At 37.7% G+C, this 70,662-nt stretch overlaps 2 protein-coding genes across 2 annotated transcripts; one reads left to right on the top strand and one right to left on the bottom strand.

Moving 5' to 3' along the window:
• Positions 1–16,903: 16,903 nt before the first annotated feature.
• ATP6V1H (ATPase H+ transporting V1 subunit H) lies at positions 16,904–37,176 on the bottom strand. Its single transcript, XM_081951569.1, has 14 exons — positions 36,980–37,176; positions 33,721–33,843; positions 33,210–33,312; positions 30,775–30,864; positions 29,487–29,600; positions 29,291–29,395; positions 28,253–28,294; positions 26,011–26,108; positions 25,240–25,432; positions 23,901–24,079; positions 22,597–22,722; positions 21,435–21,536; positions 20,746–20,859; positions 16,904–17,234 (listed from the first exon to the last, which is right to left on the bottom strand). The coding sequence occupies exons 2-14, from the start codon at positions 33,822–33,824 to the stop codon at positions 17,174–17,176; spliced, it is 1,431 nt and encodes a 476-aa protein (XP_081807695.1). The 5' UTR covers positions 33,825–33,843; positions 36,980–37,176; the 3' UTR covers positions 16,904–17,173.
• A 14,289-nt stretch (positions 37,177–51,465) lies between these two features.
• RGS20 (regulator of G protein signaling 20) lies at positions 51,466–60,439 on the top strand (the record flags this gene model as incomplete). Its single annotated transcript, XM_081953345.1, has 4 exons — positions 51,466–51,611; positions 58,222–58,305; positions 58,952–59,186; positions 60,210–60,439. The coding sequence occupies 4 exons, from the start codon at positions 51,466–51,468 to the stop codon at positions 60,396–60,398; spliced, it is 654 nt and encodes a 217-aa protein (XP_081809471.1). The 3' UTR covers positions 60,399–60,439.
• Between the last annotated feature and the right edge of the window lie 10,223 nt (positions 60,440–70,662).

Below are 70,662 nucleotides of genomic sequence, written 5' to 3' on the forward strand. Positions count from 1 at the left end.
CCCAAATGGATGTGTGCATGCATCTTAGCACGTCTGCGAGCCTCTGCGATGCTCCAGCTGCTCAGCAGAGCGTTACGCAGGCACTGTACACACCATGCGCATGCACAGAAGCGCCAAAGACTTAAAAGACCAGTAAGGAGCTTGGGTGGGCCCTCCGGAGCACCGTACCGGAATGGTATCCAATGCTTCGGGCAGGCTCCGGTACGCCTGTACCGGGGCATACCGCCTGCAACCCACCACTGATCGTAGCTCAGATTTACTAAAATAGTTTTGTTATACAGCTTTTTCTGAGTCTCCTTCTGTTACTGTTCTTCTGTTACTGTCAGTCCTCCCAAGTACTTTTTTGTAAAGCTACATTAATAGATTCTTGCTGGTCTGAAGCCGTGGTGGGTTCCATTTTTTTTACTACTGGTTTGCGTGCATGCGCAACACTTTTGTGCATGCACAGATGTATCCAACAGGGTGAGTGGAGTCTCCTGATGTTGCCACTACTGGTTTGCTCAATTTGGGCCGAACCGGGAGCAACCCACCTCTGGTCTGAAGCAGAGGTGGGTTGCTCACAGTTCGGCCCGGATCGGATGAATCAGTAGTAGCAGCTGCAAGAGGCTCCGCCCATCCACCCAGATGCTTCTGTGCATGCGCAGAAGTGTTGTGCACACACGTGAACACAAGCAAACCGGTAGCGTCAGGATTTGCACCCCCCCGCTGGTCTGAAAGTACAAAAACTACTTTTAACCACATGAACAATTAGAGCTAAACCTTCCTAAGTGTATTCCTCTGACCATTAATCAATTGGGGGCTACCAACTCTCTTGTTATATTGTTTTCTAAACATTATTTCTTTTCTCCCATCTCCCAAGGTCACCCAAAGATTCCATTACAGTTGCTTATTATATTTCTGTAATATTCAATCAATTCCTATAGCCTTCTGATTTGGTAATAACTGGAATGCTGTGTAGTTCATCTTTTAGTACTGGAGGTTCTTGTGATTAAAGAACATCTTCAAGGTACCTTGGATGTTGACATCTGTACTGTACAAAATTTCAGTACATTCCTTTGTTTTATCGTCTTGGAATCAGTTACCATCTGTCTATTGATTTCCTTTGGCATACCAATTTGGAACTCAGTGAATTTTTGGAAGACTTTCCTTGTTTTTCCAAGTATGTTTTCAATTTTGTTATCTTTAGAGATATTGTAATTCTCATTATAATCTTTTCTAACAGCTCTTTGAAATTGTTAATACTGTTACTGAAACCTTGACTTTCTTGGCTTTGATTTATTTTCTCTTCTTGGCAATTTCCTGTTTGTTCTAACAACCAATTTGTTGCTTTTTTTCACAGTCACTTTTCACATTCATCCTTAATAATTTATTTGATTACATTCCATACTTCCTGATGTTTCTATCATTGAGGTTTGGGACTTCAAACTGATTCCTGATGTTCTTCTTGAAAATGATGAGTATATGTTCATTTTATGGAAATTGGCTTTCTTTTTATGCTTCAGTTTAATATTAGCACCAACTTTATCTTCTTCGGTTTCAGTGGTTGGAAAATAAACTTGAATAATTTTCATATTAAAGGATTAGCCACAAAATCTAATTGATTTCATTTGATGATTGATTATATTGTAGCGAGTCCAGTTCTTGTTATAACCTTCCTATGTGAAAGCAATGCTGCTCCTTCTTTGATCTTCATGTCTTTAGTGTCCACTTCTAGTCCAATTCATTGACACCTAAGATGTTAATGTAGTTGATTCATGTCATCTTTCACTGTGTGAAGTTTTGTGTGTGTGTTCATGCTTCCTATGTTCCATGTTCCTACTTTAGTTCTATCTTTGCAGATTTGGATTTCCTTTTCCTAACTTGAATGTCAGCAACTAGACATCATGAAGAGTTTTATCTAGACTTTATTTATCATACACCCCATCAGTATTCCAAAAGATTCTCTACTCTTCCTCAGTTTTGTGTTAAATGCCTTGAAACCCAAGAGGCGCATTACATGGTACTATACCGTCAATCATTTTATAGTTTTTATCCGTGTGGTTTTCTTGGTAAAATTCATCATTTGTTGCTGTTGCAAAAAACTGGACTTCAAAGGAAGATGACATGCTCTAAAATGAGCTGATATCACAGCTACTCTAAATGAGCTGATATCACAGCTACTCCACATGTGATTGATGAAATGGGTTCTCGGAAAATATCAAATATGAATCTTCACTCTTGCCAGCAAAATAGTTTAAGTTACTCTGCTTACTTTTTCTGTACTGTTTTCACAGCATAAGCTTATTCGTCATGGTATTCTTTTTACATAACCCAAAGTGCAGTTTCCCCAGGCAATTAAGGAGATTTTCTTCAAATATGCTTATATATGAAGTTTAAAGTGTATCAAGATAAGAAAGACATCGCCTAGTAATGTGCTTAGCCTTACCAGTTGCACATTAATTGACACTTTTGAACAAAATGTTGTTTGAAATTATTCTGTTTAAAATTGTGGTGGTAATGTCATTTAACATCTTTATCAAATGATCAGGAGCAGTTATTCTTAGAAGATGGCAAGAAGGTCAAAATCAGCAACTACACAATTGACACCCAACTTTATATGTCCATTTTCTCAGATCCAGGTAAGACAGTAGTTCACCCCAGGCATTTACATCAATATGTGGAGGCTAGGAAACACATACAGTGGAATACATTTACAGACCTCTGCTCTCTAAAGTCCAACATTCAGATGGAGAGTAGAAAAATAGTCATATGTGTATTTTCTTGGAATGTAAGTATATCATCTCTCAATTTTGTAATACATCTGGGAAACTAACAAAGAACAGCTGTGGATCATGTCCAGAGGTGTATTTGTGTTCAGTGAATTTTCTGGACCAGTTTCCATATTATATTCTCCCAAATAACTGAAAAGTGCAAATAGGAATTTTAAATCAATACCTGGTAATAGTAATAGATTAAATGAGTCATTATATGGAAAATCAATCAAGTGGAACTATAAGTACTATGCGAGTGTATATAATTTGCATATTTAAAATCTTTTTTTTTCAAAAATTACAACAGTGTAGCTATAAAGAACAGCAGATTTCTCTCCCAAACTCATTTAATACTAGTCACGTGGCAGACAAACTACCATGAGCTTTGGATCAGGTTATTGGAATCATTTTTACAGCGTCTTGTTCTTCTCATACAAAACATCATTTTGAAAACCCTTCTCTATATTTCATTTCCACTGAGAAATGAAAACTAGTTAGTTAGAGTTGAGCTAGGTTCAGCTCTTAGAAATTATTGCTCAAACCTAATCCACTTCTCTCTCTTGCTGCCCCTGGCTGTTTCTGAAGCCAATTTCAAAAATTTCTGTCAAAATTGCTATGAATCAGAGTGGTGCTCCATTGAGTAATTTCAGCCACTGCAAGATTGGTTACTTTCCCTTCCCATCCGTGCAGGGATGGCAAATCTTAGTGATCAGCTTTTATGTAGGACTGATGCAGTGGTGGGTTCCGGATCCCATTGCAACCGATACGGCTGCAATGGGGCCTGGTGTCCTCCACATGAACGCATGCAGCTCACGCATGCATCGTATCTTCCAGCGACGCGTGCACAGAAGCGCTGAAGGCATTAAAGGTAAGGACCTCGGCTGGCCAGGTGGGCCCTCTGGAGCACCATACTGGAATGGTACCCAGTGCTCCTGGCAGGCTCCGGTACGCCTGTACCGGGGCGTACCACCTGCAACCCACCACTGGACTGATGTCTGACTTTTCAAGATGCTGAGCTTGTTGATCAGAAAGGTCTGGTGGTGGTTCATGTCCCTAGTGTCTCATAATGGAGTAATGGAGTGAGCTCCCATTACTTGTCCCACTTCTGCAGTTCGAAAGCAGTTCGAAAGCACGTAAAAATGCAAGTAAAAAAATAGGGACTACTTTGGTGTTCTGTTGTGTTCTGTTGTGGCCCAGCAAGATCCAGTTGAGCTGCTGATGGACTTGGATAGCGAGGAACCATATGAGTCTGCCCTGGACGATGTGGAGGACCCTGTGCAGGGTTCAAACTCAGAGCAGGGACCAGAGAGGCTGGTTAGCCACCAGGAGGCACCTGAGGCATGGAGCAGTGTGGAGGATCAAAGGCAGTTTGTCCCTGATGCTAGATTGAGAAGGGCTGAGAAACGGAAGCAGCAACTCCGTAGGCATACTCACAGAAGATGATTAAGCACGGGTGGTTGTGGATTGGCCCCTCCCAAGAGAGATTATAGGTGAGGCATTGGGAGGGGACATTTGTAGGAAACAACCATTTGAATTAGTAGTTAAGAAAATCTATCTGTGTATTCTAGCTGTGACTGTTCGTTTGGACTATCTGTGCGGCTTCATTTGACTTATCTGGGTTGCTACAGAGTTAATCTATTGAACATGAGTTGTCTGGGCCCTCAGCCAAAGGATTCGTTATCTCAGTAATTAAATAGTGGCAACCAGCCAAGCTTGTGTTCTGATTTATTCACAGGAGTGGAGGGGGGTCAGAACAGTGTTCCATGCACCTTCGGCATTTAGTCATGCCAGCCACATGACCACAGAGACGTCTTTAGACAGCACTGGCTCTTCAGCTTTGAAACAGGGATGAGCATTGCCCCCTAGAGTCGGGAATGACTAGCACATATGTGCTAGGGGAACCTTTATCTTTACCTTTTTACCTACATTATATTTTTTGATACTAATAAGATCCTTTCTTCTTCCGTTTTTTTCCAACACAGACTCGCATACACAGGTATCATAACCATCACTGCTTTTCTGTTAGAAAGAAATGGAAATGGTGCACACTGAGAAATGTAATGTTTATATGGATTGTAAGGTTCGTGGGTGCACAATATTATTTGTTTGTTTGCTTGCTTGCTTGCTTGCTTGCTTGCTTGCTTGCTTGCTTGCTTGCTTGCTTGCTTGCTTGTTCAATAGGCACCCATCTCAATTCCACTGACTCTAGGTAGCAGACAATAGCACAATAACTAAAACACAAAAGCAGTTATAAATTACACATATAAGTAGCTAAATTATCATAATTACATAAAAATTAACAGTTTGGAAGTTAAGGTGCAGCAACCGGACTTGTTTTCTGTTGGTTTGAGAAGTTTTGCTGCCGATCCAAGCTGCTTCTTCATGAACAAGATGGAATTAATTTACATACACTAAGAAAAATATTCTGCACAGTACCAAGAGGAAACTCTGAAACATATACTCGGGTTGTATGGAAAAAAAGATGAATCTTCTGTGAACTTAGAACTAAAGGAAACTAACCTTTTCAGATGTATAGCATCAATGGGGCAGGTTTCCATAGGAACTGCAGCAAAGAAAGAAATGTTAATGGATATCTACATGCCACTCTGCACTTAATAAAACATTAAAAAAAACTTGGTAACCAGATACACAATTCAGTCACTAGATTCAAGAGAGCAAATCCAGGTGAGTTTTCTATTTTTACAGTAGGTAGAACTCTTGTTGGAACAAACAACCTGTTCTTCGCTTGTCCACAGTCTTGAACTATATTTTACCAATTACATTACATTTTATTTGATTTATGAATACAAGATGTTTCTAGCCTGCTATGGAAAAAATATATATTTCTATGGTCATGCTAAACAATCCTGTAGAAACGACCTGGAAAAAAAATCAAACACCTGTTGTTGTTTTTTTTAAAAAGGAATATGAATACAATTCAGTAATCTGTAATTACATTTAAAGTCAAATCTCAGTAAGGTAACAAATGAAAAATTATTTCATAACCTCAACTTGTTTTATTTCTTTTATTGACAAGTGTTGCCACAAGCAACATAACAGTAAAGAATGAAAGAAAAAAATCCAAATTAATAGTATCATTAACTAATAATAATTACATCCCGGGAAAATATCTGTTACACCATCAACATCTGCCTAATCCAGGGCCTTAAAAAGGACTCAATAGGTGGATAAAAATGCCAAATCCAGTTGGAACATCTGGCTGACTGTGCGATGAACTAATATAGTAGATTAATATTATATGATCAATCCACTGATCCTGCATTAATAAATCGGCTTCTGAAATTAGTGAAACAAATAAGCTACTTATAACGTGTATCAGTGAAATAAATGTTAAGAGAAATTTAATTCTTCTTCAATACATTTTGATGGATTCCAGCCATCTGTTCTCAAATAAACTTCCTTAGATCGTAGAATGAATATGAACCTTGGAGATATTGCAGGTTTGGTTTCAGATCACCATCTATAAAGCAACTATCACAATAAAACAAGTCTTCCTCTATGTATATGTATGTATATGGTTTTTAACTCTGACTGTACACCGCCCCGAGTCCCTTCGGGGAGAGGGAGCGGTTTATAAATCTAAATAAATAAATAAATAAATAAATTATATTTTTGTTTCCCAGTGCATATGAAAGTTATATTTGCACTATATTGTATCTATTAAGTGTAAAATACTATTTTGTTTTTTTTAATGTGCATGTTTAATTTAAAATAATGTATTGCTAAAATGCTAATAATCTTCTTATTAATAATAATAAAGTAATTTGAAACATTGCAAGAATTACCAAATGTGACAAAGAGACCCAAAGTGAGCAAATGTTAGAAAAATAGGGCCAATAGACTTGCACAATGTAGGTTGCCACAACTTTCAATTTGTAAAAAGGAAAAAAAAGGGGGGGGGAACCCCACAAAGGCAGTAAAATGAAATACTGTATAGCTTTACGCGCTTTTGCAGTGGCTTTCAAATCTGGAAATTTTCTTTTGATTTCTGTACTTTCTAATCAAACAGCAGACAGCATTTAGTCAGTACTGCTTAGGCTAGGCAGAAATTAAATTCATGTGACTTTTCCTTCTAAGATCTAGTTTATATTTAATGTGAGGTAATGCTAAAATGCTTACTAATATAAATATTTCTTATACTATCATATTTTAAAGCTGTTGTCATATCTACCAACGTTTTTGGATAGACAATTTATCTGCCACTGATCAGCAAATAAGGATTGCCAACAAACCTGGACAAAATGTTTAAATGTAAATTAATTAGATTTAAACATATAGGATATTTTTAAACGCTTTCCCTGTGATTACATAATGTATATATGTTATGAATAGTAAAGTGTGCAATATTACACATTTCATACCAAAATGGTGTCATGGACTGCATAACATTAGGAATACACACTCCCTTATCTGCAACTCGAGACCAGCAACTGATTGTACCGAATGCTTGAATGTATAGTTATGGACTATTGTCCTAATTGCCAATCTTAGATTACAATACTGTGGCATAAACTGTCATTGAAACGCTAACCCATTTTATTCCTGGGCTCTGACCTTTCAAAGGCTTTAGGCTGATTTCCTTTTAATAACACAGTTAACAGCAAATATGTGTTCAATGCCCATAAGATTTCTTTCAAAGTTCATTCTACTGTGTGATTGTACTGGGAAAAGGGCAGAATAACATCACTTCCAATGTTTTCTTCATCCTTTCTTCATCTGGAGTCTTGTTATTTCTGAGAATTTGCTTTGCCTCCCTTTTAATGTCTAAACCTGAGCATCAGTTATCAAACCTCCAGAATTCTAACTGACAAAAGTCACTGAGAATCGAAGGACGTCTTTCCCACACGATCAATTTTGACAATGAAAACTGAGGGCTTTTATGTTCTGTTCTTTAATAATGAAGTTCTCCCCAGCACCATTACCACCTCTATTTACCCCAAATTATAGGAAGACTTATATTTCAGAATAAATTTCCAGATGATGAAAAAGTTAAGACTTGTTTTTAAATAAACTGGATATTTAAATATGAAATATAGTAAGGTAATTAGTACAATCTATTACTGACAGCAAAGAGTGGGGTTTTTTTTCAAAGAGATCTCTAATGTTACCTTGCAGTATTTTTGGATCTAGAAAACCATCCATGATCTGCTATGAAATACATAGGCTGATAGCAATGTCAATTTATATACTGTATGTCTTCAGCCTTTGCCCCAAAGCTATATGGCAAACCCCTCTGTGCTCTCTATTTTTCTCTTTTGTTCCTCCCCCCCCCCCAGCCTGATACTAGGGGTGTTCAAAGCACTTAGCTATTCCACATTGTTTATTATGCTTTAGCTCTAATTCTAAGAATAAATTATTAATCAATTTGTATCTATTAACAAACAATTACTTCATCTTTCTAAATCCTTTTGTGGGAAAACAATATACTTCCCAGAAACTTCTCATTGTTTCCACTAGATAGAAATAGAAATAGCATTTATATACTGTCCCATAGTGCTTTACCAGAGGTGGGTTGTTCCTGGTTCGGTCCGCATCGGGCAAACTAGTAGTAGTGGCAACTGGAGGCTCCGCTCAACCACTCAGATGCTTCTGCACATGCGCAGAAGCGTCACATGTGCAAATGAACTGGTAGTAAAAAAACAGAAACCCACCACTGTGCTTGACAGCACTCTCTGGGTGGTTTACAAGTCATCATATTGCCCCCAACAATCTGGGTCCTCATTTTACTGACCTCAGAAGGAAGGGATGCTGAGTCAACCTTGAGTCCTATCAGGATTGAATTCCAAACTGTGGGCACAGTTTGCCTGCAATACTGCATTCTAACAACTGTGACACCAGGGCTCCACCAGATGCTCCATTTGCTCTTCTTGCAAGGAAACACAACAGTTATGTTAAAATAGATGAGGTAATTATTTTTCTGTCGCAGGTCAACTGATACAAGTTTCTTCTCTTTTTGGCCCCCAATCATCTTATAACCTTCCTGTTCAATGTCAACAATCCCAGCATAGTTTCAATTGAAATTAATATTCTTTCCTCTATAACCAATGTGTAATGTCACTTTTATGTGTTTGCTTTTACAAAATGAAGCATCTTCCCTGTCACTGCGTTAAATTGTTTGCTAGCTTGAACTGAATAATTACTGAAAGAGTTACTGCGCAGGTCATAAGTTCTTATCTGACAATGATTTATTGCGCATGCTCCACATGTTTATTACTTCACACATTCCAGAGACTTCTCTTCCCTTTTGATCTTTGTCCGTCTACCAGGAAACTGGGAGACAGAATTGCTTTTGCCAAAATGTAACAATTAGTTAGTTTTTGTTTTATTTCCATTTCTTATTTTTGTATTAAAGCTTGTTTTTTTATTAGAATATGTTTCTCCAGAATTTTATTTCTTTTCTTCGCACCTTAAAGATAATGCTGTTTGGAAAAGCCGCGGTCTAAGCCTCATCTAGTTCAGGGTAAAATCTTCCCCTGACATTCCCAACCCTTATAGAGAGAGATAAAGAAACCATATATCCAAGATTCAATGCTTTGGTGTCTGTCCTGAGTTGAGTCAGTCCAAGTGAGAATGGTTTTTAAAAAGTCCCCGTGACACAGGTCCATATCTGATTATTGTAATTCAGACAAGTAATAGCAAATTGAAGTAAAATGCTGCATGCTTTTAGGGCCAAGCTGATAAGGGTAGTTGATGAGTATCACCAAGTGTCATGGAGAGACAGACACTTATTTCCCATAGAAGTCTTTGATGAAGAAAATGCCATCATCATAATTAAAAAGAATTCATAGTTGGTGCTGATACAGCTTGCCAGTGTAAACATTTTCAGAGGCCCTTGCATTAAACTTTTCTCAACTTAGCCTAACATTGTTTTGTTTAATCAACCACACAGCTGTGATTTTATCTCCAGGACTCTAAAGTTGAATTAGGCTGGTTTGTATTTGAAAATCATGGCTTTTGAAACTTCAATGCACTTAATGTCAGGGTACAGAATAAGCTGTGAAAACTAGGTTAATTGAAAATAAGAGTAGATCTGCATTTTACCTCACTATTGGCAATATAATTAATAGCAGTAACCTTCTAATCAAATCTTCCATCCAGAAAATACACAAAACATACAGAACAACAATTGACCTGCAAACTATTGTATAATGATCAATAAGAATAATGCCACTAGCACAGCAGTAGCATCTGACAACATTTCTTTACAAAAACAGGGGAGCAACCAGCAGTGTGTACAGATTTTTGAAAAGATTTTAGTACTGAAAACTGACAAAGGAAAATGGTTTACAATAATAGCCTCTCACCCAAAAGGAGAGCAACTGAATGCTATACTTATTTTTGCACTACTGTGCCATGCTCCAAAGAAACAATGCAGTAGACAAAGCTTTTCTTCTCCTGGAAAAAAAACTGTATTTATGTAGAAGCAATATATTTTTTGAAAAAGAAATAATAATGTCAAACTGTATCTGACTACATTACTGCTGATTTAATCAGATTTAATTACTGATTTCTGTCATATTTTAACCATGTACATCTTGCATAGTAATGTGTAATTTAAGTGCAGTTTGTCCTGATGAAAAACATATTGATCAATCCTTTAAATAACATGAAATTTTCTTTGCACAGCTGTCCCCATTTCATCTTGCTTAAATAACTTCTAAAAACATTCCTGGCCTTCAAACTCAGCTTACTCTGCATAAAAACAAATGAGATGAATACCCAACCCTATGTTCACTTACTCAGGTTTCTGTGTAGTTTATATCCCCAAGAGTTAAATATCCAGATGGCTTACTTAAAGATGTGAAAGTCATCAGATGTGAGCGTACTCTCCTGTTTTAGGAAGCAAATTGCACTAAAATTGAGAAAGTTCATTTTAAGTAAGTGTTCCTTAAGAGATTCAGAGCCAGCTTGGACCTTGTTTCAATAATGAAAAGGATCAAAACATGTGAAATATGAATTAAGCTCTCACTTTATTTAAGCTCTCACCTTATTTGCATTTAGAATATGTGCAAAAGAGAAAAGAAACCCTTGCTTGTTGTAGTTGTATAGAAAAGTCATAGCTTGCATTACTATAATAGTAATCTGCCACCTAGTGGCATAGAGTGCAGAGCATCAAAGTATATGGCCTGATGGCAACCATGAACCTCTCCTGAGTATCAGTGGCGTAACATATATCAAGAATCACATTAGATCGCTCTATGATTGCCTTCTAGCTCATTGGTGCCACTCTCTCCTGCAACAAAACCCCAGTCAAATGATGGATTCTATGGGGTCCCAAAGGGAGCTTGGGTTCTGGTGGGAGATTTGGCTGAGGCCTTAGTCACCATGGGTGGGTGGGTAATGCTTTGGACTGCATTGTTCCTATGTGGCCTCTCTCCAGATGCCAATCCGGATTTACTGAGGGACTTTGGAAAATTTGAGTGTCAGAAGAGAAGATTCACTTAATGTTTCACTTAATAACTGTTGTAAGAAAAGTCATAAAATGGGGCAAAATTTACTTATCAACTGGTTCACATAAATGTTGGGCTCAATTGCAGTCACAAGTCAAGGACTACCTATATAAGATTTTCAAATTCAGATAGTATACTGAGTATTTCCCATACGTTACGTATCTGAACATACTGAAACCAGTCAGGTGGAGTGCATCATTGTACACTAGGACTCAGAATAATTGGACTTCATTCTATTATTAAATTTTTAAATCTAAATGAATTGTTATTTCTGCACTGAGCAAATTTTTAGTGCATTCTTCTTTATCAAAATAAAATTCAATAGTGAAATGAGAGGGGGTTTATTAGGTTGCATCACTTCAATATGGTGTGTTGTTGTGATAAAGACCCATTTCCTATTATCTTCATTTTTTGTTCTTTATAAATACTTGCATTCATATGGGGGGGGCGGGGGAGGCTACAATTCATGTTTTTCAGAGAGGGTACATTCCAAAGCGATTCCAAGTTGTTAAAGGCTTTTCCTGCATTTTATAGTTCCTGAATGATGTTGATTGCCCATTGTATTTGATTGGAACATTTCTCTTCCTGACCTAGGCAAAGAAGTTACAGGGCATAAAAGGAAATTGGTCACTCAGAACTGTTAAGCAAAGGAGGAGCAAAGAGTAAAGAGGAGTTTCAGCAGGTGTCAGCCCTGCAAGGTAGACCAGATCATTGGAAGACAAGAATTATATTCAGTTGTGGGATTCGAATAATTTAATAACTGGTTCTCTGCCCTAATGACCAGCTGGGTGGGCATGGCTCGTTGGTCATGTGACCATCTGGGCATGGCCAACTCAACATCACTCACGTTGATGGGCGCTTCGCCTTAGCTGTTACAATGTAATAAAGGTTAACCGGAGAGGCAGTTCTGTAAGCTGGGTAATAAAGATTAGGCTAAAAACTACACCAGAATGTTTTCTTCCTGCCTTCCTTACAGGATTAGCCCTGTAAAGTGGAAAAAAACAAAATGAGATTTCTTCCAACAACCAGTTCTCTGAACTGCTTAGAAAGTTAACAACTGGTTCTCCTGAATAAGTGCGAACTGGCTGAATCCCACCACTGATTATATTGATGTAGACTGCAGTAACAGAATCTTGCAGGTCTGATTGTGCTATCTCTCTTGTTCTTATGTTCTTCTAATATAATGAATCAGAGAGGAACCTGCTTCCAAATAGCAACTTGATTTGTAGAACTTATTTTCCTAGAATTTATGAGCCATGATGGTGCATTCAATATTGCAGGCTAATTCTGCTGACTGTCGGCTGCTAGCAATTTGTTCTATCTATCTATCATCTATCTATCTATCTATCTATCTATCTATCTATCTATCTATCTATCATCTATCTATCTATCTATCATCTCTCTATCTATCATCATCTATCTATCATCTATCTATCTATCTATCTATCTATCTATCTATCTATCTATCAACTATCTATCTATTTTCTGGTCTTCTGCATACATTTGATAAACACCACTTTGCATACAAAAAAATAGATCTACAGAGGATGCTATAGCCATCCCTCTTCACACTTCTCTGACTCATTAGGAACAGTTGGGGGGGGGGGCTATGTGAGGATGCTTTTTGTAGATTTTAGCTCTGCATTTAACACAATAATTCCATGTAGACTAGTGTCTAAATTTATGGATCTTGGACTTTTTATTTAATCTACCTTTGGATTATGGATTTCCTTTCTGGCCGTTCTCAGAGGGTCAGATTTGGTAATCATATCTCTTCAACCCTTATTTTTAACACTGGTGCACCACAGGGTTGTGTGTTGTGTCCCTTACTCTATACGCTTTATCTGCATGACTGCATTCCCACTCATGCCAGTAATACTATTACTAAATTTGCAGATGATACAACAGTGGTGGGACTCATCTCCGGGGGAGGGGGATGAGTCTGTCTATCAAGATGAGGTGGATCGTTGGTGGAAGGAGAAGCCACGTCGCGATGACACAACGTGCGGTCTCAACCAAGGAGCTTATAGTGGACTACGGAAGGAATAGATCAGACATCCAGCCCTTGGTTATCAATGGAGACCAAGTGTAGTAAGTGGCCAGTTTTAAGTTTTTGGGTGTTATCATAAAAGAGGACCTGATCTGGGATGCTCACATTGCAGCATTGGTCAAAATGGTCCAGCAGAGATTATACTACCTGAGACTTCTCAGGAAACAACTGAATGAAAAGCTGGTGGTGGCCTTCTACCACTGCACCATAGAGAGTATTTTAACTTACTGCATCTGTGTATGGTTTGCCAATTGCACAGTGGCAGGTAGGACAGTGCTCCAGAGGATTAATATCATTGCCCAGAGGATTATTGGTTGACCTCTTCCCTCTTTGGAAGAGGTTTATAGCTCCTGCTGCCTTAAGAAAGTTCAAAACTTTCTTAAAGATCCATCTCAACCTGGGCATCCTTTTTTTGAACTATTACCATCTGGCAGACCGTACATAACAATAAAAACAAGGACAAATAGGCTGAAAAACAGCTTCTATCCCAGAGCAGTAACTATATTGAATTCCACTGTATAGTGTAATATTAATGCATTATTAGGGGTTTTCAATTCAGTTGTACAAAGGGCAATGACAATAAAGTAAACTAACTAAATAAAGCACTGTGAAGCAGTATATAAGTGCTATTGCTAAAACTTAAGGAATATCTCAGCTCTCTGTAGCAAAGTATGATAATGGGGAAAACGTCTGCCTCCTCACAGTTGAAGTTCCTGAAAATGGAGGGAGCTGCTCTTGTCATCTGCAATGAGGGGTGGGATTGCAGTTTGTTTTCGTCCTTTAAATTTGCAAGAACACCTATACTGACAGTGCAGGATAACTGCACTCCTGAAAGCGAAACAAACATACAAGCCATTATAGTCTAAGACCAAATAGACATTTACACTAGGACAATGACACTATAATAATCAAAGATGAGCATCCTCATGGGATGATATTCAACTGAGGAAGAACACAGATCAAATATAAATCAAACGATGCTTATAATATGGCAGGACTAAAATTGATCAGTTAGATCAGATGCTAAGATGGTCAAAGATTAAAGGAAAGTTTAGGCTGCAAACAATGTATAAACCATTATTAAATGAAATCATGACAGAATCATGAAACAAGGCAACTTAGTATCCTTAGAACAATAATGTCAACATTAAAATTGATGTTCTGGAAATCAGTGAACAGAAATAATTTCTATTGGTTACTTTACATTGGAGAAGCCTTGTATCTTTTATTTCAAGAAGAAAAAGCAAATAAAATAGCGCAAAAATGAACACACACAGGACTTCACATGACAACATTTGAGGAAAATGGAGAAGTCAAGTGTTTCTAAAAAACATGTTTTGCTTTTTGAATATGCAAAAGGCTTACTTACATAGGCTAATACAAAATATGGATATCTTTTTAAAATGTGTTCCTGATATCTTTCCTAACAATAACGCCTTCTCCAGAGAGCTGGGTCTGAAGTAGGATAATTTGTGCCTCAAATGAGAAGTCTGGGTTGATTTGTTTGATGATCCATTAGTTTTCTTCATTGTCTGCGGTATTCTCAAGAGTCTTCTCCAACAACAAAATTCAAAAGCTTCAATACTCTTCTTATTCTATCTTCTTCAAACTCCAATTTTTTGCTTCCAAAGAGTATCATAAAGAGTATTATGACTTGCACAGTTCTGATCTTTGTAGCCCTAAGCATGCTGTGTGACATTTAAATATCTTTTCCAGGGCCTTCATGAGTGCTCTTATCAAGTGCTAATCTGAGGCATATTTCTTGACTGCTTATTCCTTTACTCTTTGATGGTTGATCCTAAAAGCCGGAAGCTATCGACCATTTTGATATCTTCATTGTCATGTCTAATTCTCATTGTTCTACCTGTGGTTATTAGTCTTCTTGTTTTAGTCCATTTTTAATGCACTCCTTGACTTTTATTACAAAAAGTCAGAAGCAACCAAATGACCGAACAATAGCAATAGCATTAAGTGCCATCAAGTTTTAGAGACAACATAAATAGACCTGCCTATCTGTCCCTAATTCAGTTCTTCAAGTCTCCCCACAAGGTACCTTTTGCCACCATAATCAAAACCACCTTCCTTGCTGTGGTCTTCAGATTACCCTGGAAAATGTCTATCTATCCAGTAGAGTACACATTCACTTGTGTTTAAATTCTTACTGTACAGATAAACTAACAGAAAATCTAATAACCACCCCAAAATTATATACCTCATTTTTATAACATTTTACTGTGGTTGAAAGAATCAGTTAGATGATATTTCTTCAATTTTCTGATACAGTCCTGACATTAACATTTTATCTTGTAACAATTTTATGTTCTACACTTTACAATTTTTACTTCAACATCACTTTGTAAAATTACTTATCAATGTTGAATGTGAATTTTTAAAGGATGGATACAGACACTATCCTAATGTGTTCTATCATTTGGAAAGAAATACCTTTTAATCTCTTTTAAGATTTGTCAATCACTGTTCTTTAAGCTGAAAGTATGTTATGAGAATCGTATGGATCACTGAGTCACTGGAAAAATAAGCTGAATAGTGCTAATTGCAGAAATTTAAACATTTTTGTTTAGTGCTCCTTATTTTATAACATATCACATGCCAGAGATGTTACCCTAATGTACTTTTATCACCTACATGCCCTTTTCTTTATATTCTCTCCAGTTCCAAAGTGTCAAAACTGTGGCTACCTATGCTGATTTTTCTAGCTTAATATATGCTACTAAAAATAAATATTTTAGATTAATTTACTTTGTTTCTCCAACTGAAATGAGTTAATAGACCATATTCAGAAAACTATGTATCATAATATATAGCTAATTTAAGAGACTCTTTTTCATCTGGATTGATTATATATTTATATTATAACTAAATAACATACAGTAACAATATGATCAAAGTAGATCACAACAGGTTAAGTCATTCCCAAAATACTAATTAAATTTGGAGCTGATTAATACTTTGATGGAGATATCCTCGGTTAATGCTAGACTAGATTGCAACTAGACTAGGAAGTAAAAAAAGGGGGGGGGGCAGTAACGGTAAACTCATAGTTTTTTATACATGTGTTACCTATCTATAAATGTCTAGACAGAGGTTGCTTTTAAAGAGACTTGACTCCTTGTGATTTCAGTGGATAGGCCCATGTAGTTTTCATGGCAGCATGGCAGATATTCTACTGCTGACATGAAAACTACATGGGCCAATCCACTGAATCACAAGGAGTCAAGTCTCTCCCTATATTTTTAAAAAGCAATCTGTCTAGACATTTATAGATGTGTAACACCTATATAAAAAAACTATGAATAGTCTCAATGACTGTAGGAATGGAAGGACGTTGGCAGCAGGGCCTTTGTGCATACAACATACCTCCTAACCGATCATTGACTTATTCATGAAAAGGAGCCAGCCAGAAAGCAGGATAATTCCATTCATTCTGCTAAACAACAACTCTGCCAGGTTTTTCATCTCCTATCCCTAAAATTGTATCTAAATCCATAATTTAAAAAATTGGTGCTGAAGATAAAAAATGCTTTCAATAAATAAATCAATAAAAAAAAAACCCAATCACTTTTCAAAGTGAACCTGATTTGCAGCCAATAAAGAACAATAAAAAACCAATATGGAATCATTATTCTTTTATTTTTTTTCAAGACAATAAATACATAAAATAAAGACATTTCACATTAGCTACCTTGGATATTCTGTTGTATTCCTGCTGGCAAATGAAATGATTTACAAGACAAGGCCCTTCAGGCAAGAAGATTGGAAGATTTATTGGAAGGAAAGCTCACAGTAGCAGACAGCTAAAGGGATTCAACTACATTATTTTCTTCTGTGTACTTGAAAGTACTTGTAGCAATTATGATTATCTCATCAAAGAGAGTTGAGGCTCAGCTTCGTGCTGCAGCTGTTTGAGGCTGTTCTGACTGTAGCTGTTTTCCAAGATATTCCCTACAAAAAAGCAATATGGACAAGGGAAGAGAAAAAAATATGGAAAGACTTAAATTGAGGTTTTCAGAAAGGAATAAACAACAAGAGGTAATGAAAAACAAGTATGCAATTTACTGTCTTTTTGCAGTTCAGAGATTCTACTTTTGAGAACATATTCAAATTTGAATTTTAAATAAGGAAACCAAATATCAAAAAGAATTAATGTTACTTTATATTAGATGAGCATTGATCGTACGATAGCTTTATATTCTATTATACATCATACAATAATTGCTTGGATAAGGTGGTGAAAAATAAGGCATCGTGTGGTCTTTTTTCAGAGATTATAATGCACCAGCTTTGCTAGGAAAACCAGCATTTCTCTAGAATAAAATTAAGATATTCTGCTCCTCTCATCTCTGCTACACTATTCCACAACATCTGTATACCTAAAAAGTCTTATGGAGACAGGGACATATACATGGGGCTCTCACTTCATTCACTCCCCACAACCTCTTGGTATAGGTTGGATTGAAAAAGAGACACTTCAAAATTATCCAGATCCAAAACTACCCCATACCTAAAGATGGACTTCAAACTAGGTTTCACTAATCCTTCTTCAATATTTTAACTATGGCACCACATTGGTTGGTATTGATCTCTTCAAATCTAGCAATCCCTAAAGGTTGGATACTTAATATTTCACAGTTAAGAAAGTAGTAGAATATTAACAAGTTGTAGAAGCTTAAGAGCCAGAATTTTATGAAATCGTGCTAACATTCGAGAATCAATCAAACCAAACACAGCACTTCTTTGTGCTATCTTTGTGCTTCTGAATTTAAAAGGGGGGGGTCTGGAACGTGCCATCCAGTTAGAGTGCTTGAATAAAGACATTTGCAAGAAGACAGCAGGGGAAGAACTGAATTTTTACTCAGAGCAACTTAATTGTGACTGACTCTAATTGAGATTATGCAAGAATTTTTTTTTCATCTGCACACATAAGCCAGCTCAGTTATATTGTATGATGCACAGAAAGGTTAAACTAAAAATAACAAGGATATTGAACATAATCTCTGTAGCAAAAGACAGAAGACAACATTTGTTACTGGAAAGAAAAGAACAGCTACGCATTGTTAAATTAACTTGGAAAGCAAGTTAAAAGAACATTTTAGGTCTAATATTTTGCAGCTTCACATTATTATAACATTAATTTCAAACAACACATTATTATAACATTATACACTATACATTTAATTACATCAGTTTCATTTTACTTTTAAATAAAGGAATTATATAAACGTAATTCTACCACTTCTGCTAAAGTACTGTAAGACTAAGGAAGCATGCACAGTAATTGAGTTTAAAAAGCACTTGTTTGCACTTCTTTAAGACCAAAAAAAGCCTTGTGCAGTGCATGATTGCAAATAATTTGTTAGCCCACTATCTCTAATGCAGTAATTTAATTCACTAGCTTTACATTGGGAGTAGCTTGCAGTTCTAAAAATTACTAGATTTTGTTAAGGTGTGCCATGGTATACATGGTATTTATATATGCTTCTCCCTCCCCCCCACTCCGCAATATTCATATTATCATTCAAAAAGAAAATCATAAAAAATGACTATATGTGCATCTCACAATGTAGGGCAGTGCTATTTATGCCAAAATGAAGCAAAAATATAATCATTGAAGTATAGATAATTTTATGCATTACCACAGAATAGATGCAAGGCAAAGTGGGACACTTGTTGGTGAGATGGAATAATGCATGTAGCCATCAATGAGAATCAGATTGATGCCAAAACAGTGAGAACAATAATGTTCAAGAAGGCCTGTTCAGTAATTGCAAATTTAAGTTTTAGAATACCGCTATTTTATAGTTAAAAAAAAGTTTAAAGGAGTGGTGGTGAGTTGAACTGTAGGCTTTGCTCATGGTCACTCATGCCATGGTCACTTCCCATATGGACTACTGCAATGTGCTCTACATGAGGCTGCTGTTTAAGATCATCCAAGAATGTCAACTAGTCCAGAATGCAACAGCATGAACAGTAATAGAGACTGCTAGGTTTACCCATGTAACATCTTTGCTGTGTAAGCTACACTAGCTTCCAGTTTCCTACTTGGTTATTCAACATGCTGGTCCTCACGTTTAAAGCCCAGGAAAAGGGCCAGGTTGTCTGCAGGACCGTCTTTTATAAGAACATCTACCTGCCCTACCAGGTCACATAGGGGAGGCACATATCTATTTCCTTCCCCTAAATATTACCATCCAATAGGAGCTAGGAAGCATGCCTATTCTATGACAGTCACTGCCCTATGGAACACTCTGCACACTGAAATTTGGCTTTGAAGACCTGGCTTTTCTCCCAAGTGTTAGTATCAGATTGTATAACTGCACACTAAGAGTTTGATTTAGTACCATGTTTGCTTTTAATATTTTAATAGGTTTAGTTGTATAGTTTTAATATAGCTTTATATGTTGTCTTAACTTTTGATTGGGAGCCCCACAGAATTGGTTAGAAGATGAGTGGCTAGATCAATGTTTTAAATAAATAAATAACCAATCTATATGATGCTACAAGAACTATTATGAGAAAAGTCTCCTAGCCAAAGTTTCACAGAGGAAGAACTACTATTTGTAATAGCTAGAGGTGATAAAATTAATCTTAGCTTATAAAGAACCCTGCCTCGGTAATGAGATTCAGCTAATAATGCCTCAATCTCAATTCCATTGTATTCCTGACTTTCTGGACTTTCAAATGAATGCTTTAACTTTTTTTCTTGACGTTGAGCTAAATGTTCTGTCATTGATAGTGCTGCATGCATTCTAAGTAGCCACTAAAAAATTGCAGAAACAGTAGAGCCCGAGTAAAGTAGTATTGATTATGTTATGTCTGCTGCATAAGCAATAATGTTATTAAATTCTAGAAGCTGCCTGACAGGTTGTAGATTTTTTGTAATACAGATCCTAAAAACTCCAGTTAATATGAATAAAATATACATATAGGCTTGTATGAAAAACAAGTAGCCAAGTTAGTTATTTGTAATTTCTGGAATTAATATATTTTACTAGCTGTATTAAGAGAATGTGTATTAAATTCTATTTATATTTTATCAGTCACATACAGCTAGGTTTCAGGGACAACATATTACGGAAGAATAAAATCTTGCAAGAAATTTCAGTGAAATATACAAGAAAATGCAAGCAAAAAGCCCGAATTGTCAACAAAAATCCAGTTATATGTTATTAAACATTGACAACTCACAAATACTGAGGTGTACAAATAAGCCCTTGTCAAGTACTGAAATATCGTAATAAATGTATAGAAAAAAAGAAACAATAAAAAGCCATACCAATCCATTTCAGCAATACTACTTTCATTTATTGGTGTGAATAAGAAAAATAATCAGAATATCATTATTAATCACTGATACTTCATAATTAAGTTTTACGATACTTCATAATTAAGATTGAATGAATGAGAAAATAAATTCCTTTGGTCAATACAGAAATACAAATTAGCCATCACATACCAATTATGAACCATCAACTTTTGCACAGCAAGTAAGGCATTGTACCGAACTTGTTGGTCTTCATGATGCATATGATTCATCACAAGCTGTTTTCCACCAAGCTGTTCGATCACACTAAACAAAGAAAGAAAGCGAGAGGGTGGTGAGGTGTGTAAAATGACATGGTGCAGATATACGATTGGTATTGCTTCCTCTTCTGATTTCTCACAATTAGAAATTTCAAATTATGAACTTGTAGAGGAGTCACCTTGATCCAGATTCTAAATAGAAGGTAAAACAGTTCAGCTCTAAATAAAAACACTTTAGCATTAAAAAACAGTATAATTAGTTTTCCTTACACAAAAATGGAAGTGTAATAGCAGACATGAAATCATCCTACTTCAGAGGCCATAGAAATGTATGTTCTTCAGATGGTTTATCACATGGCATTTTCACTCTTCACTTTTCTGGCATTTATTAAATGCAACATGGAAGCTAGGCACCCATTTTATCTTGAAATGGCTGCTTGAGGGGACTGAATGCCAGCTAACAGCAACGCTGACGCCCCTGATTTAAAAGCTTAACACAATTAATAGGACGGCTGTTGCAGGCATTTTAGAGTTGCACACAACCATATAAAAACTTCCATGTAAAATTGAAATAACTACTACAATAACTTGAAGCAGATTTAAGGAGTAAATTTTGCCTACCGTTTTCCTCGAGGATAGTGTCGTACGTATTCTCCCACATCATGAGCAGCTACAGCCAAAACCTGAGGATCATCTGATACTTCCAAAAGTTTTGTCAAAATTCTACAATACGATTTTATGTACATAGTAAGATTTAATTCATTTATAAAATATTAGAATGTTTAAAATATTAGAATATGCATCCAAATATTTAGAAATATTTATTTCTAAAAAGGACATATCAACTTACAACTTCACTAACCATATGAAAAGAATAAGTCATCTTGTTAAAATATACCACGAAATTATGTTTTGTTTTATTTTATTCCTTTGATTACAAATAATGAAGCATACTCTTCAGTGAATTTCTGAACAAAGGCATATCAGTATTTTTGAAAGTTGTCAACGTGACTCACACACAACTAAACCTATTGATTTAATATGCATCCAAATTAGGTTTTAAAGCCAGAAGTCCAAATTATAAGTTTAAAAAAATCACTGACAACTGTAGGAACATACCAGTTTGAATGGATGATATAAATAACTAAAATATTTTGGATTCACTGTAGAGATGTGCCATATTCAGATGGAACATACAAATACCAGTACTTGATGCTGATTTTTAATTTAATATTATTTATTTGCATTTGCATGGAGACTGCATGAACCTTACACTAGCTCATTCACAATCTTCAATAGTCTCCATATGTTTCCAGGAAATAAGAGTTGAATATGTTTACATCTATATATGTCTGCTTCTCTGGAGTTCAAAGTGGTGGTAGTAGAATTAGAAAGTAGAAGAAGAATTAGAAGTAGAAATGAAGTACAAACATTTGTTCCATCTCATAACACAGAATTTATAAGCTAATTCCCTTGTTGTAGCCTACATTTTAAAACAATAAAAATGTAATTTGCTTTTTCACAATCACAAATACATGGCTTTAAAACAGGAGGGTTCCAGTAGGAATGCCAAAGACATTCCTCAAAACAACAGGGAGAAGGGCTGCAATCTAAAGACTCACCCTCTATATTTTGTTTAAAGAGGAAGTGTTTCCCTGAAGTGAAATTTAAATTTCGTCTTGCCTAGAGGTTCTAAATGCAATTTTCATTATTCTGAGCAACACATACATTTCAATTGTTAAAGAAAAAAATCGGGGGGAAAGGAGGGAATCTGGGAACGTACTTCAACAATTCGTAGTTCTTTTCATTTAATCTTACAGCATTCTCCCTCCAGAATTTCTCAGATTTGTGAACAGGACTCCATTCCAGTCTTCCCGACTTAAGCTCTGAACTATATTCATCAAAAGAACTGCAGAAAAATTGAAGATGAATTTAGGAACAAAAGATCCTTGAGAACAACATATGAATGTCCTATTGCTTTTTCTACCGGACTTAAATAGCTGACCATTCCTAATCTTAACTACCAGACTAATTCAGCAAAACATTTTGTCATGTTTACTGGGCATTCTAGAGAATGTTTTAAAAGCATTGGCTGTCAACTCCATTATGCTGAAAGTGTAAAATGGGCATAGAAATATTTACTCAAATGGTTTACTCGTCAGATACTATTGCCCAATTTTGGTTTCATATGATATGATATTACAAAGATGATTACAATTTAAAGTTGTAGGTATACTTTTAAATTATATAGCATAAATATTGAACATATTATTATATAAGGAATTACGAAATCATCAAGCAAGAGGGTGAGCAAAAACAAATTACATTTCAATATTGTAAAGACAGAATGATCCCAAAGTGACAATCTTGAATCAGTGATATGTATTCCCTTTCTGTTTATGAACTAGTTTGACATCAGTTTAATAGGAAGACTGCCAATATTATTCCATGTTATTAAAATGTAATTGTGTATTCCAAAATGCTTTTCCTTTTATGCATTTCCTCTGTTTTTCAGTTGACCTGTTTTTTTAATTTTTTTAAACCTCTATTTTAAAGTGATAAAATATATATATATATTGCTGTTCCTGGTACCAAAGAAAAAACTGCTATATATATATTTTGCTGTTCCTGGTACCAAAGAAAAAACTGCTATCCTGCTAAAGCTGTTTCTCCTAGAGTTTATTGATTTTACAATTTTTTTTTTAAAGTGGTGGTAATATTGTTGATAAAAATCAGATTCAACATTCTTTGTTCTAAGACAGCGGTCCCCAAACTTTCAGCCAGCCACTCGCACGGCCCAATTCTGAATAGCCATGGCTTGGTAGTGGGTCACAGCTCGAAGGTTGGGGACCCCTGCTCTAAGAGACTGTTCTCTCTTGGAACATTTGCCTTATCCTTCAAAATATGGAGTTATAAGCTCTATGAAATTCACTCATTATCCAGGTATCTGAACCATAAATTTATTTAAATTTATGAAGAGTTAACTATGTTAATAATGTTAATAGTCTTTATTAATTCTACATTATTTGGAGTTTTTGTTACAATGATGGATGTAATTGAAAGACTAATTGTGGTAGCAAAATTTACCTGAGATCCTGGACACTCTCTCCAAGTTTATCCAACAGAAATTTTATATCCTCACTTATATCTTCATCATCATATTTCTGTTGCTCCAAATTTTCTAATTGCTTCAGCACTTTGCATTGGATCATGGCAAGAGCATATTCTTGGCGGGTTTCTCTCTCAGTGGACTTTTCTAGAAAATTCTAGGAGGAAAAATATAAGGAATTTTTAAAATGTCATCTATCATGAATTAAAAATATATTGTTTTGTGATTTGTGCCCATATATTTTAATATTTATAATTCCACTGTTGTTCCCTCCAGTAAGCTTCTAAGACAAATTTTATACGCTTTAACTTAAATTGATACCGTAACAGCCAAGGAAATAAATAAAAAGATCAACATACAAATCAACTCACTGGAGACACAAATGACCAAGCTCAAATTATCCTACTACTGATACATTATGTGAAATACAATGTATACTCTTCTGAGAAAGACTCTAATGCTGGGAAAGATGAAAGGAAAGAGAGGAGAATGGCCAGCAGCAAAGTGGATGAATTCAGTTACAATTGCAATGGATGCATCATTAGAAAATTTGAAGGACCAAGTTAGGAACAGATCATCAGGGAGAAAATATTTTTAAGGGGTTGCTAAAAGTTACCACCAACTTGATGACACATAATCAACCCATCACCATTAACAACATTTGCTCAGACCCTCAGTATCTCCAAAACAATTTAGAGAAAATGGTGTCCAATGGCTTTTCTCTATAAAACTCAGCAGAATTGAAAAATGGAGATTCTTTTTCCTTCTACAGCTACTGGAATGCCCCCAATTTCTACTCTGAAATAATAAGTTTCCTTGCCTGTGAAAGTTGCATGAAAGGAAGGAGATTCTGAGTATGGGAGTTAAGAGTATGTGATTCATAAGCATCAAATGATAGGTGCACAAGTCTTACAGATAAAGGCATACTTGGCTTCACAACTTTAAAATCTGAAAATATTAAGGAAAAATGGTTTGGGGGACATGACATTTACCATTCAGTTTAATGCTGCATCTCTCTCTCTTTTTTAATAGGCAATGTACAGTAAGTCCAATTCAAGGCTGTGGCACAATCCCCCACCAATAGTCCCCCTATTGGGACACCCTGTCCCAAAATAAATATTGCCAACATACAGACCCCTCTCAGGAATTGGGCCTTGATATAAATTGGAACTACAGTGAAGAAAAAACAACTGAGGCTCTTCCAGTTCCAAAGCCAACTCTTGCTTGAAATGAAAACAGTCAAACAACACCAAGTTACACACACACACACTTACACACCGCATCCAGTTTCATCGTCAATGTGCTTCATCCACTCACCCGAAATGCTGCCAAAATGATCCTTGTTACTTTCTCTTTTACAGACTCTTGAAGGATGTCAGATAAAACAGGAACAATATTGTAACGCCGCAAGTGTTCACACATTTGGGGACTGAAGGCCAAGAGCCAGACAGAGAAAATCATCTGATACTGAAGCTGGAAACCACACTTATTACTCAATACTCCCATTATACTGGAGGGGGGAAAAAGACATGTAGAAAATACAGTTTCTATCTGATCAGTCTCTATTTTGCCGTTATTCCCAAGATCTTGAAACTCTGGTCTCTCTTTAAAAAAAAAAGAAGGGCAAATCATGTAGAGGCTGATTTTTAGAGTTGTAAACCTCTTAAATCAGCAATGACTATGGGAGGTATCTATTTTTTCTGGGTAATGAAATTACATGTTCTCCTGAAAGCTACAACTATTATTAGTTAAACTACTGAATTGCACTCATGGAGTGTCTTGATTGAACATTCAACCTGAGCTTGTTTTCGTCTAACTTAAATGTCCTCCAGCAACTCCTCAGTACAATTTAATCCAAGTTTACTGTGAACAGAATAGCAATTTTAAATTAATTCAGATTTATGTTTATAATCCATCATGTCAGTGTTCCTGTCTGTAGTATAAGTAATCTCCATTATTCTTTAAGTTCAATCTTCTGCTTACCTACAGAGAATGTCTCTTTTAAAAGGCATTACAATGATATTCTTCTAAATCAGACATCCGCTAAAAAAGCAGACACTGATTTTTTTTCCCCTTATAAATACTCACCAGTTTACTCCATCTGATTCTACCCATGCAAAACGGTATTCATTGACTCTGAGCATCAACTGCAGACACCCAGCAACACATTGGACATATTGTGAACTCTACATGAAAGAAGAATACATTTCCCTAAAGATATGTACATAATATGATTTCTTCAGTAAGTCATCTCCAATTGTTCATCAATCCTGAAATCAGAAGCTGGTCCAACACTAGAAATGCCTGTTGCTACTTTCAGGCTGGAGAAAGTTCAATTTAAAAAATACAAAACAAAATGTTCATTCTAATTCACCAAATATATATTTTTATTGGTTTATTAAGATTTTAATACTACATTCTTAAGTAAGTTGCAGTACCTTTTTGGACTAAGGGCTTCTATAGTACCTATTGGCAATGCATGTTAACAACATTGTCTCATTTTTCTGCAGACTCCAACAATCTATCCAAATACATTTATAAGATTTATTTTAAAAATACTCTATTATCTCATATGGAAGGCTGATTTTTTCAAAATGATTATTAGAGTAACAACACTGAAAATACATTCTGTGCTGATTAAAATATTCATGTTTGAACTTAATAAAGCAAGAAATACCCCAAGCCAGTAATGAATGTGGATTGTTTCAATCTTTCATACATTTATATAAAGAGAATAATAAACAAAAATCTGGTGACATAAAACAGTTAAACCAAAACAGATTATGATTTCAGCAGAATCTGAGGTCAGTGCATTAGGTCCTTTCCAAGAATGAATCCAGTCAAATAAAAAAGTCTCAGATCTGTTCTGAAGTTGAACTTGCATGTTCTTGCATGCCTACTTCACAGAGGTGACTGGTTTACAAATGTTCAGCATGTAACAAAGCGATCTTACTACACTGTTTCTAAAGAATGTCTAACAAGTAGTCATGTAGTATCTTTCATGTAGAACTAACCCACACAGTTGATTGATGTATCTTATTTTGGAACAGGAAACTAAACAAAAGTATTTCATATACCTAAATACAATACAATACAATAGCAGAGTTGGAAGGGACCTTGGAGGTCTTCTAGTCCAACCCCCTGCCTACGCAGGAAACCCTATACCGTTCCAGACAAATGGCTATCCAGCATCTTCTTAAAGACTTCCAGTATTGAGGCATTCACAACTTCTGGAGGCAAGCTGTTCCACTGATTAATTGTTCTAACTGTCAGGAAATTTCTCCTCAGTTCTAAGTTGCTTCTCTCCTTGATTAGTTTCCACCCATTGCTTCTTGTTCTACCCTCAGGTGCCTTGGAGAATAGTTTGACTCCCTCTTCTTTGTGGCAACCCCTGAGATATTGGAACACTGCTATCATGTCTCCCCTAGTCCTTCTTTCTATTAAACTAGACATACCCGGTTCCTGCAACCGTTCTTCATATGTTTTAGTCTCCAGTCCCCTAATCATCTTTGTTGCTCTTCTCTGCACTCTTTCTAGAGTCTCCACATCTTTCCTACATCGTGATGGCGATCCTATGGCACGTGTGCCACAGGTGGCACGCAGAGCCATTTGTCAGGGCACGCGAGGCGTTGCCCCAAACCGGTCCTACGGGCAAACCAGAAGTTCAGGAATGGTGACTTCTGGTTTGTCCGTAGGTCCGTTTTTCGACTTCCGGAGCCTTCAGGGAAGCCTCCTGAAGGTCGAAAATCAGCCCTGGGAGTCACCATTCCTGAACTTCCGGGTTTCCTGTAGGTCCATTTTTTGCCCTCCGGAGACTTCAGGGAAGCTCCTGAGGCCTCCAGAGGGCGTCCGGGGCAGGAGAGCCTGTTTTCGCCCTCCCCAGGCTCCTAGAAAGCCTCTGGAGCCTGGGGAAGGTGAAAAAAAGTGGCAAAAGCAGGGAGGGTCGCTGGGAGGGTCGCACACATAGCATTATGAGTGTGACATGCTGGTGTACGACCCCCTATGCCCCCCCCTGCATTTGGCACGGCAGCCAAAAAAGGTTTGCCATCACTGCTCTAGGCTAAAAGCCTTGTTTTGCAAATTCTGACTGACAGGTTTCCATTAGGCACATTTTAATAGACACTTCAGTAAGAAGTGTCAGACCCTTGAATGTAAGATTTTAGAATAAAAAGACAATTGAAAGAGAATTCAAATAAGTATTATTTCAAGAGCTGCCTACTAAAAATATTTTAGTATATACTACTGAAACCAAACTAGCTTCTATTGCAACCAAAAAAAAACAAAGGTTAGTCCAGATCCAGCCTATATTCTTGAATAAATATATACTTACATCAGTTCCAGGTTCATTAGCACTTCCAGTACCACGTAGTTTCTGGCATAAAACAAAAAAAGATATACTCCGTAAAGGAAATTTACATTGATTTTAAAAACTACAGAAACATAAAAGAAAAAGGAGGAAAAGAAAAAAGAAAAAGAAAAATAACAGAAAGGAAAGAAAAAGAAAAGTATCTAAAGAAACAATTCCAATGTTTGCATCAATTACAAACACAATTTATGTTCTGAAGACTCAACGAATAATTGGGTACGGCATGTCCTTTTTATTTCATTCTCATGTATGGCCTTTTTAACCTGAAAATATTCACAAAAATACCCATTCAGTCAAGTCCATGACCTTCAGGAACATATTAAGATATTCCATACTGGAATCTTCTGCTTTGTTTCATTAACCAATAGAAGTCTACAGGTTTCTAGAGAGCTTGCTGTCATATTAAAATATAATAGCACTAGCACTAGACATATACCACTTCACAGTGCTTAACAGCATTTTCTAAGCAGTTTACAGAGTCAGCATATTTTCCCCAACAATCCAGATCTTCATTTTATTGACCTCAGAAAGATGGAAGGCTAAGTCAACCTTGAGCTGATGGGAATCAAACTGCTGAACTGCTGGCAGCCAGCAGTCAGCAGAACTAGCTTGCAGTACAGCATTCTAACCACTGCACCACCATGGCCCTTGATCATGAGTTCTGTGTTGTAACACATCCAGTAACTTTTCTTGACATAAAAGCTGATGGAAATTTCCTAGTTGTGTGATGCTACATGGTAGTACATGAAACTAATGTATTTGTTTCCTGCATTTTTCAGGAGAACACCAGCAACAAGGATATCTCCACACATCCCACATTGACCAACTTTATTGAAGTCCAGTGAATGTTTGTATGCTCTTCACTTTAAAAAGATGTTATGTCACTGAAAGTAACGTAATTCCACCGATATATTAGATTCAGCCTAGAATAGTGATTTCTGTGAAGACTATTTTAATTGAAGAAATTTAATTTATAGATATTTTAAGTATGACTACATATACCTGTGAACTAAGCTGAGTTTTAATCCAGTTGAAGTAATAATTTAAGTCACTGCCTTCCATTAGCTCCCGTCCCCAAGCTGCTAGTTTAGCAATAATTCTGGCAGCCTGAAAAACAATAGAGAGAACAGAACTTCAGTTCTTTCTAGAAGAATGTACTATTTTGCAAATTTCAGATTTTTATTGATTGAAAGTTTACCATATGCACTGTGAAAAGATCCTGACGGTTCAACATTGGCAGGAAATAAGACCATGCAGTGTTCTTGTCCCTCTTTGCATAGTCAAAGAAAATACTAACCCGCTGGTGATTCTCCTATTGAAAGGAAAAGAATAAATGTATTATTGATACCAGAGTGGAAGAACCATGACTGATACTTATATAAGATTTATTTCAAAATGGTTCCAGCAAGATAAGCAATGCATATAACACATACATAGAAGTACATTTTGATATTCATCCTGCATTAGTGCTATGATTAGGTGATAAGAGTAAACTAGATCAAAGCGGGTGATAATGCACCATTATCAACACTTCTTGCAGTCCACTTGTCATTCAATTCCCACTGCCGTTGCAATGTATCCATTATTGTAGCACTTAAAATGATCTACATTGAAGCATACAGAAGTCCTACATCAAAAAACAGCCCCTCCCCCAAACAATTGAATGTTTTGATAAAATTACACAAAATTAAAAATGCAAATGACTGCGACATTTAGCAAAGCCACGCTACAAAAAATATGCTGTTAAACTGCAAGACACAAAATTCATTGGAATAATACCTAAGAATGAAAAGATCATTTATTAATGCAAATGCTACAAAGACATTAAGTTAACGTTATTTGCTTTATAGGATTCAAGCAAAGAGAAGGAATTGCTAAAACCAAAGTAATTTAGTATCTCTGGGCATGTGCATCAAAAATAAAGGTGCTTATGAGAGTAGATACTATTTCCAGATTACCATGACCGTATATTATGCCTGGAAAACAACTGTCAATAATTTCTTTTAATGTAAGTATAGCATACCAATTAGCAGTCAAGTTCTGCATTTTTCACCAATCAAAGCTTCTAGACCCAAATAATTCTGAAACAACTCTCACAGATTCTAGCCAAAACTGTTGGCTGGATGGGATAGTAGGTCATAGTCCATAATATCTGGAGGATACTAGGTTGAGTACCCTTTACTGTATAGGATGGTAAAAGTCCTGCTTTATTGAGAAGCACTTTAACAATCACATTCAACTTTCTTTGGTGCATTTTGCAAGTAGATCAATTGATGCGTTATTTGCTTTCATAAATTTCAAGATATAATTGTAATCATGCTACACTGTAAAAAATGGCTGAAGTATTTTCTAAGGGATTCTACTCACAGGAAGTGTAATCGGCTCAGCATTACTGGGAAAGTGGATATAAAGTAAAAAGCCAGCTATACCGCAATAAGAAACCTGCGTATCAATTAGTTAATCATGAAAATAGTTAATGAACGTACCTGCAGCATATCATCAACCATAGTTAAAATGTACTGAACTGTCTGTTCCTTGGAGATATGAGTCATCAGACTTATGAATGTTTTAGCACACTAGGAAAATAAATAATTTTTTTTAGATGTTGTTTTTATTCTCATTTTGCTCTGCATTTCTGCAAGCAAAGGCTGTACAGTGAACATTAAAACAATCTTAAATTGTTGTATCAGAATATTCACACGTATTGATTTGCTAGAATGCTTTCATCAAGCATATTATTATTGCAAAATTCGATTCATTCATTTATCACCAAGGCAATTGGACTTCATATGGAGGCGCAACAATAGCTTCATTCTTCTCTTCAATATAGAAAAATAAACACTGCATATATTCTGTTACTTCTAATTCAGATTCGTAGAGACTAATGTTTACTGTGATTCATAAGAGGAATAGCAAAGACTAAAGTAAATTATGTATGTCAAACCATATTAACCAAATGGAAATATGCTGAAATGCCAACTTGATTTTCAAAAGTAACTCGGGGAAAAAATAAACAAAATTATTTGTAGCCAAGTGCTTTGGAAGCTTGTCTCTTTCTCCTTCACTGTTCCAAAAGATCAGAACTATGACAGTTGAACATTAAGAGAAACAATATTGCATTTACATACACAATTATATTAACATGCACATTTCTTAAAACAGTATCCTTGATGGATTTTTTGCTGGTGCAGAATTTAATAAAATAACTTAATAGAACTATGAATATATGGAGACGCATGCAAAGAAATCTTTCTGACACTCTCTCACTTATGCTACCCTCCACAAGCTTTCTTAGAATATTCATAAATGTTTTACTAAAGTGGGGGAGAAGGGGAAAAATGTCCCTTTAGATTCCTTTGCAAGAAATAATTGTGTACTTAAGGGATGCACAAAATGTTACATTTCAGATTCAGGAAAGTTATTCTGATCTTATTAAAAAAGTGTAGGCATAGTGAACAGTTTCAAACTCAAAACAGGGCTGTCTTTAGTTGGGGTCATTTTGAGTTCTTACTATTTTCTGTTAGGTCAGAACAGCTGTTTCTAACATATATTTAATAAAATTATTTAATTAAGAGCCATGGTGGCATAGTGGTTAGAATGCACCACTGCAGCTAACTCTGCTGACTGCTGACTGCCAGCAGTTTGGCAGCTTCATTCTCACCGGCTAAAGGTTGACTCAGCCTTCCATCCTTCTCAGGTCGGTAAAATGAGGACTCAAATTGTTGGGGGCAATATGCTGACTCTGTAACCTGCTTAAGAGAGGGTTGTAGAAGCACTGTGAATCTGTAAATAAAGTGCTATTGCTATTTCTATTGCTATTTTGAACTTAAAATATTTCAAACTGAATTATTGTGCACACAACAATGGCATAGTTTTGCTGTTAATAACACACCAACACATATTGTTGGACTATGGTGTTGTTGGACTGGGGTTGAACTACAAGACCTCCAAGGATTCTTCCACTCCTCTGATGATTCTATGATCTAACAAATAAAGTAACAATCTATTTACCGTAGCATGGCTATTAAAGAGTACAAAAACAGCATGTAGCTTCAGATTTACTATGCAGTCTATAATAGTGTGACACAACTATCAGATGTTTGTTAACTGTCTTATTATGAAGCTTGCTGGCATAATAGTAGTGCAAAGTATTATAAGGGTAAATTCACATATGCATAACTGCATGTCACAAATTAAGCATCACATATTCCAGATACAGGCAACCAGATTATTCTATACAATTTGATTTTTAATGCCTACTAGCATGGCCAATGATACAGGACTGTAGAATATAATACTGTCTGAACAACAGACAACATGAGATTGTAACAGACAGCACCAGATTGTTTTTCCAGGATAATCAATTTTTTTCATGAAAATTCAGTAATTCTGATTTAAACAGTTTGTGCATCTGCTATAAATTACTGAGCGTCAAAATGTGAATCAGTGACACACAGAGATATGTAATTTATCTTCTAGAAAGCCGTATCAAATAACAAAATGTGAATACTGTTTCAATTATTAATAACAGCATAATAATAACAATAATTTGTAAAAAGGTACTCAGGTAAACATATTGTACTGCTGAATAACTTTATTGTGGTGAAACACCACAAAAGTTAATAGGATTTATTCCTAATTTGAGAAGATGTGATGTGATGTAATGTAATATAAAATATATAAATTATATATAGATTAATTGGTATTCCCTGGGGAATATTTGTCAGGGGCACACACTATTTTTAAACTGTCAAAATAACTTTGCTTTGTCACTATTAATAATATAAGTAGTTTGGGAAAATTGTTACTACAGAATATAAGAACAGATCTACAAACATTTCCAAACAAAAAAAATGAAATTCAGAACAATTCAACAATTCATAACACTGAATAATTATTTGCCCCACAGAAACTGTATTACTTGATTGCCTTCTCTTTGTATTAATTCTTGCTTTTCTTCTGGAGTCCGTTTTTGTTCAAATCTTTGAATGAATTCACAGTCTTCTCCTGAAATCATTAACCCTCTACAAAAGAAAAAAAAGATTCTTTTTTTAGCACTTCTGATTTGTAGCCTTCATTTATTTCTGCCTCAGAATTCCCACAATTGCTTCTAAAATCACTTATATGTCTTTCTGAATATATAACTGATTAAAATAAAGTAAAAGAACAATATGCTAAAAAAAAACCTGGTTTTAGCTACAACTGTCAATTTACTTAACATTTGACTTAGAAGTGAGGTTCATAATAATATGTACTACTACATTGAAATATCCTATTACTAATAACTGACAAATCATTTTTGCCAATTTCCACTGACTCAAGATTTTTCCAGACCTTTAGCAGTGCTCTAGTTTCCAATACTACATATACTCTATGTAACTATTTAAAAAATTATGCCACTTATAACCATTTATACCCAGTTCAAAACTTACTGTAGATACAACTGCCAATTTACTTTATTAGCCCGAACTTCAGCTGCTTTAGCAGCAATGATATTGGTGGGGACAGCAGCATCAACAGCACCCCGAATATCCATAATTACTGCAATTTAAAACCTATTAAGGAAACAAAGATAAATATGAGTTTGCCATGAACCCGAACAATGCTTCAGTCAATACATGAACACTGAACTCAGTTTACTTTCATTGATCTGAAAAGCTACATTTCATTGGCTTTTTTTGCAATTTCTTGATTGGGGTATTGTTTACTTGATTGTTGATCTGAAGTTTATTAACTTCAACAATCAAAAAACAAGTAAACAATATTCCAATCGAGAAACTGCCAAAAAGGCAACAGTAAACAGCCCCAATCAAAGAATCTCTAATACTTCCCCCACAACACTGACAGGTAAGCCATCAGAATATAAACTGACAGCAAATGGCACTCCTTACTAGCACTGATGGTGTTATCTAGCTTGTGTAATGTAACGTCTGCAAGAAAACAAGCAAGCTCAGAAAGCACCAAGGACCCCACAATCTACTGTAATGTTTTAATTTGAGGAACTTAATAAATAACCCTAATACAGGGGTGTCCAAACTTGGGAACTTTAAGACTTGTGGACTTCAACTCCCAGAATTTCCCAGCCAGCATAGCTGAAGTCCACAAGTCTTAAAGTTCCCAAGTTTGGACACCCCTGCCCTAATACATCAAACAAAAAAAATGCTTTTTTGTTTATCTATTAAATTCTCTCTGTGTGTATGTGTGTGTGTGTGTGTGTTTGTTGCTTTAGTTTTACTTAATACACTGTAATATACATAATAAAATTATTGAAAAAAGGTTTATACTAATATATATGGCAAAGATTTTAAAATATATTAAAAGGGAAAGCACTACGTTATGTGCTTCAAACAGATAGTTTTACATTTACTACTATTGAAATTATGAAAATTAAACAAATAATTCCTGGGCTGAGATCAAACAAACCAAGAAATCTATTTAATTCAATTATTCAACTTTTGAATTACTTTCAAAAGTTCTTATAAATGAAAATGTTACACGCCTCATAAAATGAATCATCCTGTGTTTATGCTATATTATTAACCCGGATTGACAAAGCTCCATATTATGTTTGTTACAGAAAATATATTATTTTTTTAGCATACAGTCCCACTTCATTCAGTAAGAAGAGAATCAGACTTAATGTAGTGGCACCAAGTTTCTGAACATTTTAATAAAAACCACGTTTGTTTTCTTACAGAATTCCAATTGGCGTTAAACTATTTGTACAAAAATGCACTCTCTCTGAAATAATTATTTCATACACAATTAGTATGGCTTGTTTAAACTATGTTTTTAATAGCTGTAAATTGGGATAGTATTGTTTTTATTATTTACAATGTACTTTATTGTGGTTACTTTTTCTTGGTTAAATTTCTGTAAATTGCATGTAGCAATTTACTAGAGGAAACGAAATAATGTGCAGAATACCCTCTCATTATTACAGATTATTACACATTTGTTACCAAAATAAAATTCCTATTATTTATTCAACAGAGATCCCTAAGAAAGAAAATAATCCCAACTCAAGTTTCCACATCCAATTCCATCTGGGAATCAGCTATTGGATTTGGTTCTTCCTATTGTTTCATATTTTAAAATTTGCATTTCAAACTAAAGCTTTCTACACATGCTTTTCCGAAATGAAGTGCAACTGATCACAGAACACAGCTTAAATTTGAAAAAAATATGGACAAATTGTATTTAATGTCGCAATGTAAATAATATCAACTGTTTATGCTAACATAGAAAAGCAGAAGCAGAGCTAAATATCATTGCACAATGACCTTCACCATTTCGTTTCTCCTCAAATAGTTTCTGGCCTACTCTTGAGTTTCTGATGCCAAAACAACTGTTTAGTTTTTATTGCATCAAGTCATGACTGGGGCAGAATGTTGATCAGTACTAGCCAACTCTACCTGACCAAACCAGCTGAAACTGTATTGCTGTCATTTAACTATATGCAAAAACCAGATTAAACCTTCCTTCCTTCCTTTCCCCTGCAAATACATATCTACTATTGGATGAAATGGGTATTACTGCCTTTTTCGTTAAACAAAGCAATGCTAGCAAAAAGCAAGATTTAATTCAGAGAAAGGCAGCTGCAGGAATGATCTGGCCTAGGATTTGTTTCAGAAGAACCTAGCCAAGTTCAGCTATATTGACCTGCAAATAATCTGTCTCTCTCTAAAAGCAGTGTGGTAAGAAATACAAGAAATGCATTCTTATATATTTAACAAACTGATGGAATGAACAATAGCAATTCAGCAAACTCGGGGACACAAAGACTCGGAAAACTAAAGTATTTGGAACAAGCAGTTCCCGTCTCACAATCAGTATAATGTTTTTTTATTACATTGACCCCAGTATATTTGCTTAAAGCATCTAACCCAGCGATGGCAAACCTTTTTTGGCTCGCGTGCCACAAGTGAGGGGAGCGCAGGGGGGGGGGATCGTGTGCGGGCATGCCGCACCCATAATGCAACGGGCGATCCCCCAGTGCACATGCACGCACAACACGTGCCCCCCCATTTTTACATGCTTTTTTCGCCCTCCCCAGGCTCCAGAGGCTTTATATTCTAACCTAACTTATTCTTTCTATAGGGAGGCCACTGTCTGAATATTAAGGGAGCCAAGAAATCAAGAAAATCACATTCATAAGTTCAAAGTTTGTTTTATTACATCTACCCAGTATATTTGCTTTTAAAGCATCTGACCTATCTAACTTATTTTTCCTATAGGGAAGCCATTGTCTGAATATTAAGAGACCCGAGAAATCAAGAAAATCATATTAATATTTTATTGTTCTTTAAAATAGGGCAAGGAAAAAACACGCTCGAGAGCAGCAAAGAGCCGCCGCCTTGTGTGACCTTCCCCTGCTGGGAAGCCTAAAGGGTCTGCGCTGGAGGCAAGACGTTAAATTGGGGGGTGGAGGTGTTTCTGCAGGGCCGTTTTTCGGACGGCTACAATATACGGGCTCCTTGGGAGCGAGGAGCAAGGCCGTTTACTTTTCCTTCCTCTCCCGAGTTTCCCGGCGACAGCAACGTCTAGGCGAGCAAGGCTGGGCAGAAAGACGGCAGAGGCGCCTTCTCACCTTCCCGCTGCCCGCTAACTCTAAGCTCCCCTGCACAGGTGCGAGGAAAGCAGCCCACGACCCGCTCTCCCTCGAGGGGAGAAAGCGCTATGAAGCCTCACCTCTCTTGGCGAGCCGGCAACGGAAACCCCGGGATCGCGGCAACGAACGATTCGCAGTCAGCCACCGAGCGGAGAAAGGAGAACAGACGCTCCTGGTCATATGACAGAGTTCAGCTGACAGCCCCACTGAACGAGCTACGGATGCCGACAAGGTCCCCGAGAGCGGGCCGAGCTCCTCTAAAGCACTACAGAAATCGGCGCGCGTTGTGCGCTAGGCCAGGAGTCTGCAAGCTTGGCAGCTTTAAGACTTGCGGACTTCAACTCCCAGAATTCCCCAGCTGGGGAATTCTGGGAGTTGAAGTCCACAAGTCTTAAAGCTACCAAGTTTGCAGACTCCTGCGCTAGTCAAACTGGCGTCGCCCTCCCCTTTCGGGCTATTGCGAACCACAACTCCCAGCATCCATAAGAAACGTGGTGTTTTCACTCTCGCTCTCGCTCTCTGTCTCGTTTATATTAAAGATTTTTTCTAAGGAAGAAAGGGAGGGGATTAAAGAAAAAGAAAAAAACAGAGAAGTAGCTTCCTATCTTCATACCAGTTATAAGTACAATTACAAATTTACCTCTTCGCTTATTACATGGTTACAGCATAACTTTCTTCCTTCTATGGTCCATACACTGTCTAATGTGTAAAACACCTTTTTTCTGTCTCGCATAAAAAGTCTACAGTGGGTTTCCAATGAGCAGTAAACGTAGATACGGTGTTTTTTTTCTCATCAATGAAATTCAATTTAGTTTTCTCAGTAAGTTCTATTATCTTCACTAACCATTCTTCCATTGTAAGTAATGCTGAATCTTCCTAACTTTGTACAACGATGATATTCGGCCATCGTGTTCGAACAGAACCTTGACATCTAACAGGTTGTGGACTTTCCACAATGTGTCCACAGGTGGCTGGTAATGCCTATACGGGCATGAAATGTTCTGCCACATGTTGGGCAGAACTTTGTACATATAATAATCTCGCTTCAGTTATCATATACAAAGTTCCACAACTTTCCTTCCAACTGTCCATCTCTTCCAAAGGAAAAAACTGTTGTTCTCAGGTGTAGGTGAATCTTTAAAACCTTCTGAATCAGTTTATAGCATTTGAATTCGAATTTTCTAGCTTTTTGATAAATGTTTATAGGACTATGTAAAAATATGATAAAACATGATGAAAATAAGATGTTCACATTTCCAACATAAATTTGAAGTGCCTTTATACATTCTTAGACAATTTCTCTGGTGATATACTGTATACCGATGGTACATCAAGTAAGAATTTTCTTTAAGATTATAACATAAAGTGCATTTCAGTCAAATATGTCAGATATGTTCTGTCTATGTATTATAACCAAGAATTTAGCTCACTTTAAAGCTTATTTCACTTGTTCTTATGTTTCAAACTTCAGTAAAAGTTTATACCTTTTAATAACCACGTTTCAAAGGTGCTTTTCAAAAAGTGACTGGATATTGTTTCTTCGTTGAAAACTTTTTTTCTCATCCAAGAAGCCTCTTCGATTCTGTGAAACATTTTCAAGAAAAAAAACTTGTCTTTCATAAAGCACCTTTGGGACAACCATGACCTGGATGACTGAGAATCTCCATAAACATTAACAACTATGTTTTTTATCATTTGTACGCAATTCTATTTCAAACTCAGTCTTACAATGTTCAAAACCATAAAATTCTCTCTTTTTTCACTTTAAATCTTTCTAAAAATTGTAAACAGGATTAACAACTATTTCCTTCCCTCTGCCACCAGTTTGCCCTTTGATTTTGTTTTACATTCCTTTGAGAAAATTCTCATATTTCAATTAAAGTCATTTCTCCTTGCCTATTATTTCTCACCTACAAAATGCTTCTTGTGCTGAGATCCATGTTCATGGGAAAAAACCTGGATTTGTATCTATTCCATCGTCTCAATATGGCATTTCTAATGATTTTTAAAATCCACATTTACCTGTACTTTATTGTAACATAAATATCCATGCCACCCAAAGCTCTGGTCATATTCTTATTCTAAAGTCCTTCTATTTTTCAGCAATAGCCATTATTTCATCCAAACCAAACAACAAAGTACAATTTCAAATCAAGTAAACCCCATCCTCCTCCTTCCCTTTCATTTTGAAAAAAAAATATTTCAAAGAATATGGTTGTTGATTCAGTATGAGGGTTAAGTAATTAAGAAATCTATCGTGTGAGATTTTAGTTTGGGAAGGGAAAAGTATAAAGCAGGGATAAAGAAATGTGTATTCCAGTTATCTTGGTTACCAACCTCATTACACTGTACCAACTAACATTCTGGATGATAGTCACATATCATGAGCTCACATATTGGTAACCTGTGTTATAAAAACTCAGATGATATTAGATAAAAGGAAAACAATACAGGAAATTATTTGATGCTTCTTAGAGATTGTCCATATTTTTCCAGTCCCACTCTGATACCCCACAAGCTATGGACACAACTACTGCATGGATGAACTTTGTCAATTTTTCGTTGACTTTCCATACACTGATTCCTGCTAGCAATATGGTTGTAGAATGATCCTCAGTGTCTTTCAGGTCTGGGAAGAAACAGAGTAAAAGCTTCCCTTAGTGTGTTATAAATGCAATTTAGGATCCAGATTAGAAAAACTCTGCTATAGACTAGGAGCAAACTAAGAACTTCTGACTCCTGAGAATTCAGTTTCCATGAGAGGTTTCCCCTACGACACATACACATACTTACACATATTTCAATATCTATTATTTGAACTGAAATGACTACTTCCATCTGTTTAAAAGAGATTTGCCCTTCAGTCAAATGGCAGGTGCAAGGGCAGTAGCAGAGGTGAGCTTTCTTTATTTTTTTTATTTATTTACTTAATAAATTTATTTACTTACTGAATGTCTACACCACCCATCTTTCAGCAACATAAGAAAACCTTACAAATACATAAAAGCACAGCTTTAAAAACAGTTTAAAAACTTGTTAAAACTTTTAAAAATCAGATTAAAATTAAAAGACTAGAAATGTAACAAAGCAGCTGGAGTGCCATCAGGCCACTGAACATCTCCAGACCTTTATATCAGGGGTGAATTGCTACCGATTTGGGCCGGTTCGCCCAAAACAGTAGAAAAAATGCTACTGGTTCGCCCGAACTGGTAGTTTAAAAACGCTTTTAAAAGTTTTTTAAAAGTTCCAACAATGGTGTGGCACAGCTGATTGTCGCACAGCTGATCGTCCAAACTTTTTTTAAACTTTTTTAAAGCATTTTTTTGTACTAACGTTTCAGGCAAAATGCTAAAAAGGTTCCAACGATCAGCTGTGACAATCAGCTGTGCAGCGCGATTGTGGGAAACTTTTTTGTGTGTGAAGTCCAGCTGCTTTTGCATAGTGTGTGTGTCAGTTGTGAAGCTTTTGTGTTATTTTTGTGTAAAGTGTGATAGTTGGTTTTTGAGCTTTCTGTGAGGTTCCTGCTTGTTGCAGGGCCCTTTTTGTGTGAAGTCCAACTGCTTTTGCATTGTGTGCGAGTCAGTTGTGTAGCTTTTGTGTTATTTTTGTGTAAAGTGTGATAGTTGGTTTTAAAGCTCTCTGTGAGGTTCCTGCTTGTTGCCTGCCCGCTCCATGATCACCAAGCCATGCCCACTCAGTCACTTGACCACCAAGCCATGCCCACCAAGCCATGCACACAGAACCAGTAAGGAAAATTTTTGAATTTCACCATTGCTTTATATACTTTTAGACCCCTGTGCTAATTAGCAAACCCAGGCTTTAATGCTTTTCAAGGAACCAGAAGAATGGAGAGTCACCTCACCTCTGCAAGTAAGATGTACCATAAGATGAGAGAAGCAGCTGAGAAGGGCTTCTTCCTAGATCCTGCCAGGTGAAACTCCATGCAGCTTGACCGCCCTACTTGGCCAGGTGGGATGGGTCAATATAATTAGGATAAGATGGTTCCTTGGATATCCTATGATGTGAGAAGTATAAAAGTGATGACCAAAATCCTGAATTGGATCTGGAAGAAAACTGCACCCAGTACAACTTGGGAAGCTTCATTCTAAGGAAGCAAAGATTGAAACCCCCACAATATTTGACCATTACCTGTCAATTAAGTGTGTGAACAGTGTTATCATTAATTTAGATCTTGGAATAGGTTCAGTTTTCTCATTCAAAGATGTCCAGCCTGGTATTTTCCAGAAGTGCTGGGACAAGAAATCCCAACATGGCTGACTGGCATCATTGGCTATTTTGGGAATTAAAGTACCAACCAATCCGGAGAAGAAAGGTTGGGGGAAAACTATCCAAACAAGCTCTCTTACAATGAGTATGCTTAAAGGCACTCATTCAGTTTCAAAAGCCAAGCTAACAAGGATTATACATGGGCAACATCAAATCTGAAAGTCTCTCAGCAGTAATTGGATTATACAGCTGAATGAAACTAAAGGTCATTAATTTCTCATAAATACAATTATAAAAGAATTTCCAACAGTCTGAAGTGGCCATATCATAAGCAGAATGTAATTAACTACCATGTAAGCTCATATTTACCCTATTTCTGTTCTCATCTTTATGCTGGAAAAATTATGTATCTCTACAGTCTAAACAGGATGGTTGTATGAAGCCAATTAATCTATTCTTGTTAAAAAGGAAAGCCTCACAGAGAAAAGTATGCTTCCCTGCTATTAATTTAATTATAGCAAGCTGCATTTGAGTGCTTACAGCTCACAATATTTACAGAAGAAATGTAACAAATAAAGAACTATTCAAGGCAAGCTTAACAGCCTACTAAATCTACCTGTTACATGTAAATCAGGAGGGGCCCTAGGCCACACACAAGCCCAGGACTCCATTCCTCAGCTCTTGAGATTCCCTCTGACCAAGATTACTAAAAACCAACAATATAACTTCCCTACACTGTGAAATGGAAAACAGGTGACAGTAAACCCTAAAAAAGCATTTTATTATTATTTTAAATATATATCCTCAGCCATTGAAAAGATTGTCCTTTCTCACATACATAATGTGGCTCCATCCAAATGAATTTATCATTATATGGGATGACTTTCCCAGTAACATAAGGCCATCTGCTTAATTGACAAGCTATGTATAATTAATAAATATTGATCTTAGCAGGACTGTGGGCTTTTCTGCCTGCAGTAGAGATGGTATTCAGCAGGTTCTGACCAGTTCTAGAGAACCGGTAGTGGAAATTTTGAGAAGTTCAGAAAACTGATAAATACCATCTCTGACCAGCCCCGGGCCCATCTATTCTCTGTCTCCCAGGTCTCAGCTGATCGGGAGGGAATGGGGTGGGAATGGAGATTTTACAGTATCCTTACCTTGCTATGCCCATCAAGCCACACCCACCAAGCCACGCCCACAGAATCGGTAGTAAAAAAAATTGAATCCCACCACTGGCCTGCAGCCTTAAATTGCTTGAATGTTATGCATAAACTGGGTGGAAATGAAGTAGGCTTTTTTAAAAAAAATCACTTTTGTAATTTCAATTTCTTCCACCACTTTGCTACCAGTGATAAGGAATGATGTTTTATACAGACTACACTTCCCACAGCCCCTAACTTTTACATTTTCCTGCTTCCCTATTCCTCCCAGTGACTGTTTTCTTGTTGGACTGGGGAGAAGATAGAAAACAATGTTATGTATTTCTATCCTCAGGAACCAATAGCATATGCTAATATCTACTTCAATCATGCAGATCAATGCTGTATTATCCGATATTTAATTTTCTTAAGTGAACACCATTTAAAATTCATTACAAACACAACTGGGACTGAATTTCCATTGCTAAGCAAGGCAGTTTTTAAGTGAATCATGCCTGATTTATAACCTTTTTTCCATGGTTTTTAAGTGAATCATGCAGCCATTAAGTGAATCTGGCTTCCCCCATTGCTTGTCAGAAGCCAGCTGGGATGGTTGCACATGGCAAATTCATATATATGCCTTTCTATGACCTATCAACATGGATAGGTCATAGAACACTGAATACATTTCCTTTAGAACACAGAACACAACTACAGAAGATAAGCATGGTGAGAATATTAAGTTTGCCTCTTTCTCAAGGAAAGAAAAATTTCCAAACAAAGAAACCAAATTAATTAAATTATTATACTCATAAAAGAGAGGTAATGGAAATAATCAATTTCTGTAGCAAAACAAAAGATAACTGCAAAAGTATATTATAAATTACACCAATCAAATGAACAGAAAGATTACTCAAAATCATAATTGGCTGATGCAGAGACCGGTAAAAATGTTCTATTGTACCTCTAGTCCATTATAGCATTGCATCTTTTTAGGATTTCAATTAGCTAGGAAACTGATTTTATTGGTTTTTGTGGTCCTGCTTTGTACCAATATAAATGAACCAATATAAATGAACTGAGTTTATTGTTAGAAGTAGTAATCTATATGTATGAAAGGTGGATATGCCTACATGTGTATTCCATTTTCCAACTTTTCTCCAGAGCAGTGGTTCTCAACCTTCCCAATGCCGTGACCCTTTAATACAGTTCCTCACGCTGTGGTGACCCCCAACCATAAAATTGATGTCTCAGTTCCTAAGACCATCGAAAATATGTGTTTTCCGATGGTCTTAGGCAGGGGTGTCCAAACTTGGGAACTTTAAGACTTGTGGACTTCAACTCCCAGAATTCTGGGAGTTGAAGTTCACAAGTCTTAAAGTTCCCAAGTTTGGACACCCCTGGTCTTAGGCGACCCCTGTGAAAAGATCGTTCGACCCCCAAAGGGGTCCCAACCCACAGGTTGAGAACCACTGCTCCAGAGCATTCATTATTCGGTTTCTTTCCCATAACAGCTATCCTGTGAAATGGATTGAGTTTTTTAAATATTTTCTAGAGGAAAAATGTGAATACTTTTACAATAATTTTTTTGGATGAGTTTGGGGTCTACGTTCAAGGCCATTTGTTAGCTCAAATGCTAATTTGCATTACATATCAAATCTTCTCTATTGTCCCATTCTAGGTTATATTTATTTGATAATAATAATATACAAATGAAAAGAAAGTTAAAGTATCTTATGCAGAAAACAGGCTTGGACAACATCTCCTTTTAAAACAGATAGTTTTCAGCAACTGAAAACAATCTTTTTTTTTAACATTGAGCTTATAGTGACACCTGCTGGAAGTTTTAAATTTAGTAATAAAATGATAATAAAATCACTATACATGATGCATTGTTACATTTAGATAACCAATATTTATTAATGTGATTATATTTTATTTCACAATATATCTGAATTCATATATCATGCTAGAGCAAAAGAAGACAATCCAGATTATAATTCAATATCTCATTTTCTTATGTGACACACTGAATCACAAGCCAGCCAAACACATTTCACCTTAGCGTATTATGTGAGCTCAAAATAACTGTATGCTAGTTTGTTGTTCAGTGTGTTATTCCAGCCCAGAAAACGTTTTATTACTAAAGAATATAAGCTCATCTTATAAAACTTTTTAACCTTTCAAAAATATTTTAATGATCATTTTCTAATTTCTGGAATATTAGTTTCTCTTTACTTATTCCCTCTTAAAGGTGATTCTTCCTCACTTTATTAACAAATAAGGAAATATTTTTGGATAGAGAGAAGGAAGGAAGGAAGGAAGGAAGGAAGGAAGGAAGGAAGGAAGGAAGGAAGGAAGGAAGGAAGGTCTGAATTTTAAATGTTTCTAAATGCTGACATGTACATTGGATTATAATTTCAGAGCAATAAACTGAACTGTATGCATGTATAGTCACAGTGGTTAATCTATTCTATAAATCTTATAAATATTCCTGGTTTCCAGTAATTTCCTCCACATTCACTGTAGGGCTAGTATTAGAAATGTCAATTTTAATATTCCATTACAGCTTAAGTTTTGTTTATATAATTTTATCATTCACACCTGTTACTCCAAGTAAATTGCCTATTTCTTCAGCAAGAATAAGATGGAGAAACAATATCTACAATATCTTAAAAAGCAGCATCCATTTCCTATTGCTAACAAGGGCCATGAAAAATCCTAATGTAGAGGAAGAATGTTATCAACAAAATATATTCCCAAATGACTATATCTAAACAATGTACTAATTGAGTTTGTTATTTTGTTTTTACTGTAGTTTTCAAGGGATATGTATGGTAGCCCTATGCTTGCACAGTACTTTTCATCCAGTAGCCCTCTTCAGTATATAATTTACTTACTCCCATGCACTGTCGGGGCATGAAACAATACAATGATATAGAAAACTCTTCTTTCCTTCTCTCCCTTCTTTTCTTCCTTCATGTTTTTTTCCTTCTTTTTTTTCCCTTGCATGAACAAAATAAAATTTGCAGTGGACAGCTGCCAATGTTGGAGATATTTGTTTTTGCTCATTTTTACACATATTCCCAGTGTAGTTACAATAGTTTTAAAATATATTAAACTAGTTAAACCTTCTTCTGGACTGACTAAACTCCCTAAAGTTTAATAATCTGGGTTCATTGACAGGGTCTTTTATTCACAGGACACAGTATCTGGCTCTTTCATAACCAAGTTAAACACTGCTTATATTGTGTTTCAACCCTGGAATTTGACATTCAAGAGATCTTACATTATATATGGAGATGCATGGAAGCAACATTGTGAGAGGAGGGTTGTGTTTATCTCTGAAATGTGGACTTGCTAGATGCAACCAATGAGCTACCAAGTGAAATGAAAAGCTGGCTGGCTGGCCTAGCCCTGATCCAGAAGGGCTTTTCCCATTTGAGTTTTAGGAGGGGCATTCTTCACATTCTTAGAGTTTCTATCATTCCTTTTGATGTCAAACTATTGTTCTAAGGGAACAGCATTTAAAAATTAGTCCTGCCTGAGCTAGAAAACTCTATTTCTGCACTTAGGAAACTCTCACTTTCGGCAATTTAGTAGGATTGGTGGTATGGGAGAGAACTGCGAATGGCTGGGGGCTCTCTCTGAATTCTGCAATTAAGACAGCAGTCTGACTCACATCTGCTGAAAGTGAAGACTCTTTGTTTTCCAGGTAACCAGGGAATCCTGAATTGAGCTCCTGAGAAGCAGAAGGAAGTGAGGCCAAGGTTATTTCTGTATCTGATCAATTTCAGTGTCTGGGAGAGGAAGTTGCTCCACTGCCTTCTCCAGAAGGGGCATGGAGTGGCCGTGTGAAACAGAAAAGGAGGAGGCAGAAGTCATCAAGTTTTATAGCCCACCGCTTCCCCGCTGGGAAATCTAAGGAAAGACTTTCCTTTAGGCACTTCGATTGATCCGCCTCAATTGATCCGGTGGGAAAACCAATTTTCTCCTTCCCACAAACGCTTTCAATTCTGAGGCGCTGTGCCATTCTTTCTTTTCAGCGCTGAGGTTCAGGAAGGAAAGACGTCAAAGACACAAATCGCTTCTTTAACCAGCGTCCCCGTTGCAACTGAAGGAGATCGAGTTGTTAGAGGACGGCGGACCTCTATCAGACCTATCCAGAGCCGCCCTGATGTTTTGGACTACCAATACCATCGGCCAGGTCTTGGCTGAAAGCAAAGGGGTGGTAGCTCAGCACATTGGGAGGGCATCGGGTTAGTGAAGGCCACTCTGCTTTTTTTTCTTCGACAAACACTCTTGTTTATTCCTCTACTAATTTTCCCAGAGGGACACCTAAGCAGGAAACCATCGCTCCCTCTCCCGCCCCTCTCTTCAGACTTGTTTTCCCACTCTGTCTTGTAGCAGATGTTTATTGCTTCACATGTCAACTAACCCAGCTAGCATTTATACACTCACATGCCTGCGGGGTGTTTCCACCAGCCGAAGTGATTCATAGGATCGGGCATTGGAGGGGGGAGGGAGGGGAGAGCGAGCCAATCGCCAGTTCAATTGATCGACTTTTCGGGAACTGTCCGTGGTGCTGAACCTCGGAAAGGCAGCAAGTGACGCTTCCTCCGTAAAGGGCGGTCTCTCGAGTTCCCAAAGCCTTCAATTCGCCACGTTTCTAGCCAACCTTTTCGCTTTGGGGCAGGAAAAAAATACGGAATACGGGAAAGGACTTGAAAAGTTTGGTAATTGGGGGAAAAAACTGGGCAGGGGTTTTGAGCGGGAAGAACGGGGAATAAATCTGACGCGAGTGTGCAAGTGATAGTGCCAGCCGAGGTGAGCAAGGCAAGGATTTCCACCTGGCTTCGGAGATCGAAGGGAAAGCTGTAAGTACTTCAAGCACCACCGTACAACGGGTTGAGGAAACCTGTCGGAATGGCCTTCACTCCTTTGCTCTTGGCGTGCAAATACGCTGGGACACAACATGTGAGTCTGAGTTTTCCAGTTGGGAATGCAAAGGCTTCCACTCCTAGATTCAGATGTCACAGTTCTTGATGAGACTCAGAAAGAGACCCATTGGAGCCACGCGGGGAGGAAAAAGACTGTTCAGTCAGAAAGTATCTCTCCTTAGAAAGCTGGGGAAAGTAGGGGCAGTAGTTTTGTCAGGTTGACGTTTGCGATTGTTTTGGTTTTCTTAGGAAACTTGAAGGGGGCAAGGGGACAGAGAAGAATTTAGCAGATGGCATTGCCAATTCCAAAAGGACGTTAATCTGGAAAAAATGCCAAGCAAGGTCCGCATCAAAAAAACGTCATATGTTTCAGTCGGAACGGAGGAAGAGCGAGCATAGGTTGGAAAAGAATTGTACAATATGAAACGGGGGCGGGGGGGGGATCTGTATTTATACGTAAGAAATATCTGAAGAAGGTTGATAGGTGGATGAGAACATATTGCTCTTGTTCTTGTCTTCCAAGCCAAAAAACCCCGCGGCAATAGATTAAGTCTAGCAAACACGCCATCAGGCAAGAATCCGCGTGCTTAGCCATGTAAGAAATTTTGCTTTCAAAACTAAGAGAAGTCTTGATTTCTGCTCGTCAGTGAGCTCTGTTCCCGCTGGATCTCGGTGTACGGTACCTTAATTCGTTTTTTCATTGGTGACAATTACAGCAATTCTTTTTTAAAAAAAATAGGGAACATATACTATTTTTAAAGAGGCAAGAAAGTAAACGAACGGAAAGTATAACACGCGCCTTCGGTCAGCCAAATCTTCCGCAGGTTAACGCCAGAGGGCGCAATATCGAACTAGCGAGAAGAGCAGGAAGGATGCTACAAGTAATTCAAAAAGTTAGCAAGCTTTCTATTGCCGGCCTAAAAGCCTAATATAATTTTGAAACTAGCTTCAACGAAGGATAATAAAATAGAACAATAAATATTTTTTCCCAGGTAGATAGGATGAGCCCATCAACATATGCATAACTCCGCCCAAAAAAAAGAGAGGGTCCTGGCTGGTTGATTTCATAAATCCCCATAGAACTTACCCTCTTCTTGAAGAGATGGAGCCTTTCTTCTTTAACAAAATCAGTATACTTCCTGTCTGTTTCTCAGCTTTGCAAGCTGGCTGAGATGATGGCTGTTGTGGGCAAAGACATTAGGAAAGAGGGATGGATAAGTTATAATAATGTCTGGATGAAATTACAGTTCAGAAAGATTCTTTTTAAACATCTCATAAAGGCTTAGAAGATTTTAGACTGCTTTTAGTAACTGAATAATTCTAATTTTCAATGCTGGTGCTGTGTCAATGTTTTACATAGCTATCTGCTTAGGGGAGAAAGATTATTTGGGTTGGGGAAAATGAGTGTTTGGGAAAATTATTTTCTAAGCTCCTTTGAAAATAATCCTTTTGATCTTAAGAGGCAGAAAAAGGTTTTTTTTTTTAAATACTTAAACTTAGAGCAGTGTGTGCTTTAAAAAGTCAACATATGCTTGCATATAATACATAAACACATTTGTTGCTAGATTAGCTTTTTTTTAATCTCATGACATTTATTGTTTTATCAATGTATTAAATACAAGGAGAAATAAAAATAGGAATTGCATACACAATATTGTGAAATTACAGCTTACAATTCTTTAGCAGGTGTTGGCCTTTGTACATATGAAGTTCTTCCCGAGAACCTACATTGTTATAATGTATCAGTCTAATATGTGCGGATCCAAGCAGGAAGACATTTTGTATCTGACAGATAGAAATTTTGTCAATGCTCAGATTTTCTAAGGGCTGTCCAAGATTTTTTGGTATGGCACCCAGTATATAAATGACCATTGGGACCATAATGGCCAGCTTGTGACATTGTTTTCCCATTGCTGTAGTTGGTTGTCCAGCAGCCACATTTTAGATGGTATTTAGCACATCTGTCCACCTATTGAATCCTTTTCAAGGACCTGGGATAGCCAGATATTATTTTTAATAATGTTAAAGGTACCATTGCAAGATGTAAACTGTTCCAAGTGAAGTGATTTTGTGAATGCTGATGGTATTTAAGTTGTGTCTCAAATGTTTTGGAATGGTATCCAAGGAGCCTATTACTATTGGCATTGTCTGCCACAGTTGTTTACTTCTATTTGCAAGTCTTTATATTTTTTTGATTTTCTTGAGTTCTTTCTCTTCTGCTGTCTCCAGGTATTGTAATGTCTACTATTCAGACTTTCTTTGGCTTTCCTATCAATAGCACACAGGGTACAATGAAATAAAAATACTTCCCATTGTCTACTCAACGTTTTATTTTGTCACATAATTGAGTTAGGCTCTATTGACAAAAACTCATGAATCTGAAACCACCTTCTGTGACTAGCAAATTTTATTATAAAGCATAATCTATGCTTTTTAAGAAAATGTGTTAGTTGGGAAAAGTGCCATCAGACTCCTCCTGATACCCTGTCACCAGAAACTTGCAAAAAGGTTAAAGTTGCACATTGATTTCCTCTTGCCTTTTAATATCAAGATCTCCTTCTTTGTTATATATATCAAATTCAAAGCAAAAAATCTTGAGACTCAATCATTTGACCAGTCAATATTGGGGAACTTAAGCAACAAAAAAGATAATAATACAACATGGTATACTATGAGGTTTTCATAGTATATTGATTTTCTTTTGGACATTGTAATTTATTATGCACATCATAAATGGTCAGGTGGACATTGCAGACATCTGAATTTTGCTCCATAGTGAAAATATTGCAACTTAGTAGGAATGAATGCATAAATGAACATGGCAGCTAGATGGTGAGAATTCTAAAGCTAATATTGTTGTGGTCTGCCAGTAGCCAGCGGAGCTGGCAGATTTGGACAATCAGGAGATTTGGGATGAACATGGGCCATTCCTGGAGTCTGGGGAAGGCTCTGACAAGTGCTCTGCATTGGAGGAAGAGATGGGGCCAGGCCCGTCTGACAATTATCAGCTGCCTTCGAAGTCAGACATCACTGAGGCAACCGAACAGCTAGAGCCTGTTCCCAGTGTGTGCATGTGCAGAGTTGCCAGACAAAGGGAACAGCTAAGGAACAAGGGTCGACTTGGGAGTAAGGCCACAGATAGATGGTGAATGGCCCCTCCCATAGGGAATAAAGGAGGAGCAAAAGGAGAGGGATGTTTGCAGGAAAAAGTTCATTCCTGCATTCTTGCCAAGTACTGCTGTGTCTGAAAGATATCGGCCTGGTCACTCTCCAAGCCTGATAACGGTTGATAAACTATCTTGAAAGACTGTGGGCGGGACTTTACTAGAGAGGAATTCATTGTAAATTAAATAAAAGGGGTTTATTGGGACGAGGACTTGGCTTCATGCTGCTGGGAAAGCCTAGATCAGAACAAATATACATTATTTCAGCCAAAGTGGATAACCCATTTTGGGGTTTCTGATGCATGTTATTACATTTCTTATTGCTGTTTGGCCATTATTAAAAATACCACCTTTGCTCTTAGGTGTACCAGATGTATGGCTCCTAGTGCTGTAGAATAGAAGGGTGCTGTGTAGCTATTTCTGTTTTTCCCTCCTTAATGGTTTTTTCCTAGTCAGAAAACATGGTTACAAGTGACAGAAAGTGTTATCTGTTTACTTCTACAAAAAAGCCAGGGTATTTACATGATGCCTTCTTTTTCAATATATTTCAAGGATGTGAAAAGGCACAGTGTGTGTGGGGGGGGGGGTGGAGCATTCTAAAATGGAAAAACCAATAACGTGAATCCTTAAAGCATTGAATAGGTTTTGTATTTCTGGAATGAAGTATAGTATTTTGAACCTGTCTTTCCTAAATGAGAATGCAAGATCAGTTTTGGTATAATTTAGGAACAAAAGTGAGCTGGAATAAAGCAGTATGTAACAATATACCATCTGCTTTATTATAGCTTTCATTTGTTATGCAAGCCAAAGAACTTTTGGAAATAATGACTAGGTTAATCTTCCTGTCAATCCTGAAAATATGCTTTTCAGATTCAACAAGCGCTGTTCCTGTCTCATTCACAGGATTTTTGCTGAACAACAAAGCAGCTGTCAGGGACATATTCCATTTGTTAAGACATAGATCTGTTTGCATTTCGAACAGCAATTAGAAAAAAACTTTGGCTTCCATTGCCACATGGCAGCTATCAACAACCCAGCATACAGCTTTTTCTGGCATGTTTAATCTATTTCCTAATATTCTATTTTGCAGCTCATGGGATCAGAGCAGGTAGAAATGCGCAAAAGGCAGACCTCTGCATCTCAGAATATACCAAGCTCTCTACTTGCCCAATCTGGGATAGAGACTCCAGGCTCCAATCCCTGCTGCTTCTGTTGGTGTTGCTGTTGCAGTTGCTCCTGGTATGTCTTTAAAATATATTCAATTCAGCCAGAGGGAAAAGGACAGCTAGTTTCCATAGGAACATAGACATATGTCTCTTGGGTAATCAAATAAGCAGGAAAGGAAGATACCTAGAGTAAGCTAGGCAATAGCTGTGTGGAGATGAAAACAAAATCATGTTGTTTGTGGAGTTGCACAAAGATGCAAAAATTGATGCTATTCACACATTATGTGTTTCCCATTTAATTTTCCAAACAGGATAATTTCATTGACAAATACACTCTAGATCTATAAAGTTGGAAGTGGTTTAAACAGGGTTAAATCAGATTATTAATAAAATGTGAATTTCACTGCTTAGTATTCCACTTTGTTTTTGCTTTATTTTCTTTAAGCATAATAGGCTACTGAACTCAGGAAGTGAGAGAATAGGAAGCCTAGCCTCTCATCCCTCCAATTATTGGGATAAATATAAATGTCTATGCAATGTGTATAGGGTTAAGGTTAGGTTTAGTTGGCAGTCAACAGAATTAGTCTGCAATATTGCATTATAACCACTGTACCACCATGCATTTAATAGGTGGCCATATGTAGCTGTTATATCATGGATGATAGTTCTTCAGTACAGAAGCAATTCAATACAATAGTAGAGTTGGAAGGGACCTTGGAGGTCTTCTAGTCCAACCCCCTGCCTAGGCAGGAAACTTTATACCGTTCCAGACAAATGGCTATCCAACATCTTCTTAAAGACTTCCAGTGTTGGGGCATTCACAACTTCTGGAGGCAAGCTGTTCCACTGATTAATTGTTCTAACTGTCAGGAAATTTCTCCTCAGTTCTAAGTTGCTTCTCTCCTTGATTAGTTTCCACCCATTGCTTCTTGTTCTGTCCTCAGGTGCCTTGGAGAATAGCTTGACTCCCTCTTCTTTGTGGCAACCCCTGAGATATTGGAACACTGCTATCATGTCTCCCCTAGTCCTTCTTTCTCTTAAGCTAGACATACCTTCATATTAATTCATAAGATCTTGAAATATTTGATCCATAGTAGATAAAATTCTACATAACAAATTTCTGAATAATAAAACTCATTTTTTTCATATACATCGTTATTCTATTTTATACTAGTTTTAAAATAGATGTACAGTTACAATGATGGAAACAATTTCTCAGTTAAGTTCTTCGTAAATCATCAATTAAGTGTGATGCCAAAAAAAAAGTTCTACCACTTTTAGTGGCTAGAATCTGACCAAAACTAGAATAATCTCACAACATGGTTTATTTCTTGGGAATAACTATTTTGGGAACAAAGACAGATGTGAAACAAGCTACAAAATAATGTTCTACTTATATCTCAAGTTTACAAAAAAGCATTTTTTCCAATAATCTGAATTGGAAAGAAAAATGAATAGTAATAAAAATAGTATTACCATACTATACCATGGTATTCTACTGCGACGACTCGGGGGGTTAGGAGTGTGGGGCACCGTTTTACGGTGGTTCTCCTCCTACCTGTCGGATCGGTCGCAGTTCGTGTTGACTGGAGAGCAGGGATCGACCCCGAGGCGCGTCACTTGTGGGGTGCCCCAGGGGTCGGTTCTCTCACCCCTCCTGATCAACATATATATGAAACTGCTGGGCAAGATCATCCGTGGTTTTGGGGTACGGTATCATCAATATGCTGATGATACCCAACTTTTCATCTCTACCTCAAACCACCCAAACGATGCCCTCGACGTGATGTCCCGATGCCTGGAGGCTGTGCGGATCTGGATGGGGAGGAACAGGCTCAAGCTCAATCCCTCCAAGACTGAGTGGCTGTGGTTCCCGTCATCCCGATTTGTTCATCTTGTTCCATCTTTGATGATAGGGGGAGAAATTTTAGTCCCCTCAGAGAGAGCCCGCAATCTGGGAGTCCTTCTGGACACAAGGCTTAGTTTCGAAGATCACCTGACGGCTGTGACCAGGGGGGCCTTTTACCAGGTTCGCCTGGTACGTCAGTTGCACCCCTTCCTGGATCAGGATGCTCTATGCACAGTCACTCAGGCCCTCATCCTTTCTCGCCTGGACTACTGCAATGCTCTCTACATGGGGCTGCCCTTGAAGAGCACCCGGAGGCTTCAGCTGGTCCAGAATGCAGCCTGCACTGGTTGCCAGTTGTTTTCTGGGTGCGATTCAAGGTACTAATTATGAACTTTAAAGCTCTCCATGGCTTAGGCCCAGGGTACCTGCGAGACCACCTACTGCCACCAGTAGGCTCCCACCGTCCAGTGCGATCCCACAGAGTTGGCCTTCTCAGGGTGCCGTTGGCCAAACAGTGTTGGCTAGCGACCCCCAGGGGGAGAGCCTTCTCTGTGGGAGTTCCTTCCCTCTGGAATGAGCTGCCCCAGAGCTTCGCATAATCCCTGACCTCTGGTCCTTCCGACGCACCCTAAAAAGTTGGCTTTTCCAACAAGCCGGCCTGGCCAGTTAATTTTATCTAATTTTTTAAATGTTAGTGTTATATTAATTAGGTTTGTTTTTTGGATTGTTTCTAATTTCCTTTTAACTTTTGTAATATGTGTTTTTTAATGCTGTACGCCGCCCCGAGTCCTTTGGGAGAAGGGTGGCATATAAATCCAATAAAACAAAACAAACAAACAAAACATAGTAACCTTAAGTATAAAATCATCAATATTTGAAGCAGAGAGAAACTGAGAAGAGACAACCAGTTAGACTTTTGTGAGGCATCATTTCAACAACAATTTAGCATCAATAAGACTTTTAATATTAAATTATAAAAATATTTACAAATATAATAAATCTTCCGGGTAATAAATATCAGTGCTCAAAGATCACACCCATTGGCCTGTGAGGCATGACAATTTTATTTATCTGGAGAAAGAATAATGTCTTTTCATATAGTTTTGTCAGGGATTTTAGGCTGAGTTATTCTCAATCATTGTTAATCCAGATAATCTTACTGTAGAAATTTACTAAATTCATTTGCATTCCACCTTTAAATATGTTTTTTTTGGTGTGTGTATATACACACACACACCATGTTTTTAAAAAGCTGAATGTACACTTAATGATATAGTTAATGATAAAGCACAATTAAATATAGCTAGGAAAAACGTATCTTGGAGATAAATGTGGCAGGCAGTAAGGAATTTTTCAATGTCATATTGACCTTCTAGGAAAAATGGAAGATGCATGGTATGTTTCAACTAAGACATGAAAATCTACTTCAAGTCCTCTTTCAGTTATGGAAGTTTACAGAGTGATTTGGGGCCAGTTACTAACTTTTACTCCCACCTATTCACCTTATGCTGTTCTTGAAGAAAAAATGTAACAGGAAATGCTGTCTGTGCTGCTTTGAGCTCTTGAATGGAAAGAGAAATATAAATGGGGCAAATAATAGTATTTGAAAAACCCAATACAGATAACTGCACTCAGAACTAAAGCAAACAAGGAAGAGGTAACATCTAATGATGTTTATGTTCTCATTTACCATTCCAAAACGCATTCACTGGGTAGGTAGATAACATATGTAGATCCCCACAAAAGAGCTTAACTCCCATCTCTTGGGGGAAGTCTTCCATTAAATTATTTACTATTTATTAAATTTATATGCTACCCATCTCACTGTTGAAGTGACCCAAAATGTATTCTACAATTAAACAATCTAGCCTGCACTCTAGACACACGTACTGAGACAACCTGTCTCATTAATGCTTCTCCAGATTCATCTGTGCCATCTCTTAATTTTTATTTATTTATTTATTTTATTATTCGTATTTATAGAAACCCCCCCTCTCCCGAAAGGGACTTGGGGCGGTGTACAGTCACTAAAATGCGTTATAAAATACATACATAAAACAGTTAAATAATTAAATACGTAGGTGGAGGAGGTTGCAAGACTGTATATAGAATAATAAATATAGTACATTAAAAACTCTAATAACCCAAGAGTTAAAATATTACCCAAAATTACCCATTAAAATATATCCATCGGGAAGCAAAAACTAAGAATGTGCCAGGCCAGCTAATCGAAACAGGTGAGTTTCTTAAAACTATCTTGCTTTAAAAAAACTTGGCCAACCACTCTAATAATTGCTCCTAAGTCTATTATCTGCCCTGCTCTGGTGCTTTCTTATTTTCTATTTTTTCCCTCCATAACAGCCCTTCCTTGACTGGTGGAATGCCTTTTCAATTTAGGTATTTATTGATTTATTGATTTTTGTGGTCCTTTAAATTCTTGAGGAAATGTTTCTACATTTTTTATTCCATTCATCTGTATTTGCAGTGACGTGCGGTGAGGTTTATGACTGGTGAGGCACTGACACACTGCTGAGTTTCAAATATTTTTAGACTTGTGGACTTCAACTCCCAGAATTCCACAGCCAGGCATGCTCAGTTCCAATTTAAAGTGACAGCATTTGTTTTTCTCCTTTGCTCCTTCTTTCTTTTTCTTCTCCTTCCCCTCCTTCCTCCCTCTATCCCTTCCTCCCCCTCTCTCAAACACACACACACACACACACACACACACACACACACACACACAGAAGTTGGATTGGACTATCTCTCCTACCCCTTCCCTCTCTCACTCACTCTCAAACAACCCCCCCCCCCCAAAAGTTGGATTGGATATCTTTTCCAGTGGCTTGAAAGCAGCTCCTCTGCCATCCCCCCCCCCCATTCCCCTGCTGCCTTTCCCAAACACCTCCACCATTGCAAATGCAGCCTGCTGTCTGGGTGGGAAATGCCTGGAACACAATAAAGCCCACCCACCACCTCCTGCTGGCAGGCTGGGGTGAGAGGAGAGGCAGAGAAGCCGGAGGAGAGCCGAGCCGAGCCTTCCAAAAGAAAGAGGCTGGGGGGAAGTGTGTGTACTACAGCATGGCTCTTTGCCTGGCTTCCTGCCTCCTCCTGTGGTCTCCTCAGTGCTCGCTTGTGCTCTCCCTCCCCAAGTGTAGTTTGATTGCAGGTGGAGCCACGTTGCCTGTTCAAACTTGTAATCAGTGAAGCTGGCCTAGATTTTTATATAGTTTTATCCAGCTGTGTGTGTGTGAGAGAGAGAAATGAATGGGGGCCTGGGGAGGAAGTCACTACACTTGGGGAGGGAGAGCACCAGTGAGGTTAAGCAGAGTCATCCACGGTGAGGCAGCAACTAGCTCAGCTTTTTCCTTTTACTTTTTTTTTTCATGATGAGAGTGGTGAGGCTGTGCCTCACTTGCCTCACCTGACTGCACGTCACTGTGTATTTGTGGATGGATTCAAGAGTATCTCAGATTATATCCATCAGATTACAACATTTGAAGTAAGCGTCATAACTAAGGTTATATTATAGGAAAACAACCTTTATCCAATCATTAAGTGTATAAATACCCATTAGATTCTCAGTTGCAACAGGACTGCTTTGAATTTCCTAACTGAATTATTTTAAAGATAAAAAGAGAAAGGAATCTGAATGGATCAACATTGAAGGACATGTCCAGCATCACCTGCTATTTTCTTGACTTAAATCCATTACAACTTTGAAAAACTAAAATATATTAAGATCATTAAAGGTAAAGGTTTCCCTGTCCAGTCATGTCTGACCCTATCCCCAAGGCAGTGTTCTCTGAAGATTTGTGGCCAGCATCACTATATACCATAGATGCATGGAAAAGTTAACTTCCCACCAAAGTGGTACCTATTAATCTACTCACATTTGCATGCTTTCAAATTCCTGGGTGGGCAGGAGCTGAGGCAGGAACAGCAGTTTACCATGTTGCTTGGTGCTCAGATCTTGAACCCAGGCTGTCAGCTTTCCAGCTGACAAGCTGTGTCTTAAACTGCTGAGCATCAGATTTCTCCCCATTTTAAAAAATATATAATAGTCTTTCTATCCTGAACTTTGAAAACAAGGCGTCAGAGACTGCCAAAAAAAAAAAAAAAGTATTGTAGAGAAAAGGAAATTAATATTATAAAGATACTGTGTATCTTTGACCTGGTTTTGCAAAATAGGAAGAAATAGACAGCCAAGACTGTAATTCGGTAACACTTACCACAGAGTATATCCCATTGAAAATTTCTAAATTTATTTATAATTCTAAAGCAAATATAACATTTCTTCCAAGGCAAGTCAGAACAGTTCTTTCCAATGAAAAACCTTCTGTAGATTTACATGAGTTCAAACTAGGAAGCATATGAAAGATTCTGATAAAAAATTATAAAAAAGGGTCCTTCTTGACGTAAGAACAAATGACAATAAGAGAATGTGCATTAATGACCTTGAGTGGTTGGACATCTGAACATTAAAGTGCTAATTTGTTTTCAGATAAATCTCTCTGTGTAATATTTTACCATTCTTGCCGTCTTTCATACTACAGAAATCACATTTGCTAAAAATATTTTCTCTTCTGCCCCATATTTTTAAACTAAAGCACAGACAGCCAAAATAGTATATGTACCAATATTTTTATAAGAGATTAAAAATGAGATGTGTTATCATTCAACACATGTTTAGGAGAAATTAAACGGTATCTTAGTGGAATTCCTATACTGGGGGAATTAGATTGTAACCTATATTTAGGTATCAACCCTAATGGTAAATTTAAAAATATCAACAAATTGTTTATTTCAGTTTCACCAAACTTTTGTTTTATTACAGTCTTGCTGTTAGGAATCAAGATGAAAGTACAAGGGCAACAGCAAATGAAATTGGATCAGAAATGGTTCCATATATTGAACAAGGGTAAGGATTAACTGCTAAAGTCATTGTACTGCATTTAAAGCACTCACATTTCTTAGATACCGTGATCATGTATTTTGGGAGGGTTGGAAGTTGTAGTTCTACATATTTAGACGATATCACATGGGATAAAGTTATTACCATTCTCATACTAGTTCAGCATATTTTGGTTATAATGAGATCATTGTCATGCAATACACTCACCTATAAACTGAATCTAGTTAAAATGTGCTTTGAAAATATATGAGAAATTAATGCAAGAATTTGTTTTTCCATTTTAACACTTTATGAAAATATGAAAAAAACTCTATTGCTTTTGTTCATTAATACTGCAGTTACAGGATAGCATATAAGAAAGAATATGAAAGTACTGGTTATACTGAGTTTATTGTAGATAATTGTACTGGTCAGTTCAGTACTAAACATACTACAATAAGATAAGAGATAGAGAAAATACTGACAGAGTATTTTATTGACAGAGTATTAATAAGATAAAGTATTAGTCATCACCTTATGCGTTTTTTGCATTTTTTTAAACTATTGTAACTTGCTTCAAATTTCAGATTTATCGATGCATAAAACCTCCTAAATTCCACATTTTCCTCCCATACCATGGTAACCATATTTATTATTTTTCATTCATTTATAGCTCAACACCATCTTTGGAAGAAGCAAGTGCTTGGAGGCATTCCTTTGACAAACTGATGGCAACACCTTCAGGTCGAAATGCTTTCAGAGAATTCCTTCGGTCAGAATACAGTGAAGAAAACATGCTTTTCTGGCTGGCCTGTGAGGACTTAAAACAGGAAACCAGCAAGAATGTAATTGATGAAAAAGTCAGGCGAATATATGAAGATTATGTTTCCATTCTTTCTCCGAGAGAGGTTTGTTACATTTTGTAGTACCCTTGGTTTTAAATGGAGTCAACCAAAGAAATACAATGAACTCTTCCAAGCTGTCCTTGTTCAGATGGCGTATTTCAAAGATTAAGACTGTTACACGATTTTTAAGATTTTTAAAGTTTGATAGTTTTATTTTATAACATTTAAACATTTATTCTTGTGAGGTGATTTGAAGGGATGGTCTTCTTGGGCTAAAAACTACTATACTAAAATGTTAAAACTTAGAATATATGTGTTCTAATAGAAAAGAATAAATTATCTTTAAGCATACCACTGAGGATGATAGGCGTAAGTGCATAAGTAAGAGACAGTTATAGAATTTTAACTTATCTTTCTAGAAGACTAACGGTTCAATCTCATAGGATGTTTCAAAAAATTTAATTTTTCTTTCTTTCCCCATTGCTAATGAAGTCCAGCAACATAGTACACCGATATATGGACAGATTTATTAAAATCTAACCTTGTTACAATTATACAATGTCTTAGAATACCTTTTAGGTATTGATAAATATTTGTTGTGTAATATTCCATTAATCAATTACCACTTTGTAAATTCATAAAATAGATTTTAATACAAAGTTTTTAAAAACAAGTGTGTTTACTTCATGAAGGGACTGCATTTGTGAAAGCTCTTTGAATGTAATATTTGATTTGTGATGGAAAATTGTGTTAATCTCTGATGGAGATTTAGATGCCTTAGTATCATGGATTCCACAATATCCACATCTGTATTAAATCCATCCTGGATATTCTTCGAAGAAAATATTCATTTGAAGAAAACTTTTTGTTTGTCGTTCTTCAAGCAAAAACAAAAGTTGTGGATTTTATAATAAAGACTAGATGAAAGTAGAACACTCTCAAATGTTTTAGTGGTAATAGAATGTCCTCCAGTTATTTAAAAAAAAAAGGTATACACAATGTGAAACTATAAAATTGTTTCCATTGTTAGCCACAGAATTGAGGAAAGATATTATTGAACACTTTAATAAATTCATTTATTAACAGGTCAGTCTGGACTCCAGAACAAGAGGAATTATTAACCGGAATATAATGGAACCATCGATACATACTTTTGATGAAGCACAATTCCAAGTTTATATGTTGATGCTCAGAGATTCCTACCCTCGGTTCGTGAACTCTGCTATTTACAAAGAATTAGTTATGGAACATTTTCAAACAACTGCTAAATCGTAGAATTTAAATTTATTTTGCATCTAATTACCTACTTACACAAATAAAACTTTGGCCTACTATCCATGAATATGGGTTTTAGAATCAACAAGCTGATTACCGGTACATAACAGTAATTAGGTAAGAAGTGCATCTTAATACAATGGTAACAGTGTTCCAAAGTTTACAAATTCTAAAACTTCACATTATTTCCTGAATTTTAAGTAGTTCTGCCTAAATTATATGCTGATGGAAGATATATAGAAAAAAATGTTAACAGCAGGAACATGCACTATAGTAAAATTCTGAAATGTATACACAGCTTTTAAATAACAATTCTATGATCTATCTGGAGTGCTTCACTATCCAGATGTCCTATCGGTGGGAGACTGGAAGTGTGGGGTCAGCAATCTTTCCAGTGTTTTTCTTATTTTAAAAATGAATTATTATACTTGATCCAATTTTTCCCCTGCATCAGGGATATGGCAAAAGATAAGTACTTGATCAAACAGATGTCAGTTCTTTCCATTCTGCTCATTGTATAACTCATACTATGCCTCTGATAAAATCTTTTGAATATTAAAGCAATTCATATAAGAGCTGTTGCAAAGCTGTGAGGAAAAATCTGATATTGAATCTTCGGAGCCTCACCATTGATCTTGGACAAGACAATCCAATAAATCTTGTAGCTATTGAGGTTCTGTCTATAGGGATTTCTGATTTTAGCCAAACCTAATTAAAACTTACATATAATAAAACATTTTAAGTTTAATTTGTATAACAGTAATGTTTGTTTACTTAAAGCGCACCAAAATTGGAATGTTTGACCAAACCTGAGGATTTCTATGAATTCTGAAACTGTTTCTCAGTAAGTTACTTGAAGTGACTACTTTGCACTGTACAAATGCTTGCTTTGATATTGAAATGTTCACATGATACTCCAAAAGATGCTTCTTTCAAAAGGCAACTGGACTTTGTTTTTTTCCTTAAAGACAGTTCTTTTCATTCAAGAAGCTTCAGAACTGAAGAAGTCCAGTTACCTTTTGAAAAAAGCAACTTTGGGAAAACCATGACCTGCCTGACTGAGAATCTCCATAGGCATATTCACATAATTTCTTCATGTGTATGACAACTAGCATTGAGTTCTTGAAATAATTCTAAAACTGATTTCCCTTATTTTTCTCTCTACCAACAAAACGTTCAGCTTAAGCATTATTTTTAGAATTCAGAATAATCCAACTTCTCTCCTAAGGAAAAATTATTTTTACTTACAAACTTAATGTCAGGAGTAGCATTTCTTCATGAGTAGCATGAGAGCATTTCAAAGTTAACCAAACAAGGCAAAGCAAAATACACAAACAAAAAAGTCACTGAAGAGATATCACCCATAAAATGTTATTATTGAATCCACAGAATGATTTTTGTTAATATTTCTAGGAAAAAATGGAAAACACATAAAAACTTGATAATCAGTGCTCTAAATTAAGCATCCAGTATGTATCTCAGGTACTTTCATTATGTAAATGGCAATCATAGTTTTAAATATTCATAAACTGGGAAGCCAGTTTAATCTAAGAATATCAATTTGTTAACTATAGAACTTGTTAAAATCTTGCTTTCCAATTGATTTTGGGGGAACTCTGAATAATTATTCTACCACTTAAACTAGGAAACAGCCTAGGCTTTTAAAGAATGTACACATTATGAAAACTCTCTGAACATCTTTAATAAAAAAATAGCTTTACATTTATTTCTTTCATAATTACTTCCTGCTATTAAAGAGTTCATAGAATTGGTATTAATCTTGCTTTACATTTTTACCCAAATACCAAAATAGAACTGTGTGATTTGTTCAGAAATATATATTACTTTCACCAGCAATACTAGAATACATATTCAGCTTTAAGTATTGACTCATTAAATTACCCCATGTGCTGCTGACCATGGAATTAGAATCGGAAGGGACCTTACAGGCCAACCAGTACAACTCCCTACCCAGTACAGGCTTACAACCATTCATTTAGTGACTGCTAGAAGTTACAATGTTACTGAAAAAAGTGACATGACTGTTTTTGTAGTTGCAACATCTGCATGGTCATTTTTATCACTTATGATACTTATGATGGTTGCAGTGACTACTTTTGTGACCTTCTGATAAGCAAAGTCAATGCAGAAGCCAGATTCATTTAACCATTTTACTAGCTTAACTGCAGTCATTTACTTAATTAACGGTGGCAAGAAATATTGTAAATTGGGGCAAAACTTACTTAACAACTATCTTTCTTAGCAACAAAAATTTTGGGCTCAACTGTAAGTCCAGGATTACCTGTACTCAGGGGTGGGCTGCTATGGGTTCGCCCAGGTTTGGGAGAACCCATAGCTAACATTATGGCCTGTTTGGACAACCACCCCTGGCTGGGTCTACCCACCATGGCCCACTGCTACCACCCCATCACGCACCTCCACATGACCCATTTTGGATGCAAGGCAAGTGCAGGGCCCGTAAGGAGGCTTGGAGAGGGGGGAAAATGGGGCTCCCAGAAGACCTCCGGAGCCTGGTGGAGGCAATTTTCGCCCTCCCAGAGGCTCAAGGAAAGGCTCCAGAGCCAGGGGAAGGCGAAAACACCACCACCCCCGCTGTGGTGCAGAAGGCTGAATAGGCCACGTCTACCATGACTCAGCAATGAAGCAGAGAACCTGTTGCTGAAATTTTTGAAGCCCACCCCTGCCTGTAGTTACTGCAGCAGCCTGTTACCAAAAGATATTTCAATCAGGGTGATCGTCATGCCTTGTGCATACTTCTTCATTCTTATTCACCGTATGCACTATACATGTATCTTCACATACACAAAGTAGGAAGTACTTGTTTTAGCTATGAAAGAAAGTGGAGCTAAATTCTGTGGCAACAAAAGCATTATGTAAATTTCACTGACTAAAGCAATATTCACTATTATATTTTGATTGAATCTACAAAGGAAGTTTTTAAATTACCTTTAAGTCAAATATATGTAATGATGGAAAAATACGTGCAGCAGGTTCACAGAATTGCCCCAATCCCATTTACATTAATGTAATAATCATGGGTGAAATTCAGCAGGTTCTGACATGTTCTGAAGAAACGGTAGCAGAAATTTTGAGTAGTTCGGAGAACCGGCAAATACCACCTCTGGCTGGCCCCAGAATGGGGGTGGGAATGCAGATTTTGCAATATCCTTCCCCCTGGAGTGGGGTGGGAATGGAGATTTTTCAGTATCCTTTCCCTATCACACTCACCAAGCCATGGCCACAGAACCGGTAGTAAAAAAAATGAATTTCACCACTGATAAAAAATACATGCAAATCCTCCTCAATAACTGGTGGTTATTGGGTATGGCACATGCTCTAGCAAATAGCAATAAATTAAAGATTAATGCCTTCTCTTTTCAGAAATAGATTTAATTATGGATTCTCTGTGGGTGTTTTTTATGCTCAATTTGGTAAAAAAAAATCTTTGTGTTAAAAAACAGATCCGTTACAATAGAATAGAGTTGACATGTTACTTTTCTTCATTTCCAGCCTATGATCAGTATTCCCCTTTGGGGACTGCAAAACAAAAATACTGTTAGGTTTTTCTCCACTGGGACAAAATGCTCATATATACTAATTTACTTTTCTGTTCAGTGCAGTAAGATGAAGATGTGTTTATTTTTCCATGTTAATCTTTTTTTTTAAAGAAAAGAAAACCACACAGTGCCAAGGGAGAAGATACAGAACCAAACTGATATTTCAACTGTGGCCATAAGTTCCATTACCTTAGTATGTAAATAAAATCAACTGTAACTGTATGACTCAAGAAAACATGTTCCACAGTATTGCACTGAGTTGCATAAAAGAAAGTTTCTCTGCATATAACTTGGGCTGTCATTCTCCCTCCCTATTACCATTTGAAGACTGATAAAGAGCTATCAAATTTGTATTAATTTCTAGCGACAATATAAATAGATTCTTTCCAGGCACTGTTACATACTATCACAAGAGATACAAATAAGTATATAGTTTTCCTCAAAATACATTGCAATTTAGAGAGATAACATTTCATAAATATTAAAGGCATAAGAGAGGAAATCCCTTTATTTAAATGTTCAGAAAAAATGGTAACTTCTTGATATAAAATAATATAAAATTATGATATTGAGGTATTATATATACTCAGAGGTATAACTCAGTACAGTGGATCTTGTTCACAGATAATTACACAGAAAACTGCAATTAATTGAAAGAATATATTGACTGTACAACATTTATTTGTAACTAAATAAAACATACAAATATAAAGGCAGCACTCTATGCTGTCATTGCACAGTCTTTTTTCCCCAGGGAATTAAGTTAGTATCACATTTTAGTGAGAATGTTATTTCATCAGAAATCATCATCACAATATGGACTAGCAAGATACATGGATATGGAATTAAAGTTAGATTACTGAACTCTTGAATGTAAAAGCTATCTGTAGCAGTTACCTTAAAGGGTGAAAAAAATAAATGAAATGGAAGGGATAAGTCAGAAAGACTTTATATTTAAGTCAGTTTTAAACTCTTCAAACTAAATCAAAAGTATAATAAAAATCTGTAATTTACATATAGCAAAGATAGCAGTTCCAGAATTACATACAGGATCTGGAGCTATATTCAATATTTGGCAGCCCTACCCATTTTGTTCAAAAAGTGAATGTTGTAATGAAAAGCAGAACTATTGCTGTGCTGAGCATATTCCTATCATCTCCACTCAAGACTGTTTCAAAATAAAATGAATCTCTAACAAACATGAACCAGATTTCAGCCACCAACATGATTAACAATGTTAGGGAGGCATTCTCAACATCAAGTTCCTAGTTGTAAGGAATAGCATCTCTCACTGCTGATGTGAACTTAATATACTGTATATGGAATAACTGTGTAACAGTAAATTCATTCATTTAGTGTTAAAGTATTGACACATAGGCTGTATAGGGATTTTCAGTTTGTTCTGAAATGAACTCAGGCATTTCTGAGTGTGTCAACAAATTTAACCGTCCTTGACTCAGCATTTTGTAAGATCCACAAAAAGTGAAATCTATTGTCACAGAATCAATATACCACAGGGCTTGAGGGATGAAAATTATTATAATTCCAAGCTGGTGTTTATTAAGCGATCCTTATGTTGCAAAAAACCATCTACTCAGAACTGCCTATATATTCAGATGGTACCCTAACAGTTCTTATGGTCATTGGTTAGGACTTAAACTGTTATGTTTTTACCAATCCCAGACTATGAATCATAGTGAAGATTAACAACAACAACAATAGAAAAAAGAAAAGAAAAGCTAATATATTACAATTATTGGTGAATTGTCAGTATGCAGTCAAAGTCTGGCTAATTCTGCAGACAGTATAACAAAATTTAGCTACATTCAAAGAAACTATATTGAACTGATTTGATAACAGCAACTGTATGTTAAAAAATGGGTGTTTCCTGGGTATTTTATCTGAGGTGAGTCTGTGAATCCTTATACAAAGTATGGTGTAGTAGGGTGTGAACTGTAGTTTCGATAGACCCGTGTCATCAAGGGCACAGTCTGAGCTTGTATGCAGTTATTTTATGTTAGCTCTCCAAAACTGCTATGGGAAGTGCACTGCAGCATGCTAAAATTAGTGCCCTTCAGAATCAATTATATGATGTAAATATTTTGCTGTTTTGAAAAGAGAAATTTGATTGCTTAAAAAAACACTGTTAGGAAGAGCACTGATTTTGTTGGGCTTCCAAGTCTTTGATAGGTTGTTTAAATCAGCGGGGGAGGGGGTTGGAATCTTTTCAGCACTAGGAACCAGTTTCGGACAAACAGGTTTTTCCACAAACTAGAGTGGGCGTGGTTTTGCATGCTGCCTGCACCCCGCGGATGGGGCTTCACTTGTTAGTGCAACCCAATTCTGGAAAGCTGCAGACCGGTGCTGGTCCACAGACCAGGGATCAAACACACTTGTACCCCGTTAAGAGCACTTCCTGCTTAATTTATATTAATATTTTTTTCAACAATATTTTTTATTTTTCAAAATCACTTTTTGCAAATATTTTAAAGACGAAGTTTGAGAAACAATACACAACCAAAATTTGTAGATAAAATTTACAGTTTTATTTCTGACCTCTGAGATCTAGGACTCATTCTAGACTATTTTTCAATAAAATGTATTTGTTGCCAAATGTCTGTGTGATTGGTAAATTACATGATGTTTTTGGTCATGTTTGGAAAACCAAGGACCAAACAAAACAGATCAACCAATACATTAAAAGGTAGACTAGAATTCATTAATATAAAAATACTGCACATTTTATGCTGTATAATAATAGGGGTATATCAATACAAATTTCAAAATTATTTGAAGTTTGACAATACAAAAAAGGCTTTTGTATGTTATGGAATAGGAAATATTATGATGAATTGCAAAAGTGATTTATAGATCCTACCTACCCACACTAGATATGGATTATTTTGTTAGTAGAGAGAGAGAGAGAGAGAGAGAGAGGAGGAGCTTCCGAGGCAAATGGCGGCTGCCGTGTGAGCTCCGCAAAATTGCGGAGGGGTTTTCCATCTGGGAGAGGTGCTGCCGACCCCTAATGCTACTCTGAGGGTCGTGCTTTGTCGACGACCACCCCCCGATTCTGCCCTGGCCAGGAGGGGCCGGGTAGGGCGTTTGGGGCGGTCAGCTGGCTAGCGAGAAGCTGAAACACCGAAGGACGCCGAGGACGCCGAACGCGCCAGCGCTTAGGCGGAGAATGGAATGGAGAATGGAATGGAGTGGAGAAGGAGAACGGAATGGAGTGGAGAAGGAGTTATGGAATGGTTTGCTGGCTGTGGCTTCCCATCTGGCTAGTGAGAGCACCAGATGGGGAGCGTGGAGCGCGGAGCTGATCGTGGAGCGTGGAGCGCGGAGTTGAGTGTGGAGTGTGGAGTGTGGAGTGTGGAGCTGAGCTGAGTGTCAGGCGGCTAGAGAGGAACGGAGGAACGGAGAAGAACGGAGATACGAAGTGGGTCTCGTTTGGCTGTGGTTGCCCGTCTAGCTGGTGAGAGCGCCAGACGTGGAGCATGGAACGGATCATCTGGCACCAAACAGAGAACGGAGTGTGGGAGGCGTGAGGGAGAAGCGCGGAGAGGCTGGAGAGACAGGAAGATGATGAGAAAGATTGCAAGTATGTCGGTCTGTTGGTGTGCTGGCGTGTTGGCGTGTGGGCGTGCTAGCCGGGGCGTTGGCCAGAAACCTGGAGGACTGCCTCGTTGTGTGAGAGGCGAGAAGGGAGATGGAGGAAGATCTGAACGAAGCAGCTATAGGAGGGGTGAGCCGGTTAAAGTCTCTCAGAGCAGAGCAGACACAACTAAAGGGCAAACCTAGAACCTAGGCTTGAATCCTTGATACTATTCTGATTGTGACCTTGGCGTTTGCTTTTAACATCTTTTTAAACATCTTTTAAATATCTGCTTTTTAACATCGTTTTAACATCTGCTTTGCCGGTTCCTACACCATCTTGAAACTCTCCTGAATGAAACCCGGGGAGGCGACTAGCCCATCAACTCACCCTTTTCATCTTGGGTCAGGAAAACCTTCTCGACAAACAAATGATTTTACATCTATTTCTTCAGCACCAGTTACCAACTAACTGTACCCCATGATTCCATTTCTATGTACACGAAGCCGGAATTACTGCGGCTGCGGGAATCCCCTTTCTCGCAGGTCTGGCCTTCAGCCCTTTCGAGGGCCCACCTTGAGGATGGGTTTATTAACCCTGAGAGGTGGAGGAAGCGCAAATTAAGGGGTTTTTTAATAAAATATTTTTTAAGAATTTGTAGGGATCCTGGGGTTGGGGGGTGGGAGGAGGGGGGGGAACAGGTCAGGAGGGATGGTAGAGCCAGGCATCTAGGTGTGGTCGAAGGAGGAGGGAGCGGAGTGGGGGAGGAGAAGGAAGATAGCATTCCTGTGCAGGGCACTTTAATACCAACGGTCGTAGGGAGGGGCAGGTGCGAGGACAGTTTAAGAGCACGTAGTCGGTTGGGAGACCGGGGTTTTTGGTCATTCCCGGTCGTTTGTACCAACCCCTGCATACTAGGTGGTCAGGATCTACAGACCCAAGGCCTGAGACTGCTGTTATGCAATGCGAGGTCCGTTGTCAATAAGGCCCCCCTCATCCACGATCTAATTTTGGAGGGGGACCCGGACCTCGCCGGAATAACCGAGACCTGGTTGGGCCACGAGGGAGGTCTACCCCTTGTGGAAATGTGCCCTCCAGGTTATCGAGCATTTCACCAGCCTCGGGCCCAGGGAAGGGGCGGTGGGGTAGCAGTGATTATCCGGGAAGACTTAGAGCCGAGAGAGTTCACTGTGCCGCAGACATCCGGGTGTGAGTCCCTCGTCGTGAGATGGGGCCCAGGGAGGCAGTTGGGCCTGCTGATAGTATACCTGGCTCCTCGCTATACTTCAGCGGCCCTGCCCGAACTCCTTGAGCTGATCTCATCGGTGGCGGTTGAGACCCCCAAACTTTTAGTGATGGGGGATTTTAATCTGCCGTCGATGGGAGAAGCGTCTGAGGGGGTTCGGGAGTTCATGGCTTCCATGACAGCCATGGACCTGACCCAGTTAATTCAGGGCCCTACTCACGAGGGAGGCCACACCCTGGACCTTGTTTTTGTCTCTGGCCAGTGGACGAGTGATCTGGGAATAGGGGATCTAGACACTATTCCCCTGTCATGGTCGGATCACTCACTTCTCCGGCTGGACTTCCCTGGTGCCACCCCCCGCCGCGAGGAGGCGGAACTGGAAGGTATTAGATGGTTCCGCCCCAAGCGCCTGATGGAACCGGATAGGTTCCAGACGGAACTTGGGCCACCTACTGTGGACCTGACCCGCCCCCGAGTGGAGGACCTGGTAGACGCATGGAATAGTGCGACTGCCGGGGCCCTAGACCGGGTGGCGCCTTTGCGGCCTCTCTTGCGGCGACGAACCACCCTGGCACCTTGGTTTACCGAGGAGCTAAGGGTGATGAAACGCCACAAGAGACGCCTAGAGAGTCGTTGGAGATCCTCCCGTTCCGAATTTGACCGAGCACAGGCACGAGCATATTTGAAGACGTACCTTGTGGCATTAAGAGCGGCCAAACGTCAACATTGTGCCGCTCTTATTGCGTCTGCAGATAACCGCCCTGCTGCCCTGTTTCGGGTAACCCGTTCCCTCTTGTTTGAGAGACCACGGGAAGCCCCATTACAGGGCAGAGCAGAGGAGTTTGGGAATTATCTACAGGATAAAGTCGCTCAAATCCGGATGGGATGGACCCCTTTCAGTGATTCAGTAGAGACGCCCGTTGCGAGTCTTGAGGGACCGCTTTGGGAGGAGTTCGACTCGGTTGCCATCGAGGATTTGGACAGGTTGCGTGGACGTCTGCGACCTACCACATGTTTATTGGACCCGTGTCCCTCCTGGCTTGTACTGGCATCCTGGGAGGTTACGCGCGACTGGCTCCTGGGCCTGGTGAACGCCTCGCTGGGTGAGGGTTCTCTACCGGCCGCCTTGAAAGAGGCGGTGGTGAGGCCCCTGCTCAAGAAGCCTTCCCTGGACCCAACGGACCTAGTCAATTATCGTCCAGTCTCCAACCTTCCTTTTTTAGCGAAGGTTGTAGAGAGTGTGGTAGCACAGCAGTTCCCACGTCACCTGGAGGAAAATGATTATCTAGACCCGCGCCAGTCCGGCTTCCGACCCGGGCACAGCACAGAGACGGCCTTGGTCGCATTGGTTGATGATCTCTGGAGGGCCAGAGATAGGGGTTGTTCCTCTATCCTGGTCCTATTAGATCTCTCGGCGGCGTTCGATACCATCGACCATGGTATCCTGTTGCACCGGCTAGAGGGGCTGGGAGTCAGGGGCACCGTCTTACGGTGGTTTGGCTCCTACCTCTCTGATCGGACGCAACGTGTGTTGACAGGGGAGCAGAGTTCGACCCGGAGGCCACTCACATGTGGAGTGCCACAGGGATCGGTACTCTCGCCTCTCCTGTTCAACACATATATGAAACCGCTGGGCGAGATCATCCGTGGTTTTGGGGTGGGATATCATCTGTATGCTGATGATACTCAGCTATACATTTCCACCCCGAACCACCCCAATGAGGCCGTCGAAATGATGTCCCGGTGTCTGGAGGCCGTACGGGTCTGGATGGATGGCAACCGACTAAAACTCAACCCTTCCAAGACGGAGTGGCTGTGGCTTCCGGCCTCCCGGTTCAACCAGGT

The sequence above is a fragment of the Natrix helvetica genome, assembly GCF_964273705.1.
Source record: "Natrix helvetica genome assembly, chromosome: 4".
NCBI lineage: Eukaryota > Metazoa > Chordata > Lepidosauria > Squamata > Natricidae > Natrix > Natrix helvetica.

Excerpts from the sequence above, each read along its gene's own strand:
- ATP6V1H (XM_081951569.1), bottom strand. The coding sequence starts at position 33,824 with ATGGATATTCGGGGTGCTGTTGATGCTGCTGTCCCCACCAATATCATT. Across the intron at positions 24,080-25,239 it reads TCATTTTGGCAGCATTTCGG|AATTTTCTAGAAAAGTCCAC; the intron begins GTGAGTGGATGA and ends TTTTCCTCCTAG. Across the intron at positions 20,860-21,434 it reads CACTATCCTCGAGGAAAACG|TGTGATCGAACAGCTTGGTG; the intron begins GTAGGCAAAATT and ends TTCTTTGTTTAG.